The following is a 64,141-nucleotide window of genomic DNA, read 5'->3' as shown; positions in this document are numbered from 1 at the left end:
CCCCCGGCTCCCCTCCCCCCCCATCCTTGACTTCTCAGAATCAGGCGGAGGAGATCCTGTCTGGTGAGAGGGGGCTGGTTACCAGAGCCTGACCGCCCCCGCTCTCTGCCTCATCTCCTGCTCCCAGGGCCCAAATTGTCGTCACTTTCCCAGTGAAGTGTCTGGTCATTTTCAGAAGCAATTTCAGGAGAATATGCAGCTGCTGCTCCCCATCCTGCGTTTCCTTCCCCAGGGCTGAAGGCACTGTCAGCTCTCTGGACTGGGGAGGGGAGAGGAAGGAGGGGCCTGGTCTCTCTCCTGTCTCTCCTCTGACAGTCATTTGGACTGCTGCTGGTTTGAGGAAGGGGTCGGTTGCCCCACCTGTGCCACTTGTGTGATGGGAGAAGCTAAAGTTCTGCTGCCTTCCCCCCCAACCTGGCCAGGCCCACATTCTCAAAGTCTGGGTTGTTTTTCTGGGGGGCACAAGCCACCCTGGAGTCCCCTAACCCCCATGAGAAACCATTTTAGCATGTCAGCTTATACTAGCTCGAAGTCACTATCCTTCCAATCTTTTCTAGTATCTCCACCCAGTGTTACCTACAGCCCTGGCCCTTCCCTCCCCACCCCGCGCACCCCTCCAGGAGGCTGGAGGAGCCCCCATGCTGCAGCCTGCTTGTGCATGTGGTGGGAATATGCGGGTCATCTGGCATGCACAGCATGCACTGGGTCAGCATCCACTTCTACCCCCAAGAACGGCCCACAAACCCCATCTCATCCTAGCTCAATGCAACACACATTTTCCTTGCCCCCAATCCACCCAAGCAACAAAGGGGAGGAGTCCCCCAGGGAGGGTCTGCTAGGGACCCTGCTCTTCTAGGCCAGTGATAGCCCTAAATACCTACTGTGCCCTGTAGTGCAACACCCACTTTATATGCCATTTGCATATGGTCTGCGGGCAAGAACCTAACCCTTCAAAGCCTCCCTCCTTTATCACCTCTCTCACTTAGTTTAGCATTAGCTCTTTCAAGTCTTTGCTACTCCCAGAGATCAAGGGGTGATCAGTTCTCCCTGCCATTCCCTTGCTCCCCCCGTCTTTGGCTCCTGCCATCCTCTGTGAGATGCTGCATCATCAAAGGACATTATTCATGGCGGACCTTTGCTGAAGCCCTGCTTCCCTGATGCCAGGGCTTGGGGGCAGGGATGGGTGGGCTGGTGGTGGGGGGAGGGTCTGCCTCAGAGATGGGACCCAGGAGGCTTTAGTGCTCAGCCCTCAGTCTAACACTCCTCCTCTTGCACCCCTGGTTCCCTCCAGCCTGCCTAGCTTGGACTTTCTTCTCCAGATTGGTAGAGGAGGTAGAAGATGGCTACGTCCAGTTGGGATCAGCACTTGAGCTTCTCAAGGGCATGAATCTGCCATGCCATTTCCACGTAGACAGGCTCCAGCTTCTACCCCTCATTCCATCAAAGGCCCCCAAACCTGGGTCCTGGCACATGATTGGCCCATACAGCCCTGTAATTAGCTGCATAATGGGAAGCTTTAAATGAGGCCCCATTGGCCTCTCACATAATAAAGGAGCCTTGAGACGCAGCTGCTGCCCTCTCTCCTGGGTGAACGTGGGGGCCATGTGCAGGCAGTGACTTCTCTCAGTATGGCCCAAGTCCCAGGGTGGGTGGGGTGTTGGGATATGGAGGGGAGAGACAAGCATTTCAGGATCCTAGCAACACTTGAGAGGCTCTATGGAGGATTCACACTGCAGGCTGCAATGCAAGAAGGAAGACTCAGGCTTCCTTTTTTGTTTTATAAATACATTTTTATTGAGCACCTATTATATGCCAAATGCTATATTGCTAAGGATCCAATAGTAAACAAAACAGAGTCCTTGCCAATGTGATGCTGACGTTCTGGTGAAACGTGGGGTAGACAGACTATAAGTGAAACATTTAGTATGTTGGATGTAATAAGTGATGAGAAGAAACAGAAGGGGGATATGGAGTATGGAATGATGGTCATTTTTAGGGTGATTGGGGAAGGCATTGGTGAACGGGGAGTCTTTGTAGTAAGTACCCAACAGCTGTGGTTCTCTTCTCAACCCATGATGTAGAAGAGTAGAAGTTCCCAAATCTCCAGGTCTCTTGGAGAGGGGGACAACCACTCCCTCTGGGAGAGTTAACTAATTCCTTACTGGTCAAAGTTCATAGCACTACAATAAAATAAAGGGAAAGTTTGGAGTGAAAAACCAAAACTGAATTTGTGGCTCTTCTCCAGAAACTATGTGTTGTGGAGCACAAGACTGAATTTTTTTAAAAAGATTTAAAAAAATTTTTAAGTAATCTCTACACCCACTGTGAGAGTCGAACTTACAACTCTGAGATCAATTGTTGCTCTACCGAATGAGCCATCCCGGTGCCCCAAGACTGAACTTTTTGAGCCACAATTTCCTCATCTGAAAAATAGGAAATGCTAAGAGTGACACATGGCTTTGAAGTTGCTTTCGCTTTCCCCCGACACCCCTTCTCTTCCCTTCAGCAGCATCTTCTCCCTCTGGTTCTCCTTCCATCCCCACTCTTATTCTTTTTTTTTTTTTTTCCCAAACATAGTTTATTGTCAAGTTGGTTTTCATATAACACCCAGTGCTCATCCCCACAAGTGCCCTCCTCCATGCCCATCCCCCCTCCCCCCCACATCCATCAGTCCTCAGTTTTTGTCAGCATTCAAGAGTCTCTCATGGTTTGCCTCTCCCCCTTTCCCCCACTATTTCCCCCCTTCTTCTCCCCCACGGTCCTCAGTTAAGTTCCTCCTAATCCTCCTATACGTGCAAACATATGATATTTGTCCTTCTCTGCCTGACATCCCCACTCTTATTCTGACTCTCCCCTGGGGCTCTACCTTGGGTATGAAGTGAGCAGCATAAGCATCCTCAACAGAGTGGGCCATGAAGAAGAGGCTTGAATTGTCTGGGGAGAAGATGCCTGGGCCGCAGGGAGACAGATTAGAGTTGGGGAAACATGTAATTGTGAGGAAAAAAAGAAGCAATTAAGAGATCAATGCTGGGCTGGGCCAGGCCAGGCTGGGCAAGGATTGGAGGGCAGCTCGGCCACAGTGTTCTGTTCCTCCCTTCAGAGATTATAGCAGAAGGGATAGAAGTTAGAACTCTGGAAGAATGCAGCTAAATCAGGCTGATTCAAGGGTCAAGAAGGAGTGGTGTGGGGAGAGGCATTTGCACCGAAGTGGTGGAGGGAGGCAGATAGGGGAATTTCTGCATTCAGTAGCAGAGGAGAGGTCTTGACCCTCACTTGGTCTGAGGTCCAAGGTTATGCATCAGCTGCAGCTGGGAGGAGGACAGAGGGAGAAGTGAGAATGGGAAGGGATGCCAGACTCACCAACCAATGCTCAGGGGCCTGAGGCTAGTTGTCCTGGTGGTGTGGGAGGACCAGAGAAGCACCTGCCTGAATTGTTTCTGGCCTGGCAGTTGAGTCCGAAGGTTTAAAGGGCAAGGAGCTGGTGGGTGAACAACGAGTAGAAAGAGACTCAAGGACCATACCTATTGAGTTAGATCCAGCATGGAAATTGTGGGACTAAGCATATACAATATCATTCTTTAGTGTGGCCAGCTCAGGGGCTGTTGGAAAGTGGGCTGCTGGATAACTCCAGCTCACTGCAGGGTTTGTGGTGTGTGTGTGTGTGTGTGTATGTGGCTGCAGCCTATATCCTCTTTTTTCTCTACCAGCCTTCCCCCTCCCCTCCAGCCACCCTGGGATTGGTGATTCACAGCCCCTCCTCCAGCTCCCCCAGACCCTCCCAGAACCTTTATCTGGGAGCTGGGCCGTGTTCCTGCCACATCCTCAGATCCCCTCCCCTCCACTCCCCTCTCTCTACAAGGAAGCAGCGTCACCACCAGCACCACCAGCACCACCAGCGTGTGGGGAGTGGGTACTGCTGCTGCTGGCCAGCTCCCTGATCCTGCTAGACCATCTGCCCTAGGCTCAAAGCTGCTCCACAGGTAGGCACGAGTGGGAGAATGTGGGATGGACTGGAGCTGGCACCAAAGGACAGAGGCCAGAGTTAGGAGGGAATAAAGGACCGGAGGGAATAAAGGTGGCAGCTTTTGATCTGGGAACAGGGTACTGGGAAGGTGAGCATAAAGCACCGATAGGGTTTCAAAACCAGTAATGTTTGGAGCCTCTGGGTTCAGACTGATTCTTCTAATACTAGAAAGTTTTTACCTAAGTCTTGGGTTACCTAGTGCTGGAAAATAGAATCCAGGATCCCTCCTCAAGCTGACTAAGAAGACAGACTGGTGCATGTCCTACGGATCCATCACCTTCCTTGGAAGACTAGCGTCTGGCACTATTGCAACATTGCTCATTGCCAGGTGCTCAGCCTGGGGAGATGTGTGGTGGGGGAGCAGGGAAATTGAGCCCAAGGGATGGCTCCCCTGCTCAGAGATACTCTCCCCAGACCAAGGCTTGGATGGGGGAGTTGGGGGCTGGAGAAGCAGGGTCAAGCCAGGCTGCCAGCTGCATAATGTCTCCTACATTTGCACCCATGGTATATGCTCCCTGCACTCCTGTCCTGTCCCCCTGCCCTCCTAGGCACCATGCGGAGCGCTCTGCTGTTCGCAGCCATTCTGGCCGTCAGCCTGGCTTACAGTTTTGGGGCTGTCTGTGAGGACTCACGGGAGCAGGTAGTGCCCGGTGGGGGCCACAACAAGGTAAGACACCCCCTCTAGCTGCGCCCACCCTGGCAGAGTCCTGGGCAGCGTCATGAGAGCTGGCGTTCTGCCTGTTCCACAGCTGTTGAGAGGAAGGTGGGGTGGGAGTTACCTGGGTCATCCATCAGAGGGTGGGTTTCCCTGCCCCTCTGGCGATCTCATGTTCTCACTGTCTCTAGGTATGTGTCTATAAGTGTCTCTGTCCCTCTGCGTGTCTTTGATAGCCCTGTACCTAAAAAGTGCCCTACCAATATGTTGTTTGTTGGTTGATTGACTGGTGACTTCGGGACTGGATACTGTGAGGGGTAAGCTGGGGTGGTCCAGCTCAGTTTCTGTCCTTCTGCAGGGGGCAGATCCTTTCCATTCCCTGGATGGTATGAAATATACTCAGAGTTTCTCTCCCAAATGGTCATTTATATGCTATTTTACCTACCAGTTATGTATATTCTTTTATCTTCAAAATTCAAATAAATTCCTATACATTTTGCTCATCCACTCCCAGTAACCTCAGGTATTTGTGAGCCCTACCCCCTTTTTTTCCTTTCCCTCACCCTGCTCTAGCCTCTGCTTAGTCAGGATAGAGGGTAAAATCCCCCACGAAACAGTCCAGGCTTCAATTTCCAAAGTTTCTCTAAGAAAAAGAACAGGAGTTGTCAGGGAAGGGGTCCAGGGGGAGAGCAGGGAGGAAGTCTTTTCAAGGTTTTGAAATGGCAGCAATTACATTGGTACACATGCTTTTAAGATGATTATAGGTGGAACTCATTACAAATTCAGTGTGTGAGTCTAACTGCCTCTCCAGCTCAGATCTGTTTAGCATCTCATTACAGGAGGTGGGCAGAATATTTGAACAATTTGGGAAAAGTGGCTGCCTAGGATGCCATGCACAGGGCAAAGAGAGAAACCAGCCTTCATCTATACGTGTTCCAGGGCATGATAGGCGGGCAGCCTTGCAGGTGGCAGCCGTTGCACCAGATCCAAAAGACCAGAACCAGTTCAAAAATACAAAAAATACACAAGGAGTGCCAAAGGTGGGCTGGAAGCTAGGTTCGGAGCCCAGAGTTCCAGCTGGAGACGGTCAGAATATCTGGCTATGTTTCTCTAAGACAAGCTTGCTTCAAGACCTTGGACCGGATGGTCAATGAAAGAGAGAGTTTGCCATCCCCTCCTTTTTCCCCAAAGGTCTGTGAGGATGAGGGAAACTGGGGTGAGGCGAAGGTAGGATATATGTGTGCCTGGCCAACTGGTTGGTATATGCACAGTACAACTTGTGTTAATGTGCTGTGTGTGTGCTCGGGAGTCCAAGGAAACCTGGGCTCTGGAGAGAGAGACACCACTAAGATTCAAGGTGAGAATCTCCAGACATGATCATTGCCATTGTCTCTCTGCAGCTGCAACTAGCTGGCTGTGTGATGTGTCCCCACCAACCACTCTGCTGTGCCCAGGTTGCTTAAAAAAAAAAAATCAGCAAGACAATGAAGAGCCCCTTCCTGGCAGCAGGTCCAGAATGTAGAGCTCTGTTCAGTTGCAGAGGACAAGAGGTGTCATTCTGAACACCCTGTTTCAGATCATCTAAATCTGAATTCAGTGTAGAAAGGAGAGAGACAACCAGAGGCAGAAATCTATGGAGAAGAAAAGAGGGTGAGAGGTGGTGGGAACCAGAGGCAGAGAATCATCCACAGACGTGCTGCAGAGTAAGGGAATTTCAGGATCGCAGCCCCAGCTGCCTACCAACACCCATCGCAAGGACTGCGCCCTCTCTGTGACTCAGTCATGGAGTACAGAGGACAGTTGCTCTGTCCGATGGGCATTTCTTAGGAGTGGTGGCAATCATGGCTCACTCCTGTAGTGGGGCACCGCATCCCTGGGCAAACTGGTTCCTGATGGGCCAAGGAGAAAGGACCAGTGGCCCTTCTCACTGAGAGTCGGCAGGAGCTGGGAGAGAGCCCTAAGGGACAGTCTCCTTTGAGCTTGGGAGACAGAGTGGCCAACTGTCCCAGTTTTCCCAGGACCACCAGCTTAAACCCTGAAAGCCCCACATCCCAGGGAAGCTCTTAGTCCGGGACAAACCAGGACAATCGTCTGCCTACAGGAATGCCCACTGTGCTCCCTTTACAATGCTTCTCAAATCTTGCTGTGTATACGATTGCCCCGGGGGCCTGGTTAAAATGCAGATTGTCTTAGTAGGTTGGGTAGGACTGAGATTGAGATTGTGTATTTCTAACAAGCCTACAGCAGTGATGCTGCTGTTCCGTGGCACACAGTTTGAGAGCCCACTTCTCTTCCAGTATAAACCAGAGGAAATCCTGAAAGAAATAAAATGTTAGGTTTAGGTGTGATGGGCTCAAGAAGAGGCCATTCTTTGTGGGGAGGGGTGAGTGGATTAGGTGTGAGCCCCCTGCCTCAGCCCTCTTTGTTTCTGTCCCTTAGAAGGACTTGGACCTCTACCAGCTGCCCCCGTCATTGCTCCGGAAACTCTATGACAGCCGCTCAGTCTCTCTGGATGGATTGCTCAAAATGCTGAGCAAGGCTAGCGTGGGTAGGAAACAGCCCTGGGGAGAGGGTGGTGGGGGGCAAGATTCTGACCATTAAATAGGCTTGGGAGGAGCCTTTAGGTGGGATGGAGACTGGAGGTGGCGTGGTGTATACTTGAGGGTTGTGATCTGAATCCCCTCTGTCACTTTCCAGATTCCATTCCCCAGTTACACATTGTCCTTGCTTTCACAGATCCTAAGGAATTGCCACTTCCCCAGAAACGTGAGTATCCTCTTCTCCCTCCCTGTCTCTGCTGACCGCTTGCTAGAGTTCCATGGGCATGGGGCCCAGTGACTATTCTGGCGGCCCCATCTCAGCTGGCCCAAACAATATGCCAGCTGCAACAGCTCAGCTAGCCTTTCCTGGATGTGAGAGGTCTCTGGGAACCAGTAGGAAGCAGGTGTGAGGAGTGTGGTGGACTCTCCCTCCATCAGCGGGTCATTGGGAACCAAGAGGATCTCTTGGTGGCTGTGAAGATTCTAAGCCAGGCACCTGTGGGGGCAGAGAATTCTTGAAATATGGAGGAGGGAGAAGTGGGTAGAGAGGATGAGCTTTGGGGATAGCCTGCTAACTTGGGGGACAAGCTGTGGCGTGATAAAGAACCAAAGAACAGAAACCCAATTTCAGAAGTCTTGACACATCTCCCTCTGCCCCCACTGCCCGTTATCACCATTGGCGATGTTGGTCCTTTTTCTACAGGTGACATGCACGACTTCTTTGTGGGACTTATGGGCAAGAGGAACAGCCAGCCAGGTAGGAGTATGTGGCGATACAATGGGAGGGTTTTGGGTACTAGCAAAGATATGGCAGAGGTCAAGTGTCTCATCTCTCTCACCAGAGGGTAAGACAGGACTTTTCTTAGTTATAGTGAGTATTCCTTGGCCCTTCTATCCAATCGGGTTGGATCCATAGTCCAACTCTCCCTAGGAGCACAATGGGGAGACCTTTATAAGATAGTGCTGCTGCGCTGGGAAGGAGTTGGGGGGCCCTGCTTCCTCCCTATCTCCCAAACACAATGTGCTTCTTGTTCCCGACTCTGTCTTCCAATGCTGCCTTTCATGGCTAGCCCTTCGCTGTTGGGTCAGGGTGAAGGTCACATTCAGAAACATCTCTCCTAACCACACTGTTTACTTTTCCCCAGACACTTCTATTGATGTAAACCAAGAGACTGTCTCCAGCTTTGGCACCCTGAAGTATCCCCCCAATGTGGAGTGAGGTAAGAATTGTTGGTTAGGAGAGGAGAGGGGACTGTAGTGGGTGGAGAGTGGGAGACGGGATTGCCAGAGAGGCATTTCCTCTGATGCTACAGACATTAATACTCATATATCTGCCCTAAAATATACTGCCAGTGCCCAGCACACCGTTGGTCAAACACAGCATCACTTAGAGGTGCATATTATCTGCAAGAAAATGCACACTCACATGCACACATGTGCACAAGCACACACCCCGCTTTCCCTCTCCTTCTCCTGTATCATGGACCCTGGCTGACTCATCAGCAGGCATTAGTGGTGGGGAATGGGGAGAGAGGAGCTCCCTCTGTGGCTTCTCTGAAGGACAACTTCTGCTGTTTGGAATCCATTCTCTCATTATCTATGTATAAGACGAAGAGACCATCATCTGATAATTACAGGTACATCCAATTCGTATGTAAAGTGTTCTGCATCCGAGGTGGGCTAAAACTTTTCACCTCATTCAGAATCTCCAGTGACTGGGTCGAGCGTGTGGTTCTTCACAAGGGTGATTTAGGAAGAAATGCAAGAAACTCTGAAATTTAATAGGGTGTAACTAGCTTGGTTGCTTTGTGTAGCAAAATGGACAAGAGCATAGCCTGATTTTGAATCCTGTATCTGCAGCTCGCTGGCTGTGTCCCTTTGGCCAAGTTATATAACCCTTCTCTGCCTCTGTTTCCTCATCTGAAAAATGGGGGTGGTATTATTTTGCAGGGTTGTGGTTTTGAGGATTGAACATAGGTAAATTCTTCAGAACAGTACGTGGCACATAGTGCCTAGTGCTGTGTGTTGGCTGTGTTATGATTACTGTCGTCTGAGAGGTATGAGTAATGTCCCAGTGTCCCCCCTGGCTGGCTCTGGTCTGTCTGCCTAGAGCTGACTGGGCTGGACCCTGGGCTTGAGTGGGCTGACAGAACTCTTGCTTGGTATTCAAAAATGAGAGTCCCCCAGGGAAGTGTCTAGTCAAAACACAGAAGCTATAGTCTCAGCCCCATCTTCCCCCACACAGCAATGCGGCCCCACTGATGGGCTTTGCATTCTGAAGAAAGAAGGTGTGGGGGGAGAAAAAGAGAGGCATTGGGAAGCGTCTGTGATCACAGAGAGACTCCGCCCCTCTCCCTGTGTCCCTGCTACCCACAGTCATTTGTCTCAGGGGAGACCAGAGGAGCAAGAGCTCTCGATGAAACTGCCTGTGCATAGCTTCGTGGGCCCGGAGACTAGGTCTAGCCCCCCATTCAGTGTTGGGTGAGAGGGCACGAAGAGCCGTAATAACCGTAACTCGCTGATTACATGGTACTTACCGTATCATTTTGCTCTCATTAGACGGTTATTTCAGTCCTGCCGACCGCCAGATAATTATACGGGCAGCTATATCTGGATGACATAGTCTCCCTCAGCGTTATGCATCGGCCATAAAGATAATTACAGTGCAATTTTGCCATAGTATTTTATACAAATGGTGGAAACAAGTGCATTGTGGAAATCTACTTTTAATGCTTGCTGGTGAATCTAGGCTCTTTCAGAGGGACCAGTCGCATAATTACAGCCTTCATAATGTCACCACTGATGGAGCATTCTCAACCTGTTAGGTGCCAGAAAGAATAGCACATAAAGTCCCTGGGGGCTGGCATTTAAAGGAGATTAGATGAGATGGATCAACACAGATCATTGTGTCAGCTGATTTCATTCGTGTGAAACTGCTAACAAAGGAAGTGATCCCTGGGCCTCTTCTTCCTCTGGGAGGTTTTCTGGAAAGAGGAGGAGGGACTAGCTGAGACTGGGGAAGCATTAGCACCCAGGCACATTGAATGGGGCTATGTGTGTGCCTGCCTGGCTCATGGGGATGTGAGGATGATATGCTGAGCATGGACCCTGCTTAAGATTCTCCCTCTCCCTTTGCCCCTCTCCTTCTCTTAAAAAATAAATAAATAAAATAAATAGCATGGTAAACTTGCAGCTGGGAAGGAGCAAGCTCCTGTGGCTAAAGGAGTTCAGTCCTCTCGTTCAGAGGCTACAGGGGTAGCTGAGGGCTGAGACTTCTGTTCTCTCTTTTCCTCCCTTACATACTCCCCTGCTTCCCTAGCTGGTGGTCGGGGGGAGTTTTACAGGACAGAAGATGTGATTTTATTTTTTCACTCCTCAGCACTCCACTTCTGGACTTATAGGCTGCATCATGAAGACACCTGTCCCCTCTCCCAACCCCCAGCTGCATGTGCTCTAGCTCCCTTTCTCTTCCCCAGCCGTGTAACACTGCTGTGCTTTGACTCCTTCCCCATCCCTCTACCTCACTGTGATGGAGAAACTGCAAAGCGAGCATCCTTAGTCCCAGTGGGCATTGGCTGTAGATCCCCTTGGATAATGTAAGTGTCCCTACACTTAAAAACATGACATCTCTTTCCACTCCTCAACAATAAAGGATTTTCACATATGACCTAGAGTGATGGATTTATTTGGTTGCTACGTGAGTTTTTCTCTTCCCGGACTCTTCAAGCTACATAATACACACATACACATACATGTATGCACACATACGTGTATCATTTATAAATGGAAGCATCTTTATTTTGTACACATATCAATTTTCCCAACAGTGCCTTAAGCAGGGCTTCATACAATTAGTATTGGAAGATTTATTTAGTAATTAAAAAATAAACAAAGGGCACCTGGGTGGCTCAGTCGATTGAGCGTCTGACTTTGGCCCAGGTCATGATCTCACGGTTCATGAGTTCCAGCCCTGCATTGGGCTCACTGCTGTCAGCACAGGGCCTGCTTTGGATCCTCGGTGCCCTGACCCCCTCTCTGCCTCTCCCCTGCTCACTCTCTCTCTCTCAAAAATAAATAAACATTTCAAAAATAATAAATGGATGAATATGGAAGGTGGTTTCTAGCACTCAAAGACTTTCACAGACTAACTTCAGATAAAGGAAAAATATATTCTGGATGACTGTGTCTGTGTTTGTAGGATAAGCCTAGGAGACATCAGTCCTTGAATCTGACTCTACTTAGAGAAGGGCAGGGAGGTCAAGGCTGTGCAAGGACCCAGCCACAGAGGAGGATGAATCTATTGAACTGTACTGTATTTCTATCTCCAAATGTCGAGCATGGGTCCTGTAATGGTGAGCTATACACATTGTTTACACTGTAGCAGGGTGGTGGACAGGCCAACAACACTTGGTTTTGCCAGGATGGGGTGTGGATGGGGAAGTTACTACAGAGGCCGAGAAAGAAGGGAGCGATATCTTCAGTGTCAGCTGGCCTTTTCAGTTATTATAAATGGAAAACACTTGTTTCAGACTCCTCTATACTGCAACTCATACCAGCCCCTGTAGCACTGGTCTAGCAGTCCACAGAATACGTAAGGGATCCCAAGGGGGTGTTCTGTACCCTAAAGGAATAGTCTGGGAGACCCTCAGGCTCCATATTTTAGACCGGTGCAGGGCCTGGCTGTGTCTCTGAACTGCCCTGATACAACATCAACACTCCATTCTCCCAAGGCTGTGTGGAGACAGGGCCATGGAGCCAGAGGTTACTTCTTACAGTTTCTTCACCCCAGTGGAAGTTCTCTCTTCCCAGAACCTGAATGGGGCAACTTTGGACCTTTGGCTGAACAGTGTGGGTGGGGGAGGAGAGAAAGCTCAACTCAGTATCCCTTAGGTTAGGTTTATTGCTAGAGGTCAAAGAATGTTCTCACCCCAGAGCCTCAAGCCTTTCTTCAGTGAGTCATCATGTTGGCTTCTCAAAATAACCTAACTAGAGGGTTTTTAAGCAGAGTAACTTTTGCAGAGTCTGGGGAATTTATTTGGGTCATGAAAGCTTGAAGAGTTGTTTCTGCTCAGACTTGGGAGATGGGCGTGTGTGCTGAGATGACACAAATGCTTTGCCAAGTAGGAGCATAAATGCAGAAAGGTTGCTCTCTGGTGGGGCTGAGAAAAATTGCAGTCCTTGGGATTCCAGTAAAAATGAAGCCAACTTTTAAGTCAGATTGCTGTTTTTGTACTTGGAGAACTAGTGTGAAGGAATACTGGCCCTCCTCTTCCTGTTGCTAAGAGATTGGTGCCTAAGGAGAACTGGCCAATAAGACCTTGACTGGGTTTCTGGCCTTTCTCCACTTAGCTGTGTGTGTGTGTGTGTGTGTGTGTGTGTGTGTGTGTGTGTGTTACTGGGATTGCATGGTGATTTACTTTACAAAGACTTTAGTCTTAAAGGTTCTGGACTAATTCCAACGTGGCTAGAGGAGTGGTTTCACCACACTAACAAGCAATGTTCTGACACTGTCTACCCAGAGGTAATATCAGATTCCACAAGTTAAGAGCTCAGTCCTATGAGACTACCCCTCGGTTGAGATGCCATCTCATGTCCAGTTCGTTACCTGTGTTCTGATCTATAGGCTACAGACTGCAGTTCTCATGATTCCCTCCTGAAGTTTGATTAATTTACTAGAGTGGCTCACAGAACTTGGGAGACTTGTTTATTTACTAAATCACCAGTTTATTATAAAAGGACATAACTCCAGGGGCACCTGGGTGGCTCAGTTGGTTGAGTGTCCGACTTCGGTTCAGGTCATGGTCTCACGGTTTGTGGGTTTGAGCCCGGCAATGGGCTCTGTGTGGACAGCCAGCTCAGAGCCTGGAGCCTGTTTCAGATTCTGTGTCTCCCTCTCTCTGACCCTCCCCTGCTCACACTGTCTCTCTCTCTCTCAGAAATAAATAAAAAACAAAACAAAAAACAAACAAACAAAAGAAGGACATAACTCCAGAACAACCAGATAAAAGAAATGCATAGGGCAAGGCATGGGCAAAGGGGCACAGAGCTTCTGCGTTCTCTCTGAGTGCACCACTCCCCTCTCCGGGATGCTACATGTGTTCATCAACCCAGAAAACTCTATGAACCCCATCTTTTTGAGTTTTTATGGAGGCTTTACTACACAGGTATAATTGAGTAAATCATTGGTCATTGGCAATTAATGCAACCTCCACCCCCATCTTAGGTGATGCCACAAAGCCACTCATTAACATAACAAAAGACACCCTTGTAATATTCATCACTTAGGAAATTCCAATGGTTTAGGAGCTCTGCCAGAAATGGGGATGAAGACCAAATACACACACACACACACACACACACACACATATTATAAATCACAAAATCACAAGTATAAACAGTATAAGCTTTAATCCACACCTTTAGAGTGTTTTCTTAGCACGTGAAGTACATTTACTGGGGTCAACACTTCCCCAGAGATAGTTAAGGCATTTGGTTAGGAAGCTTGAAGAGACTGAAGACTCTTGCAGCGTAATGTCTCAGAGTCATGCTGGAAGTTTGGAGTCTATCAGTTGCGTGAGGCTCCACTTTAGGGGCACACTCAGTCACCTCGTCCAACTGTGGGGGGTGGGCCTGCCACTGGAAGGTGGATCAACTTCCAAGTGACCCTTTCATGAGAGAGCTAAGTGGGATTGCCTGCCCCCCAAACTACAAGAGAATCATATGACCGTTTTTGTATCTCCTTGCTAATAAATATTACATGATTGGCATCATTTGGTATAACACTTGCTTTCAGTATAATCTAACACCAATTAGTAGGGTCGTGGAAGAGGGGACACACACAGTCTCCCAAATGCATCGAGCTAGCTGACGGTTGGCCAAACTGTCTTAGATCAGTTGACAACATCCAGCGTGTCCTCCTCTTCCCATTCACCCGTGGAGGAATGACTGAACTCTACCGTATGCCTGCCCTGGGGGGTTGTGCCTGGCCGCCTTGTATCATCTGGCAGTGGACAGAATGTGATGGGAGAGAGGCTGAAACAGAAGGGTCCAAGAGCGTGAGGGGTTCCTATGTATTGAGGGGGGAGAACAGGATGACCATGACTGCTAATGTCTTTGATGGTAATGGTGGTGGTGGGGAGGGGGCAGGGAGGGCAAGGAGTTTTGGTTTGATGACGATTCTTGGGCAGGGGCATCTTAGGAGAGGATTTGGAGGGTAACTGCCGTGCTAAGGGAGAAGGGGGGAGAAGCAGCACAACTGAGCTCTAGAAACAGCTGGCGATATAAGAGAGGAAAAATAATTTTCCCTCAACCCTTCCAAGCTCTTGGCTGAGACCACCCTATAGTCAAAGACTGATTAACAGGAGAAAAACAAACAGAAGTTGAGTAACCTCAACAGTATACCTCCTGTATACGTGGAAGATGTGCAGGAAAACAGAGTCACTCCCTCAAATGGCCTAAGCCACCACCTTAAATACCGTCTCCAGCTAAAGACAAAAGAATATATTGGGGGTAAAGAGTCAGTTATGGAGGGTTTCCAGGCCAACCACGGTGAATAAGGATATGGTTGCTAGGCCAATTTAATTCCCTGCCTTCTCCATTAATAAGAGTTTCTGGAGATTTAGTCATTTTCTCTTTCTGGTACAGAGAGGGAGACACCCTTACAAATGGAGATTTCCCTTATAAATGAAATTTCTATTCTGTTTCAGAGCTTCTCCTCTGCCTGCTGTTTCTTAAAAATAATCAGCTTAAAGTAATCCTTATACCAAAAAGGCATATTTGGGGTGACAAATCCTGCTCCCCTTCTGGCTGCAGCAGCCTTGGGCTCCCAAGGTGGAGTGGGATCCTGCGAATGAATTCCTTCCTTTGGCCCCTAGGTGGGACGAGGGGAATTCTCGAATTTTCAGAGGGGGATGTACCAGGGGCCCAGCCCTCAAGTTCATTCACTCAATCGGGCTTTATTAAGCACCAATCATAAGGACCAGGAATTATGTGGTAAGCACTGCGTTAAGTTATTAAGAACGACATTTCCCTGCCTTCAGGAAGCTCTCAGCCTAGTGAGTTTACAGCCTAGCGGGGACATAAATTAATCTAATAATCTTACTTTTTCCCCCTCTTTTTTGCAAAACTACGAAAGTGGAAGTTTTGAGAAGCTTCTGAGGCTGGAAGACGTAGATCACGGTAAAGGATGAGAGTTGCGTCCGGATAGGGTTTTTCACTTGTCCAGGTCCCAGCGTGAGAACATTTCAGAAAAACCAGGATTGAGGGGGTTGAAAACTTTCCCGCAGCTGCTAGCACCGCGCGGGGGTGGGAAGTGAGGCCCGGCCAGGGGTCCCCAGGCGCGCGGGGCCCGGCGGGCTGCTGTGGGCCGGAGGANCCCCTGGCCCAGGCCCCACCCCCGTCCCGGCCTTTCGCTCGCTCTTGCTGGGCTCCCTCCTGCCCGCTCCCCTCGGCCGGACCCATCATTCCCGGCCGCGCGCCGACCCCGGCCGGTCCCGCCGCCCATCCCTTCTATCCCGTCCGGCCCGGCGCCCCGGCCCCAGTCCGCAGGCGCCCCGGGGGATCCCCCGCCCTTTGAGGAGGGACCGAGGTGCTCGGTGGCCCCCAGATTGGAGCACCCTAGCCCGATCCAACGCCCTCCTTCCTGGATTCGACCCTCCAGAGGGGAGACTGCAGCGCCAAGGGATTGTTGGGGTGCCTTCTCGGAAGTTCCCAGTCTGCGTCCCTCGCACCCCCCGACTCAGGCTTCCCAGTGCCCCGACCTGATGTGTGGCCATCAGGGCCCGGGAGATGTTTGACTGGTTTCCCAAAAATGCGCAGAAGCTTTCTGGACCCCAGAAAAAGTTGGGAGTTAGTAGAAGGTGGTGAAGTGGAGAAAGGGGCTGTGTCGCGCGGGGCGAGTGGTGAGACTGAAGGAGAATGTAGCTTGCTTTTCTTCCTTAGGCGTGCAGGACTCGAAAAGGGGGGAAAGTGGGATCTGGCAAGCCTTCAGGAGTCTTCTCTATATAATTAGGTGCCTTCTTAGGGCATCAGGTAACTCTTGTAGTTCTGGTCAGCATATGCGTCAAGTCCCAAAGAGGGTGGTAAAAAAAAAAAAAATTAATAGTAAATACCACAGTGTATTCTACTTTGCTTTATTTCTTTGGGTCCTGAGCGCTTAGCTTCATCCACAGCATACAGAGAAGGTGACAGTACTATCTGGTTGGGTCTGGGTTATGGCAAGACAAGAGAGTAGGCAAGTAGCGTGAGGTAGGGAGAGATGGGAACTCCTGAATGAGCAAGAAGTTTATTTAGGGACTGAAAGGACACAGCATTGATAGGAAACTAAAAGATAGAGCAACCTTATTTTGCCCTCACTGGCTTATGAATCCTTAATTATTGTGTCCAAAGGATGTCTATGGCATTTGGCAATTGTAAGAGAAGTGAATGTACTCAATGAGATAGGAAAGCTTGTATTCAGGGAGAAATTGGGAAATTAGTTATGAGTAAAGTCTGAGCCCATGGCTTTGATAATGAAATAAAAACTGTGTCTGAAAGGGTGCCTCTCTCTTGGCTCTAAGGCACTAGCTCCTGTCCAACCAGGCCTATAACATCTCTTACTGACTCTTAAAGACCAAGCTATCCATTATTTTCCCCAATACTTTTGGATTTCGTTAGGGCGATTCTGTGAATGTGCAGGGAGAGAGGTCATTCTCCCGTCATTTGTGCTGTCCTTGCGCCCAGCAGCATAGACCAGCTCTCCACGTCCATTGTCCTCTGCTTTCCACCCAGGGCTTGGACACTCTTAGACGAGCGGTGTTTTCTTCCACAGAGCTCCTTGCCTGCAGGGATGTTTGTGGCCATCCACCTCTTGCTTTTACTGTCCGCAGGTGAACCGTGCTGATACAGAGGCAACTTCACAGGAGCTGCTAAGATGGGCATGAGGATCAAACTGCAAAGCACCAACCACCCCAACAACCTGCTGAAGGAACTCAACAAGTGCCGGCTCTCAGAGACCATGTGCGATGTCACCATTGTGGTGGGGAGCCGCTCCTTCCCGGCCCACAAAGCTGTGCTGGCCTGTGCTGCTGGCTACTTCCAGAACCTCTTCCTGAATACTGGGCTCGATGCCGCCAGGACCTACGTGGTGGACTTCATCACCCCTGCCAACTTTGAGAAGATCCTGAGCTTTGTCTACACGTCAGAGCTCTTCACAGACCTGATCAATGTTGGGGTTATCTACGAGGTAGCTGAGCGCCTGGGTATGGAAGATCTCCTTCGGGCCTGTCACTCCACCTTTCCTGATCTGGAGAGCACTGCCGTGGCCAAGCCCCTGACCGGCGCCAGTGAGGGCCACTCTGGTGCCCAGAGCTGTAGCTCGGCAGAACCTACCTATCCCCTTGGAGACTTACGGGCTGGTGGGGAACACTTCGGCCCTGATAGAAATTATGTGTTACCTTGTGATGCTGGAGGAAGCTGTAAAGACGAAGAGAGAAATGTTACCGGTGACACTAACCACAGCCTGCCTCTGCCACAGCAGCCACTGCCACCAAAGACAGAAGACCATGATGCTCCTGCCCCTTTCACATCTGTTCCCAGTATGGTGACTCAGCCAGGCCTCGGCACTGCCAGCATGGCCGTCCAAACCAGCACGAGCTCCTGCCAGCCATACAAAGTTCAGAGCAACGGAGACTTCAGTAAAAACAGTTTCTTCACCACTGACAATGCGATTGACATTACCACTGGGACCAACTCCTGCCTGAGCAATAGCGACCATTCCAAAGATCCAGGCTTTGGGCAGATGGACGAGCTCCAGCTGGAGGACCTGGGGGACGATGACTTGCAGTTTGAAGACCCCACCGAGGAGATAGGCACAGCCGAGGAGGTGATCGAGTTGAGTGACGACAGTGAGGATGAGCTGACTTTTGGGGAGCATGACAGCCGAGAGAATAAGGCCATGCCCTGCCAGGTGTGTAAGAAAGTTCTAGAGCCCAACATTCAGCTGATCCGACAGCATGCTCGGGACCACGTGGACCTGCTGACAGGCAACTGCAAGGTCTGTGAGACCCACTTCCAGGACCGAAACTCCCGGGTGACCCATGTCCTGTCCCACATTGGTATTTTCCTCTTCTCCTGCGACATGTGTGAAACTAAATTCTTTACCCAATGGCAGCTGACCCTCCACCGACGGGATGGAATATTTGAGAACAACATTATTGTCCACCCCAATGACCCCCTGTCTGGGAAGCTGGGTTTGTTTTCAGGGGCAGCCTCCGCAGAGTTGAAGTGTGCCGCCTGTGGGAAGGCACTGGCCAAAGATTTCCACGTGGTCCGGGGACACATCCTGGACCACCTGAACCTGAAGGGCCAGGCCTGCAGCGTCTGTGACCAGCGTCACCTCAACCTCTGCAGCCTCATGTGGCACACGCTGTCCCATCTCGGCATTTCAGTCTTCTCCTGCTCTGTCTGTGCGAACAGCTTTGTCGACTGGCAGCTTCTGGAGAAGCACATGGCTGTGCACCAGAGCCTGGAGGACACCCTCTTCCGCTGCCACTTGTGCAGCCAGAGCTTCAAGTCGGAGGCTGCCTATCGCTACCACGTCAGCCAGCACAAATGCAGCAGTGGCCTTGACGCCCGGCCTGGCTTTGGGCTCCAGCACCCAACTCTCCAGAAGCGGAAGCTGCCAGCAGAGGAGTTCCTGAGTGAGGACCTGGCTCTGCAGGGCCAGCCTGGGAACAGCAAGTACAGCTGCAAGGTCTGCGGCAAAAGGTTCGCACACACGAGCGAGTTCAACTACCATCGGCGGATCCACACGGGCGAGAAGCCGTACCAGTGTAAGGTGTGCCACAAGTTCTTCCGAGGCCGCTCAACTATCAAGTGCCACCTGAAGACGCACTCGGGGGCCCTCATGTACCGCTGCACGGTCTGTGGCCACTACAGCTCCACGCTGAACCTCATGAGCAAGCACGTCGGTGTGCACAAAGGCAGCCTCCCACCCGACTTCACCATCGAACAGACCTTCATGTACATTATCCATTCCAAAGAGGCAGAAAAGAACCCGGACAGCTGACTGGGCCCCAGTGGAGCTGAGGGGAGCTCCCAGGCGGCAGCCAGGACGTTGATTTTTTAGTGGCTGTTGGTCCCTCTCCAGCCGAAGTTTCAATTTTGCCTTGCTAGGAATTCTGTTCTGTCTTGCGTTTCAAGAAGAAAAAAAGAAGAAAGAGCACACGAGCTGTTACTGTATTTGAGAAGCTACGGCCCTATCATGTTTACCTCCTTACCTGTTCCTGCCCAGGAAGGGCTGTGGTTTTTGATTCTTTTGAGGCTGGTTTGGGGATCTGGTCAGGCAGTTGGTGTCCACTAGATCCCCTCTCCGAGCCTCTCAAGTTTTCGTTTACGGATAGGTTTTATGCTGCTAAGAATCCAACCAAGGGCCTCACTGAATAGAGGAGGCGGAGAGAGGGCTTTTCACTGTGGGTATTAGGACCAGATTTCCAACTGGGACACCCATCTTTGAGAGAGATTTTGGAAATTCGGTCGTTCAGAAAAGACTAGTCAGCAGGGCAGTTCCCCTCAGGCTCCCGGCCCAGCCCTCAGCAGGGAAAAGGCGGATGGGATGGAGGCACCTGCTGGTTGTGACGCTCTAATCTGCTGATGGGACAGGAAAATCTTTTGGCAGCTAGATCCAAACTGGGGACAAAGCTTTCTATTTAGGTCAGAACGCTTTGGGATGAGTCCTTGCCAGTCAGAAGAGGTGTCCCGCTGTGCTGCCAGAGGCAGCAGCCAGGATGGACAGGATGGGAAGTTTCTCCTTTCTCCTCAATTCCAAAGAAATATGATTTTATGGAGTTATAGCCCAGGTTGTTAGGCCTTTCCTGCGGGGTAAAGAGGACAAGGAGCCACTTTGATGTAGTCACCTCCATCGAGCTTGAGTTTCCTGGTGGAGAGGTGGGGATGTCTCTGACAGCAGCAGCCTTGCCTTAATTTACATCCAGTCTCCCACCTAGAAGTGTGTTTGACCTATGGTGTTGATGAGAAGACCCCATGAGGTGGCAGAGTGATGGACTGTGACCCCTTCAGGATCGAAGGGACCCGGGTAACGCGGTGTGTAGCGGGTTGCGCGTTCTGTCTGTCTGTCCCAGTCGGGTAACCTGTTGTTTACTTTGTACTCTAACTGGCCGGGAGCTTTGGCAGCTCACCTTTGACCTGCTGGAATTTATCCTGATCTGTCATGGCATCGCCACGAGGGGGCGCTATTAGACGGCAGCTGGTTTAGGCCCTCCCTCGGTGGCTGTGATGGAGTCTGCGCAGTCCTTGGGGCTGCTTGGCTCTGTTCTCAGTGGCTTTTGAGGGGTTCCTGCCCAAAGAAGGCTTGAGGGAGAGGGCCCTCGGATCTCGCATATTCACAAGGTAGCACCTCAGTAACTCACTACCTCACCCTGCTCAGGCGAGCTCTGGGAGTCCCTGGCCTAGGCCCTGCCACTGTCCTTGGTGGGACTCAGCAGCACCCCGGGCTGTTTCACAAGCAAGTGGTTTTAATTAACTCACAAAGCCTTTTTGGACAATGATATTTATTTATTTTTGCTTTTATATACATATTATCCAGCATCTCTTTTGGATTAGTGACTTCAGGAAAATGAGTTTCTCTCCAGCCAGTAGCCATATTCCAGGGGACAGTCCTGGCCAGAGATTTGGGAAACGGGCTAGAACTAGGGGAGAAGGTATCAAGCCTTTAAACAAACAAATTCTTTTCTTTCTCTCCAGATGGTCTCTTGCATTACCCTTTAGATAATGGATGTAAGTTCCTGAAATTTGGGGCTTATTAAATTCCTAGGACTTTTATCCCTCTTCCTTCCTGTGATTGAATAGACTGGGCATTGTGTTGAGGGTAACAAGTTATATGAAGGACCTTTTTGCACATTTTCTCATCCTTCCTAAACTTGGAAAGCTATGTTAAGACAAGGTGTACAGGCAAGCCAAAGCTCCGTTGCTTTTGGTCTTGCTGTCTCTGTCCCTAACCCTAAATTGATAAAGCCTCCCGGTTAGGGTGCATGTCTCTGGCGAGGTGACTGTTAACATGAAGGGATTTGTACAAGTGGCCACTTTTAACCATTTAAACCCAACTTATTAAATGTTCCCTCAGGACATTCTTGTCAGGAGAGCAGTGTTGAGACTTTTTTTTTTTAACTTTGTTTTGAGAGAGCGAGAGTACAATACAAGCGGGGGAGGGGCAGAGACAGAGAAACAGAATCCCAAGTAGTCTCCACACTGTCAGTACAGAGCCCAATGCAGGTCTCGAACCCACGAACCGGGAGATCATGACCTGAGCTGAGATCAAGAGCAAGATGCTAACCGACTGAGCCACCGAGGTGCCCCACTGCTGAGACTTTTCATCCCTGACTGACTTCTCCCTTTCTTTCCCATGCTGATCATTAGATATTTAAGGAGAATGTGTGAAGGGCTACAGTCAAGTGTCTGCTAAGCTTTTCAAGGCTGGTTAATTCCCAGATGCTTGATGAGGACTGATTTTTGAATGGTCAGATTTGAGAGAAATGATACTTACTGGAACCCAACCAGATAGCTGAGAATGGATCAATGTGCTGGAGAAACCGTTTTCCTTAACGGAGGGCATTGTAGATGCTGGGTAGTCTGTATACTTAACCTGAAACTGTGAAGTTTTCTCTTTTTGCCAGTAAACCAAAAAGCAAATCCTTGAAACTTTGTCCCTGAAACACTAAACAAAAAACTGCATCCCCTGATCTCCTGAGGTCAACCCTGAGGTTGATCAGGGTGACCTGGTTGGTTGCAGTTAGACATGTAGCAGGGTCAGTAGCTCATGAGGCTCACTGACCAAACCCTCTTCCTCTGCTTGTCCCCTTATTCACACCTGACCCTTCCCTTTGTTTGGAGTCATGTTTGCTGCCTCCAGGTCATTCTTTTCTGAACTGTTTTACTTGAAACTATTGTGGCAGAGGACACTCTGGGATACCTGGTCAGAGGTATTCATTTTCTTTTGAGTTTTTACATTTTTTTCAACCTTTTGTTTGTTTGATTTTGTTGCACCCCTGCACCCCCACCTTGGAGCTCAGTTTAGCAGTCTGCTGTATTGTTCTGAGGTTCTATTTAACCCCTGAATGTCTTGTCTTCTCCCTTTTCCCTCTTTCTTGTTCTGTACTCAGGACCAGCTACATAATTTGCAGAGCCCCTTGTTTAAAAATGAAGAATTTCAAGATGGCGAATATAGAGCATTAAACCAACATGAGGCTATTCCCAACCTGTTTCTTAAGGGGAAAAGGTAATACTTGTATGGCACATGGAAATAAATAGCAGAGACTGCTTGTGGCCAGAGGAGGGAAGCTGGTCAGAGGTACTCATTACCGCTTCTCCTCTGACCCATTGATGGCTCATTGATGCCACAGCGCCTGCTGGGATGTGCTGCTGTACTTTAGTACTCGGTCCTAAATTTTAAGACCCCAGAGAGCCTCTATAGTTCATGACTAGGTGGAAAAAAAGGAGGTGGGAGTTGGGCCCTTAGGGGAGGTGGCCCCTAAGAACCAGGAAATGGTTAAAATTTGTTTTTGACTTTCTTCCTTCCCGATCTGTCAGCACCCCTTTGTCTCCAGGACAAACCTTTGGGCTTAAATACCTTCTCCCCAGTCAGGTTTTGCTACTGATGGATTTTCTTCGTCTTCTGGCCTCATGCTGTGCCCTAGTCCTGAGACTGCTCATCTTTGGAAGCGAATTTAAATCCTTTTATAGATGGACACTGATTTTGTTGGCACAGGAGTGGGCTGTGTGGAGAAGTCTGGCCATCTGGAGGTCCCCACACCTCTTTTTGCCTCAGGCCTGCACTGAGTGAGTCAGGAAGTGCAGGCACACAGCATCAGTTTCATCGTGATCACGTGTCGTAAGCTGAACACCCGAATTGAAATGAAACTGTTTTGATTTCGAGGTTTCTTTAACACCCCTCCCCTGTCCAGCCCGCCCTCCCCTGCCGCCTCTGCTAGTGAAAGTCTCTTACGAAACCAAGAAGAGTTGTTGACGTCTAACTTCCTTCCATTAAATTAATGAGTACTGACCTCCTAATATTTAAGTGTTTACTATCTATTGCTGTAAAGTTTTGTATATTTTGTAAACTTCTTTTCCCAAATAGTAGATGTCTAAAATCGTTGTACATCTGATTCTTTTATATTCCATTGTTCAGCACAAAGTGTGGTTTTTATTTAGAATAAAAAAAAAGAAATTTGAAACGGGAATTCTTTTCCTCTTGACTGGGGTTACTGTCCGTTGTTGAGGAGGTCAGGGCCCAGCACCCGGGAGCGCCAGCATTCTCAGCAGCTGCCAACATTCTTCCAGGTGACAAGTTTCCTTTCCTGCAGCTGGAATTCCCCAGGGCTAACTTGTTGACCTGTTTTTAGTGGGAAATTAAGTCAATAACCCAACCTTTCCAAGGGAAACCTCCCTGAGGGGATCTTCCATTGGCCCAGAGAGTAGTGGGACTCTGCTCATGTCTAGTTGGACCAGAGATCTGGCCTCAAATTGTCCTGCCAGTGCCATCTGATTCACTGACACAGTATGTCGGAGCAGACAGAGGCCAATCCAGGAAGGAGGCAGAGGTTTGGCATAATCTCATGAGGTCGATAACAAATGTGCCTCTGCATAAAAGGAGATAGACCTCAGCCCATTTGGGCCATTTGGTCTCAGCACGGGCCAGGCATGGCCCTCATCAGTGCACAGTAAGTGCTGAGCGGAGCAGCCTTGCTACAGAGTCAGCATCGCAGGGTCTCTGTCCTCCTGAGGCCCTAAGAATGTATTCATGCTTCCCAGGGTGAGAACGGTTGCCAGAGAAATCTGTGAGAAGAGTGAGACCGTGGGGGGATGGCCTCTGAGGTCACCTGGGTTGTGACAGGTGTAAAATTGGGTTTCCTTTAGGAAACTTCTAGAGCCCAAGTCAGAGGAGGCAGTGATATAGGCATCAGATTTTGGCTTGGTTTTCATATGAGCACAAGGGAAGAGAGTCTGTTTAATGCATTTTCTATATTATTAGGTTAAGCCTTTACTGCAACTCCATGGTACAACCTGGACTCTTCTGGCTGAAAAGACTCTAGCTCTGCCACTGAGCAGCTGCTTATCTGTCACTTAAGACCCTTTCAGATTTGGGCCCAGCGAGCAGGAGGATCACAGGAGGATCTCCCTCTGTGCTCCTGACAAACAGGTATGTACACTGTTGGAGCAGCGTTTCATGCATCTGGTGAATATGGTTTCAGATATCTAAGAACAGAGGAGAAGAGTGCTCTGGGTCAGTGCTCTGGCTCATTCCAAGGTAAACATTCCAGAAACACTGAGAACTTAAGCAGGACAGAGGCTCCCAGTGATCACGTACACAGGCCCTTCATTCTCCACAGGCAGGATTAGGAGGCCAGAGACGTGCAACCAGTGCTCTGTCCTGATCTTAGGTTTTGCCTTCATGGACACAGGCCTATTCCCAACTGATAAATGAGTCTTTAAAAAAAATTTTTTTAAGTGTTTTATTTTATTTTAGAGAGAGAGAGACAGAGCGTGAGCAGGGGAGGGGCAGAGAGAGAGGGAGACATAGAATCCAAAGCAGGCTCCAGGGTCTGAGCTGTCAGCATGGAGCCCAGCGCCGGGCTCGAACTCATGAACCACAAGATCATGACCTGAGCTGAAGTTGGACGCTCAACTGACTGAGCCCCCCAGGTGCCCCGATAAATGAATCTTTTAGAGAGCCCTACCTATTTTTAAGATTTTTTAAATTGATTTTTATTTTGAGAAACAGAGCATGAGTAGGGGAGGAGCAGAGAGAGAGAGAGGAATCCCAAGCAGGCTCTGCACTGTTCGAACTCACGAACCTTGAGATCGTGACCTGAGCTGAGATCAAGAATTGGACACTTAACTGACTGAGCCACCCAGGAACCCCCAGAGGACCTACTTGTTGATAAGAAGACTTTTCCTATCTATCGGACAAGCATGAATAGAAGTTGCAGGACAAGAAAATTATGAAAAGACCTGGCCAGGGAGAATGAAGTTCAAGGGTGACAACTGACTTAGAAGAATACCAGAGTGGGGCACCTGGGTGGCTCAGTTGGTTAAGCATCCGACTTCAGCTCAGGTCATGATTTCGCAGTTCATGAGTTCACACCCCACGTTAGGCTCTGTGCTGACCACTCAGAGCCCGGAGCCTGCTTTGGATCTTGGGTCTCGCCCTCTCTCGGCCCTTCCCTGCTTGTACTCTCTTTTTCTCTCAAAGATGAATAAATAAGCATTTTTTTAAAAAAAGAATACTGGAGTTCTGCCCTGTGACAGAATCAGAAAATTTCTACCTCCCCATCCCATGCAGGGGACAAGGGCTGAGGGACAGAGCATCTGTCAGTGCCTGCTGCTGGCTGTCCCAAGGTCTGCTCCTGGAATGGATATCCCTTGATATTTGCCCATGATATGGAAAGAAAGGGAGGGATGGGGATGGGTTTCTGATAGCCTCCCTTTCTGGAAGTCTGGATATACCCTAGATCTGAAGCAGGGAGCAAGTGAGCTGTGAGGAGCACTAACTCTGAGATGGCTCCTCTGCTTTGGGGGAAGGGAAGCAGGGTGGATGAAGGAGAGAGTGTCAGCAAGGAAATGGAGCCACTTCCTGGATGGTGGGGAGGGTGGGGAGCCAGACCTCTGCTTCACCCTCTCCATTTGTCATCTCACTGAGGATGCTAGGAACGTCCTGCTGAGGCCTCCTGGTTCCTTGGCCTCTGACCTCTTGTCCTCTCGGCCTGCATAGTGTGCCGGGAGAACAGCAAGCACACAAACAGAGGAAAGTTGTGTGAGGTCCCTGTGGAGCACACTCCTTCCGGCCAGGGGGATTGCTGAAATGAGTGCATCTCTCTGCTGATCATCCCTTTAGCCTATTCCAGCTGGAAGGACCGAGTTTTGAAAGAGCCAGAGTCATGGCTGTCTCTGTTATTTATTTCACCTTTTTTTTTTTTTTCTTCCTGAGTGTCTTCTTTAGTCCCGAGGACCGAGACAAATACTACAACACCAAGAACCTGTTCTCTACACCTCCCTGGCTCCTCTCCTCCTCCCCACCTCAATATTGTAAGACGTACTCAAAATTGACCATAAGTGTTCTGACCCTTTCCCAAAGTCTCTTACCTATATCTCTAGCTTTCTAGTTTGCTGATGGAGAAGAGTAGGAGCTACCTCAGTTGCCTAGGAGACCCTGAGGGGCAGGAATGGATGAGGTAGTTGGCACTTAGAGGTTCAGGCTTGGGTGGTGCTGGGGCCTGCTTGGGCGGGCTGGGCACCCTCCTTGGTGATGATGATGGAGTGCTGAGTGGAGGAGGAGGAGGAGGAGGAAGCACGTCTGTCCCCCCTGGCCCGGACCTTGGGGAGGTAATGGACCACAGCGCTCAGCAGCTGGTCCCGGAACCTTGGGCTGAGAAAGTTGTAAAGGATAGGGTTGGCGACACAGTGGAGCATGGAGAAGCAGTCGATGATGTCATAGAAGAAGTACAGCAGGTGCACCAGGTAGCAGTGGAGGGAGACATGGGTCCCGTGCAGCGTGAGCAGCAGCAGGGTCACATGGTAGGGCAGCCAGCAGATGGCAAAGACGGTCACATAGGCACACACCAGCAGGCAGTGGCGCCGGCCCTCCGGCCATCCCGCCCGCCGAAGGCGGCAGGCCGTCAGCACGTTGAAGATCACTAGGAGTGGGAAGGGCAGCATGAAGCCCAGGACGGTGGTGGACAGGGCCACCACCAGGGCCCATGTGTTGTATGTTTCAAAGGGTGCCATGAAGAGGCACATGGGCTCCGAGCTCTCCACCAGCTGGATGTGCACCACCTCAGGCAGTGGGATGATGGCCGAGAGGACCCAGACACCTGCACACACGGCCCGCCGCATCTGGTGCTGGTGGCGCTGCCAGGAGGGAGAGGTGGTGGTGAGGGTGATGTAGCGGTCAATGCTGAGGCACACCAGGAAGAAGATGCTACTGTACATGTTGGCAAAGTAGAAGTAGTGAGTGAAGCGGCAGGAGAAGCTGCCCCAGAGCCAGGTGTAGTCCAGCATGACCTCCAGCATCCACACAGGCAGAGATAGGATGATGCCCAGGTCCGCTATGGCCATGTTGAAGATGTAGAGGTTCAGCAGCCCTGCCTGGCCCAGGCAGCGCCAGTTGACGCAGATCACCAGGAGGTTCTCCACCAGCCCCACCACAAAGATGGCCAGGTAGAGGACAAAGAGGGTCACTTGCTTGGTGTCTTCTCTCAGCTCCATGTGGCACTCGGGCAAAGTGTGGTTGAAGAAGTAGAGCAGTTCATTCCAGTTGTGGATCTCTCCAAAGTCACTGGCAGGTGCTGTGGTGAACCCCTCTGTGGGGGTAGGCCCCATGTTGCCCTTGCCTGACATCAGGACCAGCAAATGCCTGGTAGGGAGAAGAGAGGGTTGGAGGAGAACAAAGACCTCAAAAGCAGCCTTACGTCTCAAGTTAGTGGGCCACCAGGACCAGGAGGCTTTGGGGAAAGATTCTGGGTCTGAAGAGGCAAGGAAGGCAGTTTAAACATTCAAACTGCAGATAAATAGCACACAACTCCCTTGCCAGCTTTGACCTGTGAGCAGAGACATTTTGTTAGGACTCGGCGGTGGCAGAGACCAGAACTGTTGGTGCCCGACCAGATTCCTCCCCGGCCTGGCCAGTCCCATCCTATCTCCAGCCCTAGCCACCCCTTGGCCCTTTCATGTGAAGTCTTACTCTGTCTCACCATCTGGGCTATGGATGTGGGGCGCTCGCGCGCGCGCGCACACACACACACACACACCCCTCTGATTTATCCCTAGGAACATCTGTGGATTGTGCAGGAAAGCCCTGATTCCCTTCTTCCCTGAGACAGGCTGACACCCACCTGAGTTTCTGTCGTGAGCGCCTCTGGTCCTGGAGGTCCAGTGGGTCTGGGCTGCTGGGGAGCTGCACGGAGACTGAAGGGACTGTGGCCGTGGGGCTGGCTTTGCTGTGGGCTTCAGGGCCGTCCTTCTCATCCAGGAAGCAGTATCACTGGCTGAGGCTCTGTGGGAGAGGGTCAGTGTTTTTCCTGCCTTCCCCCAATCCAGATAGAGGGGAAGTCACAGCAGAAGACCCAGTGTGCCAGGGGCGGGGAGGAGTCAGGCTGCAAGCATTAAAATCCAGACTCTTGAGTCACTAGCTAGTGAATTTACCTCTTTAAGCCTCAGTCCCCTCCTCTGCAAAATGGGATGATAATATCTACTAACGGATGTTGTGGGAATTAATTGAGCTAACAAGGTGAAGTGCTTAGCAGAGGGCTGGCCCTCTTACTTTACACATGTATGTGTTTTCTACCCTAAATTGGCTTGGAATCCCACTCTCCCCTGTCTGCTGGTTCCTACAAAAGCAAGACAGGATGGGGGTGGGCAGGCTAAAATAAATCTGAAAATCAGCCAGGCTTTTAGTTACTCTGCCCTTCACAGCTGGCTCGCACCCCTCCCTTGCCATTCTCGCCAGCCTGCATCTTGGCCCTGGGTGGAGGACCTAGAGACAGAGAGAAGATTAAATGTGCGGTAGGAAAGGGGGCTGCGTTGAGCTTCAGGGAGCTTCCTAGACGGGGAGGGGGAGAACAGCATCCTTCCCCTACTGCCTCATACTTCCCGTGAAGTGTGGCCAAGGGTGGCTGAGAGAGAGACACCAAGCTTCTCTCTCCTTCCAAGCTAGAGGGCAAGGCTCAGAGCCCATGGATGCATGTTTTTGGTGAAGATCTCGTGTCAGCAGAGCCTCCTGCTTCTCAGACTACTTTCACCTCAGTTAATCGTTTGATCCCTGAGCTACCCTGTGGTATCCCCTGTGGGGGGAAAGGATGGGCCATTAAGCCCCGAGAGATAGCCCGTCCCATAAGCCTCACATCGCAAGGTATGTTGGCTGGAGGGGATTGTGTGTGCACATTTCATCAAGGTGAAGTTCCCATAACAATATTAACTAGCTTTAAGTGTACAATTTGGTGGCATTTAGTACATTCATGTTATTATGTAACCACCATGTCTATCTAGGTCCTAACATTTTCAAAACCCCCAAAGACAACCTCATACCTGTTAAGTATTCCCTACTTCCCTCTTCCACCAGCCCCTGGCAATAACCATTCTGCTCTCTGTCTCTGTGGATTTACCTATCATGGCTATTTAATATAAATGGAATCATACAATGTGTGAGCCTTGTGTCTTTTTTTTTCACTTAACATAATGTTTTTGAGGCTCACCCTCATTGTAGCATGTATCTGTATTTCATTACCTTTTATGGCTGAGTAATGTTCCACTGCATGGATGTGCTACATTTTGTTTATCCATTCAAAGAGGTGATTTTTTTTTAAGTTTGCTAATTAATTTTTTGTTGTAGTGAAATAAATATAACATCAAATTTACCATTTTAGCTATTTTTTGAAAAAGGTTTATTTTGTAGAGACTCAAACAGAGCATGCAGAGATGCAGAGAGAGAGAGAAAGAGAGAGGGAGACAGAATCTGAAGCAGGCTCCAGGCTCTGAGCTGTCAGCACAGAGCCCATCGTGGGGCTTGAACTCATGAACTGTGAGATCACGACCTGAGCCGAAGTCTGATGCTTAACCAACTGAGCCACCCAGGTGTCCCACCAGTTTAGCTATTTTTAATTATACAGTTCAGTAGCATTAAGTAAGGGGTGCCTGGCTGGCTCAGTAGGTAGAACATGTGACTCTTGATCTGGGGGTCGTGAGTTCAAGCCACACATTGGGTGTAGAGATTAATTAAAGTAATTAATACTTTTGTTAATTAATTAAGTAAGGATATTCCCATTGTTGTGCAACTATCTCCATGAGAGGGGTATTTTTAATTTTGCAGTTTTCTTAAATCCTTCTATAGAAAAGCATTTTCTATTTATAACACTTCTGACGCCAAATATGTAGGGGTTTTTCTCCAGTACCAATTAATTTTCCAACTCCCTGGGCACCCTATAACAGTGGAAATCCTAAAATTTATCAATTCTGACACCAATCTGAAGTTAGCGTCAGACTCCTCAGGTTTAAGGTCTCAGTCCCACAAGATTGTTCCCACTTTAGATGCCAGTCACAAACATGACTCTGTCCAACATGGTAACAAAGCCCCATAATGCCCACACCTCAGTGTCAATAATTTGCTAGAATAGGTCACGGAACTCAGGGAAACATTTACTTTGTTCGCTGGTTTATTATAAAGGATACAAATGAACAGTCAGATAAGGAGGTCGGGAAGGGTCCTGAGCTTTGTTCCCATGGAGTTGGGTCCACTGGCCTCCTGGCATGTGGATATGTTCACTGTCCCAGAAGCTCTCTGAGCTTGATAGTTTAGGAATTTTTAAGCCTGCTTCAACATATAGGCATGATTTATTATTACTTATAACTCTGGTCTCTGACTTCTTCCCAGAGGACAAGAGGTGAGGTTAGGAGTTCCAGGCTTCTAAGCAAGGCTTGGTGTTTCTGGGAGTCAGTCCCCATCCTGAAACTATCTAGGAAATTCCAAAGAATTTAAGAGCTCAGGAATTGGGGGGGCAGAGACCATATGCATATTTCTTATTATGTCACATGTCTACTCACACATCAGACCGCCCCTAGATCAAGAACTCCGTCATGATGAGCTATGACAATGTAAAATGTGGTTTACTTTGATTTTTCGGACAGTTCTGTTTTCTCTCTCTTTTGAATCTCAGTTTCTATCCTATGGATATCATTTTTCAATGGGGAGCCTTCTGAGAATTCTCACTTCCTTCTCCATAACTTTGACCCATGCAGACGAAGGGTCTACTAGACCAAGCACCCTCCAGCAAGACCCAGTTCTGGTCTCCGCTCTCTCTACATATTCTGACTCATTGCCATTTCCACTCCTCTCAAGACTGCATTGAATAGCTCATGTCTCCTGGGTCTCCGAATCTTTGACCCCAGGATCTTTTCCCTCCCATATGGAGACATCACCCTCCACCTGCTCCCTGGCCCCCCTTCCCCACATCACTGAATGTGTATTTGCAGCAGGAGGAAATGATGGGGTGCCTTCTGGCAGAGACACAGAGGGAAAGCTGCTCCCTCAGGAAGAAATAAGTGACAGCTCTGCAGTTTTCATGTGGCTGTTTTTCTTAGGAGGGAGGAGGTATGCAGCTGGAGAGAGAGAGATTGGAAGGAAGGGAAAGACAGAGAGGGCAGGACCCAGGCTTCTTGCCAACCTGAGGAGGAGGGGAGCAGCACACAGCTTTGCTCCAAGTAACAGGAACAGCAGCTGCAAAACAATTCCTGGAAATTTGCTCTTTCTCCTCCCTACACCTCCCCAACTTTTTTTTCCAAAAAATGTAGACAAGATATTGTGATCAACAATCAGAAAGGAAGGAAGGTATCAGGGAGGAGTTATTGAAGGCACAGATAAAAGCAGGCAGCTTCCCAGGGTCAGGTGGGGGCCAAGGGCTTGTGCCTGGACCCTGGAAGGAGGGGTGAGCAGGCTGTCCCAGGAATCCCCCTGCCTGTCTGGCCTGTGTGGCTCAGGACCTTACTTTGTGTGTTGAGGGCAGATGGACTATGGGCTGGGTTAGGCTGAGGAGTTTGGCAACGACTGTCCTTCCACTCCCAGCTTCGCTTCCAGCGGGTCATTGAGTACAGAAGCCAAGTCCAGCCACAGAAGTCATTTTGCCCTCCTGCCACAGCTTTCCCATGCCAGGGAGGCAGCCTTATCTGCCCAACAGCACCAGATTAGGAACTCCCCAGGTGCCCCAAAGAGGGATGTGGTCCAGCGACTCTGTCCTTGGCTCTGCTCAGCTCTTTCCTGCTTATTGGCTCTTCACTGAGGCACAGTGGAGATAACACTACTTCAGGGACCAGACCTGACTTTGACACCATGTTCTATCACTTAGGAGCTGTGTGACTGCACAAGTCACTTGATCTTCCTGAGTCTCAGTTTCTTTATATGTAAAGTGACGTTACTGATGCTTCCTTCTGGGGTTATTGTATGGGACCTATGAGATATGTAAAGTGCTTGGCATAAGCATGTTCCTTTTCCACCGTTTGGGGATGAGGAAGGAGCAATCCCTTCTTGTGGAATTACCTTGAGATACCTCTTCCTAGTCCCATCACTATGAGCCATTTTTCTCTCAGTTGGATCGACGGCGGCTTCCTCTTTCATTTAGTTGTCTGGTGTTCTGTTTCTTACATGGAAGGTCAAGAATATTCCCAATGCCACTATGAATTATTGCAAAGAAATGTAGTAACAGTTAGCATTTATTGAATACTCACCATTCGTCAGGTAGGATTACAAGGTTCTTGCCATGTACTGTTATCCTCATTAAATTGTTTTACACTGTCATAGGCAAGACTTCTATCGTGTTGTGAGGCACAGAGAAAGTCACACCACTAGGACTTCAGTAAATCCTTATTATAGGATTTCTTGACCTAGATTCCTGGCACTTAATGGCTTCAGGCGGTCTGTGAACTCCCTGAAAACCATACTCAAAATCCTATATATTGTGTTAAGTCATTTTTATGGGGCTTAGAGTCTTCCTTACATTCTCAAAAGGGTCCACAATGTCCAAAAGGTTAAAAAATGACTGCTCTTGAAGCACTTCTCATGGATGGGGGTAGGAAAAAAAAAGTAGGGTGCAGCATATACTTCTGTGGAGGGGACTCAGCCTTCGGAATTCTGGGAAATTTCTTGAGTGAAAGCAAAGTCTCCTTCATGGAGGCTGAGAGAAGCATGGGATGACCTGGGGAGAGGTTGAAAAAGGGGAGGTGAATGGTCTTTGCTTTCACAAGATGAAGGACAATTGTTTCCTCCCTATGATTTCCCAAGAGAATGCATGTGCAGGTGTGCAAGGTTAGTGCAAGCAAGAGGAGGCTCTGAGGGACTGACAGACACTGGAAGGCCCCCAGAGAAACTGGCACGACCCAGCAGCCTCCCAGCATGCCTTCACTCTTCCCCACCCTGCAATTTCCTATCCATCTCCTGGCCTTTGTCACTCCCTCAGGATCCGCCCCCTCCCTCCACTTCCTGATCCCTGGCACCTCCCCCAAGATCCCTGTAGATGTGCTGACTCTCCTACTTTGGGGTGAAGGTGGCTATGATCGAGGCTGGTTTCTTCAACACGGAAGTAACTAACTCTGAGAAGATTTCTGGGGCCATCCAGGAAGCATGGGATCAGGCCAGCCCAGAGGCCAAGGAGATCTATGGGGAGAAGTTCCTGGAATCTAGTGAGTGAGCTGTGGACTGAGGGGAGGGAAACAAACCTTTGTGTGGCAGCCTGGGCCCATCACTAGTGCCTCCTACAGACTGGGCTGGGCCTCCAGGCTCTGACTCAGCCCACATAGTGGGGATATTGAACTCCATCCCCGTGGTCCCATGGGGTCACCTGGTCACCTCAGGAAGAGCCAGGCTTGTTAGACCTAGGGGCCACAGTTTCCTCTGGTGCCCTCATTATTTGTGGAGGAAACTGAAGCCAGAGAGGGAAGACATGCATGGACTCCTGACAAGCTGGCATTAGAACAGCTGGTTTTCAGGTGCTTAGATTTCTGGTGTTTGTAGAGACCTCAGTTTCTGCTCTATTCTCAGGAATAGAGGCAGAGGGGGCTTAGTGTGGAGACTGTCCTGTGGGAAGAGTCGGACACACTCCGATGACATCCATGCATCAAATCCTCACCGTGAAGGCACGGTTGTGTCTGTGTTTTTGCGTTCCCACTCCAGATAGTGGAAGCTGCATACCTGTAGGCCTGGAAACAAGTTGCACAATTAGTACTTACTCCCTGTCCTTCCCAGCTCCCTTTTCCATCACCTATGTCTCCCCTCTTCAGAAGAGCCACACTGGGTGGAGAAGAAGGAATGGTGGCGGGCGGGGGACACGCGCATGGGAAGGCGGTCCTGCTGAGCTTCGGCAGGGCACCACCAGGGGGCGCGCGCCTCGGCTCCAGCGCGCTCTTGGCTTCCAGGTGCTGTCGGGGGAGTCTGGAGGAGTTGCCCTTCCTCAGGCGCGTGCGTGGGGATCTCAGCGTCGCGACGTCCTGTGCAGGATCTCAGCGCAGAGATTCGCAGCAGCGAGTCTGCATCCCCCTGGCGCCTCTGCAGGGTTTCTCTTTCTGGGCCCCACAGCTCCCAAGTAAGTGAGTGGCACCCCAGCCTCTTTCTCTCTTACTATCCTCTGCACTTTCTGTGATTTCAGAGAAATGAACTCTGGTGCTCCTGGCACCCCTGGCAGGTGGTCACGTTGTTCTGAGGATTTACAAGAGTGAAGCGGCAGGCGCTTAGGGCTTGGAGATGTGCCTGCTGCATGGCCCCTTGAAAGTTGGTGGTGAAGGGATTTGTGGTTCCTTGCAGGTAAAGAACATGGCCTTATCCCTTAGTGGAGTTTGGATGTATGTGTCTCTTTGGGTCCCTGAGAGTTTCCAGGGCTCCTTCCTCCTCTTGCCTTCTTCTCCCCCACCCTTAAGGAAGCCCTTGTAGGAGGGTCCTGGCAGTGACTCCCAGGAAGCAGAAACAGGTGAGGCTCGGCAGGACCAGGCCTTGCCAGGCTGCCAGCACGTCCCGCCTTAAGAGATGAACGCTTTCAGGACTACAGTCACTTCTCTGCACATAACAGTTTCAACTAAAGGCTTCATCTGTACCCCTCTCTGTCCTTTTCACCTGCTGGGGGAGAGCCTGGGACAATTGAGCCTATGGTTCCCGTGGGGAAACCTCTCTTCCCCCTTTCCAGTGACTCTCCCTTTCCTTACCAGTCAGAGCTGTGTAAATGTGGGTCATGCCCAGAGCAGTCACACTGGCTTCTGCTTCTGTCCCATCGCCAGCTCTGTCCACTCTCCTTTTATGGTATGGCACCATCCGCCTCACCCTGAAGCCCCTCCATGGACATCCGTTCCGTCCAGTCTCCAGTCCCATCTTTAGTCTGCTGAGGGGGTGGCTCCCGCCTCCTCCCCACCATCATCGGGATACAACTGAACGGACACCCTTTGCAGTTATGGGGGCCACAGCCCTCCCTGCTTGAGTGAGGTTTTAGGTCCCATGCGAGCCAGTGTTTTCTGCCTTGGGAGTCTGTGTCTGAGATTCTGGATGTGGGAGGGGCAGAGGGCAAGGCGAGCAAGCACCCAGGGCCCGCTGATAGAGTAGCAGCTGTGAGCCCCGCTTTGCTGAAGTGCTTCCTTTCCACCCTCCCAGCAGCTGGGAGCAGTCTCTCCCTCTCTCGCACATGCCCACCTTCATTCCCTTCCCCCCCGTCTTCGCCTCTGAGGTCAGACACCCTTTGAGGCTCCTGAACACGTTTCTGCCCCAGAGAACTACTGTATCTGGAGGGGATCTGTTCCTTAAACATTTTGCCTTCTCCAATCTCAGTGAGAGTGGCAGTGACTTAGTCTTCTCAGAAATGAATTCTGAATCCTTATTTGGCTCAGATAAGGAAACCCTGGCTCAGAGGGTAAGCTGGCAGCCCAGGGTCACACAGCTAGCTGGTAGCAGAGCTGGGTGTTGAAACCACATGTGTCTTGAGTCAAAACGTATCTATCTTCTTTATAAGAATCTCCAGTAGGTCAGGGACACAGAGTTCCAGGCTTGAACAAAGTAAGAAGATAGTTCTGAACTATGAGACTTAAGACACAAGGGACTCCAGTGTGTGTGTGTGTGTGTGTGTGTGTGTGTGTGTGTGTGTAGGAGTGGAAGGACCAGGAGAAGGTGACTGAGAAAAATATCCTGATGTCAAAGGGTTCTTTGTGAAATCTGCATCTAGTAGAAACAGCATGAGTGTACCAAAGAGATACAAGTTGGGGCCAGAAATCAATAGTACTCACTAAAGGTAGTGACCAGGAACAACTTCAGGACTCCATGTTAGACAGCCTGGAGGCTAACACTCTTGTTTCATTTCAGCCTATGTGTTCCCTGCAGAGCCATGTGGCTGTACCTGGCGGCCCTCGTGGGCCTGTACTACCTCTTGCGCTGGTACCGGGAGAGGCAGGTGGTGAGCAACCTCCGAGACAAGTACGTCTTCATTACGGGCTGTGACTCGGGCTTCGGGAACCTGCTGGCCAGGCAGCTGGACCTGCGAGGCTTGAGGGTGCTGGCCGCGTGCCTGACAGAGAAAGGGGCCGAGCAGCTGAGAGACCAGATGTCAGACAGGCTGGAGACGGTGATCCTGGACGTCACCAAGACAGAGAGCATCTCTGCAGCCACTCAGTGGGTGAAGGAGCGTGTGGGGGACAGAGGTACTGCCCAGAGTCCTGTTTGTGTCTCTTTGTTGCTTCTCTCTGTGCAAGGGAAACTTCTCTTCTGCTAACTGGGAAGGTTCTCAGGATATTTTGATCTTTGAAGCCTCGAGCTTTGGAGTTTCCTGAGAAGAAGGCCTGGAGTGCCTGAATCTGAGCCCAGGGTTAAATGAGCCCAGCCTGAGTTTAGGGCCAGTAGTCTGGAGGAGTTGTTGGGCCCTGGGGGCTTGCTCTGGGGCCGCGTGGGGCTGGGCCAGGCTAGATCCAGGCTCCTGATCTCAGCAGGTACACATTTTCTTCCCACCAGGCCCTCTGCAGGGCTTTAAGATCAGCCCCACTTAACTTATGAGGACGCTGAGGCTTATGAGGGAGCTGAAGGGACTTTTGGTCAAATATGGGTGAGGGGTCCTGTTCTTTCCCCTCTATTATGCTGCCTGCCCTTTTCGGGAAAGAAGACACCATTGATGTTTTTGTTTTTGTGATTAAAAATGTAAAACATGCTCATTGTATACAACATAGAAGAGGATAAAGATAAAAGGACATTGTCCAAATGTCAGTTTCCAGAATCTGTTACATAGTTATGTATCCTATGATCAGCATTTTCATTGTCAAATCTTTTTTTTTTCTTTTTTAAAGATTTTTTTAATGATTTTTTTTTTTGAGAAAGAGCGAGCATGCAAAAGTGGGGGAGGGACAGAGAGAGAGAGAGAGAGAATCCCAAGCAGGCTCCAGCTGTGAGCACAGGGCCCGATGCAGGGCTCAATCTCACAAGTCACGAGATCACGACATCAGCTGAAATCAAGAGTCAGAGGCTTACCCACTTACCCGACTCAGCCACCCAGGTGCCCCGGGCGTACTCTTGACAAAGATGCACTTATGGCCTCCTGTAAGCCAGGCCTTGAGGAGCAGCAAGATGAGAAGGAACATCCCTGCGGTCCAATAGCTCAGCGCGCATGCAAACCCTGACGCCCTGCAGCCACTGCATTCCTACTTCCTCTCTTGCACTCGTTTCCTTTATGGGTGTAGACGTTGTTGATGTGGTAAAAAAGTGGATTGGAAGGTGACTTGGAACCACAGTTGTGTCTTACTTAGGCACACAATGTTGCTCTCTCCCCACCCCATAACCAGGACTCTGGGGCCTGGTGAATAATGCTGGCATCTCCATTCCCTTCGCACCCAATGAGTGGCTGACCAAGCAGGACTTCATGAAGATACTGGACGTGAACCTATTGGGGTTGATAGAGGTGACCCTGAGCCTGCTGCCTCTAGTGAGGAAGGCGAGGGGCCGCGTGGTCAACATCTCCAGCATCATGGGCCGGGTGTCCCTTCTGAGTGGAGGCTACTGCATCTCCAAGTATGGCGTTGAGGCTTTCTCGGACTCCCTCAGGTATTGGACTGGGACAGAGGCCATCCTTCAGTCTTCCTGCCTGTGTTTCTGGGGGAGATTTTCCAGGGGGATCATTTGCTCACAGTCTTAGAGGCTCTTCCTTCCAGATGCCTCTCTCTTGCTTTGTGCCAGGAATTCATTGGGAAACACCTTCCCATGTCCTGGGCATTGGGATGGGCCCCAGGCCTACAGAGTTGGTTTCACCTATGGTTGCCCTGGAGGAGGGCCCATGGTTGGGAAATGTCTGAGGCAGAATTGGCCCTGAGATCACTTGGCTACAGAGCTCATGTCCATGATTCCTATAATATTCAGCTTCAGGGGGCCCTCGACATGGAGGTCCAAGATTTGACTCAGTTCAACAGATACTCACTTCTGTGAGTGCACAACAAATGTGTCTGAGGACAACTGAGCTAAAATGTCTGACAGCTGAGAAAAGGACAAGACAGACACAAATGGCGTGACCATCGATCAGGATGGTCGTGACTAACTTAGCTAGCTATGGTGGTGGTGGCGGCCAGTGGAACAACGGGAGAGTCCTGGAGAAGGGCCTGAGCTGAGGATTGAAGAAGTAAACTTGGAAACCTGGCAAAGTAGGGTCAGAAGGCCTCCAATATGAGGGAACAACTCGAGCCCAAGCCCAGGGTGAGTAATGGCTGACTGACTATGCTGTGGGGTCCTCTAGGCTAGTGAACAAGGCCTGGTCAGGCAGGGGATGCTGGGCAGGTGGGCCTGGGTGGTCTCATGGAGGCAGGGGGGCTCCGGACAGGCTGCAAACCTTCATGCTGTTGGCAGCAGGACCCCGTGGAAGGGATTTACTCAGGGGAGCAACTTGATCAAATCAGCCTCTGGAGAACCCACTGGCTACAGGGCAGAGGTTGGCTCTGGGTGTTGGGGAGCTGAGATGTAGGCAGAGGTGTTCCTTAGAGGACAGAAGGCAGAATAGGGAGCGGGGTGCAGAAGGTAGAATGGGCAAAGTCTGGAGATGGATTGGATGTGAAGGGAAATAGGAGGAGATGGCAAGTAAGTGGTGCTTTCGCAGCAGAAGAGGTAGGATGTGAGCTAGCCAGCACGCGTATGGACAATCCTGGGAAACATGTGCACACCTGATGCAGAGACTATACGTCATCATTATTTTCTCCACCTGGATGCTGTCCTTAGAATCTGTCTGAGCTTTTGAGTTTATCCCAAGTTAGGTGTATATAGGGTTTGCTTGTTTGTTTGTTGTGTTTGCCCCCAAGGTTTCTGAAGTCCTTGCCCCTCTTCCTGTCTGCCTTGCAGAAGGGAGCTCTGCTACTTTGGGGTGAAGGTGGCTATGATTGAGCCTGGTTTCTTCAACACGGAAGTAACCAACTCTGAGAAGATTTCTAGGGCCATCCAGGAAGCATGGGATCAGGCCAGCCCGGAGGCCAAGGAGGTCTATGGGGAGAAGTTCCTGGAATCTAGTGAGTGAGCTGTGGACTGAGGGGAGGGAAACAAACCTTTGTGTGGCAGCCTGGGCCCATCACTAGTGCCTCCTACAGACTGGGCTGGGCCTCCAGGCTCTGACTCAGCCCACATAGTGGGGATATTGAACTCCATCCCCGTGGTCCCATGGGGTCACCTGGTCACCTCAGGAAGAGCCAGGCTTGTTAGACCTAGGGGCCACAGTTTCCTCTGGTGCCCTCATTATTTGTGGAGGAAACTGAAGCCAGAGAGGGAAGACATGCATGGACTCCTGACAAGCTGGCATTAGAACAGCTGGTTTTCAGGTGCTTAGATTTCTGGTGTTTGTAGAGACCTCAGTTTCTGCTCTATTCTCAGGAATAGAGGCAGAGGGGGCTTAGTGTGGAGACTGTTCCTGTAGCAGGAGTTGGGACACACTCCAATGAAATCCATGGATTCAACCTAGAGATGACTGGGGAGAGGTGGGATGCTTGTAGAAGTTTTTCTCCCAAGTTGATCCCAAAGCAAGAAGATTAGAACATGAGAATATGTCATTCCCTTTGGACAGTCAAGAAATCGGTGGGAAAATTGAAGTCAAGATGTTGCAACAACCTGTACTTGGTGACGAACTGCGTGGAACATGCCCTAACAGCCTGCCACCCCCGCACTCGATACTCATGTGGCTGGGACGCCAAGCTCCTCTACCTCCCCATGAGTTACATGCCCACCTTGATAGTGGATGCCATAATCTACTGGATATCTGAAAGACCTACCAAAGCTCTGTAACCCAAGACTTGAGTGCATGGTAGGAGGGAGTTGGGTACTTTGTGAGGGCTGGGATGCCTCAGAGGGAGGGAAATAGAGTGGAGAGAGAGGGCTCTTGTGTCACCAGGGACACCTGTCTCAACTCCCTCCCCACCTCCTCCCCAGACTTCCCTGGACGTTACTCAGCACTCTGGGGATATTAGGAGGAAAGTCACAAGTTTTGTGACTGAGGAACAGGGACCCAGTAGCACACACCTATGCCCTGTTCCTTGAATGGCTTTTCAAGGCTCTGAGTCTTTTGGCCCTTCTGTCTCTTGAGGAATCCACTCTTGGCAGGATGTCAGCAGCAGGGAGGGGCTCAGCCTCCACCTGCTCTGCCTCTGTCCCCGTACTCAGGGTGTGCCTTGGTTCTGTCCAGTGTCCCCCTCCCACAGGATGGACATGGCCCAGGGGGAGTTAATGATCCTTTCCACTGAAGATACCTGTGACAGGGATGAAGATGTGGATGGCAACCGCCGGCCTGACTCATCAACCTGCGGTGCCAATTCACAGACCCTGGCTGAAAGGACATGTCTGTAATTTGGATCATGACAGAGGACTCAGAAACAAACCAGTTGTTGAGTTGTCTTGAAACCTTGATATCCATTGATTATTTCTGCCTTAAAATAAAAATTGATAAGTTTATCTGGGTCCAGTGATTGGAACTGTGGCCTTGGGGAGTGGTGGGATATGAATCCACAAGAGAAGGAGTCAGGTGCCTTCATGGAGATCATGGGGGTGGATTTTAAGAGGGGAATTAGATCACCTTTCTTTCCATAGAAGTGGGGGGCTAATGTTTCTTTTCCAAAATTTATCTTTTTTTTTTTTTTAAGTTTATTTATTTTGAGAGACCGAGAGAGCAAAGGAAAGGCAAAGAGAGAGGGAGAGAGAGAATCCCAGCAGGCTCTGTGCTGTCAGCACAGAGCCCAGTGTGGGACTCAAATCCACAAACTATGAGATCATGACCTGAGCCGAAGCCAAGAGTAGGACGCCCAGCTGACTGAGCCACCCAGGTGCCCCTCTTTTCCAGGATTTATCAAATTACATGGTATCACAGGAAGACCCAAGGATGGATAGACAAGGAGAAGTTGCTGAGACACTGGCAGGCTCCAGTCCCTTTCCTGGGGACATCAGCCTGTCCCCTCCTTTAGAATTACACCCCCATCTGCAGCCATCCCCAGGTTCCCCAGCCCAGATCCCCTTTCTCACATCCTACAGTGGAGGACTGTAAGAGTCACTTCTGGACCCCAGTCTTTTGTTTTCTGCTAACCTTTGTTGAGCCCCTACTGTATACTGGACAGGAGTTCCCTTAATTACCCAGCACTTCCTGAAATTGCAACTCTCTACATTTCCACCATTCTGATGATGTTCTGAGTGTAGACTGAACAGAAAAAGCATTTGTACAAAGTGATGTAGATTCCTGGGCTAAGGATAAATTGGTGCTTGGAGCTGCCTCTTCAGGGGTCTTAATTTTCTTCCTTCAGTTTCAGACTGAGGCTATGGAGACTTTAGGGGGACCTGATACTGTAGAATGTCAGTGTTCTTGGTGAAAACAGAAAGCAAGGTCAGATGTTGCAGTGTCATTCATGCTCACCCTGTAGTAGGGGCTGGAAATGGCCTGGAGGAGCTGAAGGCCCCTCTCTGCTGAAGATACTAGTGAACAGAGGTGTGTGTGGAGTTCAACCACCAGCCTGACCTGTCAGCCTCAGCTGGCCACTCAGCAGGAAGATCTGTTATCTGAGAGTGGGGCATTTCTAGCCCCAGGGAAAGAGCCCTTCTGTGTGTGCCTGCAGCCCTCCACTAATGACCTGCTTTTTTTGGGTGTTGGGAGTTTGAACCCAGGAGAGCATTGCCTTGACCATCAGTCAGCAGAGAGGCCCATGAGATGGTAGGTCAGGACTGGTCCTGTATTGGAGCAGTTCCAAGTCATCCCTTTCTAAATCCAGTGACAACCCCTAGATGTCACCTGTCTTCTCAAGGATTGAGATACTCCCGGGGCTCCAGCTCTTGAGTGACCTTGTCTGGCTTCCACTAGCCAACATTTCCCTGTTTGCTTACCCACTAGGCAGAGTTAGGAGATGGCTCCCAGTTTAAGTGTACGTGTTGTGCCTTGGGCTTGGTATGCCATAGGTGAGGTTTGCCTCCACTGCTTCTCACCTCTGTCCCACACAGGGTTTGGATCAGCACCTCAGGGGTGTGGCCTTGATCTGACCTCTCTCTCCTACCACCCTTGTTATAGAATGACCAACTTCTCTGGTCTTTCTTGAGATGACACCTACTTTATTTGAATCTGGAGCTTACCAACCTTGGTAGATAGCATAAAACATAGGGATGCATTCTTGTCTCTTCACCTTAGGAAATTTGTGGCCCCATGTCTGTCATACCCTTTATACAGGGAAGGTTTGGGTGGTTGGCCCCCAGTCCCTTGGGATGAGTTGGTGACCAGGCTCATCTTGGGGAATGGTGAATCTAGAGGTTTATTCAAGAGCCACCATAGACCCCAACATCCTTCTGTCCCTGCATCCTAGGCTCTTATGTCTCATCTCCTTATTTTTTTTTTTTCTTTACCAGCTTCCCTCCTAACTTTTGTGAGTTCTTTGCCCCATTTTCTGGAATATCTCCCTCCCCTCCAAGTCCTGACCTTGAGACTTTTCAGAGTCTCTTATTTCAGTCTTCTCTGCTTCTCCCATATGTCATCCCTTCTTGGAACCAAGGACTTGGCCCCAGGCCATTCCTGCAGCTGCCTAGGGAACTCATGATCTGACCTTATCATCTGGCTGGACCTCATCTCAATGATGTTCATGTCAAAACTCTATCTTCTTCTGCCTCTGAATTCTCTTACCCCTTGTGATTCTACCTGTTATCAGCCTTAGTATGTTAAAATCCCCCTGATTCCTGGTCTCCCTACCTCTGTACATCCAAGTAGCCACTGTGTCAGTTGATGTCCTAATCCCTTCCTTCCACTGTTTCACATCCTTTCCAGGCTTCTCAGCTCACCAGATCACCTCATGTGTGCCTAGCTCTTGAAGTGGAAGGAAATGCCCACTGGGGGCCTAGCCCTCGGGGATCTGATGTGTCTTCTGCCCTTAACTTTGTCCATTTGTCTGGTCACCAAGTGAGGGTGAGAGCTGGACCTGCCTGAGTGCAGTGGGGGCTACTCATTGGTGACCTGAGTATCACCTCTCCAGGACGTGAACATGGAGAACAAAATGAGGGTTGCTGGAGGGCTGGTGGGTAGGGGGATGGGCTAGATGGGTGATGGGCACTAAGGAGGGCACTTGTTGGGATGAGCACTGGGTGTTGTATGTAAGTGATAAATCATTGGGTTCTATTGTGGAAACCAATACTACACTGTCTGTTAACTAACTTGAATTAAAAAAAAGCAACCTCCCGGCAGGAGGGCCCTCCTGCCTCTGACCTCAGGACAATGGAGGCACACCTACCCTGGGGAAAACTATTTGTTTTTCTTCATCTCTCATAATGGAGATTCACCTAAGAGCAGAGAATTCTAAAGAGCTAATAACTTGAAACTCACTTCTTTTGGGGCTGGAGGAGCACAAAAGTTTGTTTTACATTAAAGAATTTGTCTTAATTTTTTCCCCTGAGAATAAAAATTAAGTATATTTACATGTCTGAACTCATGGCAAATGATTTTGATTCCTGGACCAGAGGTGGGAGATTTCCAAGGATGCTCTTGTGATAGGGTTCCCTTCCTAAGGAAAGAAAAAAAAAAAAGAAAAAAAAAAGAATATCTCAAGGCAGGGGCGCCTGGGTGGCTTAGTCGGTTAAGCGTCCGACTTTCGCTTGGGTCATGATCTTGCGGTTCGTGGGTTCGAGCCCCGTGTCGGGCTCTGTGCTGACTGCCAGCTCAGAGCCTGGAGCTTGTTTCAGTCTGTGACTCCCTCTTTCTCTGACCCTCCCCTGCTCACGCTGTCTCTCTCTCTCTTAGAAATAAATAAAACATTAAAAAAAAAAAAAGAATATCTCAAGGCAACTGTGTTATTCGTGAATGTGACTGTTATGCCGAGAGACACAGAGACCAACCGAGACCACTGAATCCAAATTGAGGGAGTCTTTATTACCAGCCGGGACCGCACAGAGTTAACACAGAACTCTAAGTGTGCGGCCCCGAGTCCAAGGACTTAGGGCTTTTTATAATGAGCAAGATGGCAAGCGGGGAGTACAGAAGCAGAATTGAGTGATTATTGTAAAAAGGCTACAAAGTGATAAAGAGAGGAGGCCTTATCCTGGTATGTAGGAAAACATATGCTATTTTTTTTTTAAAAGAAATGTTTTTAATGTTTATTTATCACTGAGTGACAGACACAGAGCATGAGCAGGGGAGGGGTAGAGAGAGGGGGAGACACAGAATCCAAAGCAGGCTCCAGGCTCTGAGCTGTCAGCACAGAGCCTGATGCGGGACTTGAACTCACAAACCGTGAGATCATGACCTGATCCGAAGTCAGACGCTCAACCGACTGAGCCACCCAGGTGTGCCAAACATGCCATTTTGAATGCAGGGTTTACGGTTGTGGGGAGTTTTAAGGGAATAGTCATTATCTCAAGAACAAAGTATACAAACTGTGTCATAAACAACCGGGGACATTAACCCTAACCTACTTATTTGTTTCTTTCCTTGCACCTGAAAGTTGTCACATAGCCCCCTCCGAGTGCAGGCCCAGAAGGTATATGCTGGGTCAAGATGGAAGGACTGAGGCTAAATTCATGTGCAACATTCCCCACTGGTTTTAGGTATATGAGTCAAATCATGGACTCATCATTTTGGTTGAGTCTGTTGTAGGAAGACCTTAAGACCTTTTCCTGCTGAGGTTAGGAGTCCCTGCTCTTTATATAGGGACCCGCGCACATGCGCTGTGGCGACGGCATACCGGCTGTCCGTATAGATGTAGACAGTTTTTCCTTTTGCCAGCCTTAGTGCCTGAGTTAGGGCAACAAATTCAGGCTTTTTGTGCTGAGCTCCAATGCCCTAGTGCCTGGGCCTAGACTACTGTTCCCTGATGAGCAACAACTGCTGCCCCTGCTCTTACAAATGGGTCCCAGATTAGAGGCAATCAATACCAACAGAACATCCTATCCATTAGGGATGGAAAGTGCAAACAGGAACCTCTCGCTGTTTTGCCAGGTTTCTGGGGTAACCTTTGCCAATTCGATGGCAAAGAGTAAGGACAGTCTATCTTATCGGAAACTTCTGCTATCTTATCCTCAAACTATCTTATCCTCAAACTTCTGCTGTGCTTAGACCAGCCAGCTTCTGGGGTGTGGCTGGAGCAGGGCTGGAGATCTCAGGGGCCAGTGTCTTTTTGCGGGTCAGTTTCAGTGGGTTGACTGGATCTGGATCACTTCACCAGGTTGAGGGTTCTTCTGAGTTGGCCTACTTAACTCTGGAGTGATGGACCCATGTGGGGTGATACCTGAAACTTTAAGGGCTGAATCCTTTGCTTGCTTGTATTATCTGTGAAACCCACTTCCAAGTCTTTGAAAGGGGAGAGCCTCCCATCCTTTGAATAAACCAGATCTCCTGGGTTTCTATGGGGTGGGTTTCTAGTAAATGTCAGATCAGGGTTAGGGAAGGGTATGGTTTGCATATTTAGAGATCCATCCTGTTTTCCTGTTGTTTAAGTAATCCTATGCCCATGGGGTCTTATTATCATCCCCACAGAGTAACAAGCACAGCAGTTTGTGTGTGCATGAAATACTGTGACAATTTTTCTGAAGTTGTGACAATTTTATCTCAAGTTGTCTAACTGAGGCAAACAACAAAATTTAAAGACAATCAGAACTAGAATTTAACATCTATAACGGTGTGCTGTTGAAACATAGATTTTCTCTCTAAAAACTCCCATTTTCAGAGATAGCCAATCCGAGACCAATGCATTTGTAGAACAAGTCCAGTCTTAACAAGCCTGGCCTAATTCTTTACATAAGCTCAGCAAGAATAGTGATTGTTCTTGAGGATCTTTCAAAGTTTACTTTGCTGGGACCTTTTATAAGGAATCTCTAGGTTGAGCTAGGCCAGAAGCCAAGACAAGTACTTCCCATCAGACAAGCCTGCAATACCTATAGAATTGGGTGAATTCCTCTTCATGAGGTCTCCAAGGTATCCTTAGGTTCCTTAACCTGACAGGAAGTGGCCTTTTTTACTCACCTGGGGAGGCTGCTGGGAACTCTGTAAGCAAGGTATCTGGCCAACATTTCCAAGGGCCTTTATGGCTCCGTGTTTCATAAAGTCAACCTTAGTTTCCTAAAGCTGTCTGGGCATATTTGAGTCTATGCATGTCACTCTCAAATAAGACATTCCAGTCAAAGCCTTGGTAAAATAACCAGTATTTCCAGTGGTGACCTGTTACAAGAAGAACAAATTCTTCTTATCTCACTTATGCAAATAATTGTAATTGCCATGAAAGAAAGAATACTCACTGGGAGTTTTTGAATTTCAGAGGGTTTAGGTAGAGAGAAAAGATAAGTGCTTTAGTTTACAAATGACCACTTTATGACATTTCTGTATATCATAGATAAGTTAAGAGAAAGTTTCCTTAATCTGGGTAAGCAAACATTAGAGAACCAGGAATATTTCCAACAAGAGTCACAAACTATAATCTTCCTCAGGTCATTTAGTCCCACGTTCCTAATTCTTGTTCAGTTTGAATACAGTGTTTTAGCTCTGGAAATTCTTACCCATTTTCGTATTAATCTTAAAGATGTCAAATACCTGTATTTGTCCCAAAAGTCCTTTTTATAAATCTCTTTGAAGAAGAAACACATTTTGTGAGAGAATAAGAACAATTATAAATGACAAAATCTCAGAAATAAACATTGTCAAAGGTCTGATGAGAGTTCATTATGATGCAATTGACAAAGAAATTCAGTTATTTCTGTGACACATAACACTTCAAGTAATCAGATTATTAAGTGATGACCTTATACCAAAACATTACAACTTTAGGAACTGCATATATATTTGAGCAGTTACAGCATTTACCCGCACAATGCAACCTATGGTTACCCTTGTAACAACAGTGCTTTTTCAAGTAACTTAGAATCCCAAATAAAAGGGCCTGATTGGTCAAAAGACTTCTTTTACCACTCAAATCCTGGGAAATTCGTTAAAACCTTAGTAAGTTATAAAGCACATCCTAAATAGGATTGCAGATCACGACAAATCTTAAAACTTTATTTATTCAACCAAAGTGGCAACAAAAGATCCTAAAGGCTAATGTATAGCATTATAGGGATGTTAGCAAAACCTAGCTCCTTTAACATTGAGAAGTTTTAACTAAGCAAAGACCTGATAAAGATGAAACCTAAAGCTTTGGTTTTGTTGGCAGACAAAAGAGAAAACCTTTGTTTACATTGTCTTATCAAGAGCAGACCAACAATTCAAGAAAACTTTGTCTTGTGAACAGAGAGAAAAGCAGCAGAGTTTCAAACTTATACCAGTGTACTTTTAAAATTCCATTCATCTCAACCTTAGTCCATCCTGAGCACACCTAAAATTCCTTTCCAAAGAACCTTCTACAACTTGTCTTTGCTTTAAACTTTGTCCCAAAGACATTTCTCTCCAAACAACCAGTCTCATTTAGGACAAAATTACTTTCTTTTACCCTCAACAAAATGTATTTCCATTCCTTACATCTTCTTATGTATCTCTCATTTTCCTATGTATAGGGTTGCTTTCCTTTTTTTCCATCAGTCGTAAGTACATTTAGCAGAATTTTAACTCTAGGAAAGCTTAGTCTCTAATTGAGGACTTAGTAACCAACTGAGAGGTGTTTACACCAGAATTTTTTTTACGTTCATGAACCAGTTAAGCACAAAGCATGTTTTCCAATGGGTCCAAGTAGCCTTAGTTTCTCTGCAATAGGAAGTCAAAAACCCAAAGCTATGTTCAGTAATCATGCATTCTACTTGGAAAAGACCTAGATGTCCATGGGGATGCACTTTGCTCCTTGACCTCGAGGGTGGGAGGAGGATCCAATGTGCCCGAGGGACTGAGGGTGGTATAGGAACCAGTTATGCAGACCACACCCAAGCGAGTGCAGAAACAGGAGGGGAAGGGGAAGGCAGAAGAGGCAAGGTGACAGCAGGAGGCAGAGAAGGAAAATTCTTAGCTCAGACGGAGGAACAGAAGCCATGTTTTCTCCAACAAAGTGGAAATGTGGAGTCCACATTAGGCCAAAGAAGACTGGGAATCTCCCCCCAGACAAATGGAGTTTCAGCAGCTGCTTGGAAATCTTCCGTAGTCTCTCCCAAACCCCTTCTTTGCACAGTCCCAACCCCATAATGTTCCTGTGAAGCGGTGTCACAAAGACAAAGGGGTAGGGGTACCCCTTCTAATGAGGAGACCAGTCAAATGCCGGTCTGGCCGTGCCCCGAAGGAACTTAGGTGACCCTTAGGCGTAGCAGTCTCAGCTTTGTGACTTACGATCAGAAACTATTCCGATGCTGCCAGAGACTGTATGCTGTTCACCACGGAATTGCAGGCGGGCCCACTCAGTCTCCATAGGATTTGGGGGACCTTAAGGGTGACCACCCGTGGAGCCAAAGAATCAAACCCAGCAGGCAAGCCAAACTAAGTCACACATTCACACTCACATACACACCAGAGGTTATTACATTCCCTCCCACAGAATTCCTACAGATGAGACCACTGAGGTCTCTGGGGAGTGATTAGGTCTCCCTTCCACCGCTATGGGTGGGCTGATAGGGCTCCATATCAGAATTCCTACAGAGGAAACAAAAAATAATGACAACGACAACAGGACAAAACAAGTACAGAAGTGGCCACAAAACAGGTTTACAGGTTTACTGAAGGGCCATCTGATGTCTTGGTGTTGTCCTGGGGCAGGAAGTAGTGCCCCGTCCAGCCTTCCACTTAGTCCCCCTGACAGAAGCGCATGCGCATTCAGAATTCAAACGATAAACTGACTAACCAGGCGACTCCCGCAGATTAACTGGGGCCGTTTTTCGGGGGCAGCAGGAAAGACAAGAATGTTTCTCCGGGTCCCAGGACGTCTTCAGGAGCCAGGGAGGGTGCAGGCGTCTCTTGTTTCACCCCAAAAAGAGACAGGAATTTGGATGTCTGGGGTCTCCAAAATCTTGCTGGGGCCTCCAGAATGTTATGCTGAGAGCCACAGAGATGAACCAAGATCACTGAAGCCAAATTGAGGGAGTCTTTATTACCAGCCGGGACCGCACAGAGTTAACACAGAACTTTAAATGTGCGGCCCCGAGTCCAAGGACTTAGGGCTTTTTAAAATGAGCAAGCAGGCAAGCGGGCAGTACAGAAGCAGAATTGAGTGGTTATTGTAAAAAGGCTACAAAGTGACAGAGAGCGGGCCCTATCCTGGTATGTAGGAAAACATTTGTTATTTTGGACGCAAGGTTTCAGGTTGTAGGGGAGTTTCAAGGGAATAGCCATTATCTCAAGGACAAAGTATGCAAACTGTTAGCAGGGGACATTAACCCTTGTCTTCTTATTTGTTTTTTCCTTGCACCTGAAAATTGTCACACAGCCCTCCGAGTGCAGGCCCAGAAGGTATACACTGGGGCAAGATGGAAGGACTGAGCATGTGCAACATGACAACATCCCTCATGACCTTGTGCTGGCAGGAATAAACTTGCTTCCTGGAAAGAAAAGTCTCGGTGTCATGACTCTCTGTGCAAGAATCTTGCTACACTTTCTGGGCTGAGCCCTCCTTTCTCACCTGGCCTGCTCAGACCACCCGGGTGAGCCACCTCTCAGCATCATCATCACCAGCGGGGTCTTTCCCATCCTTGGCAGCTTCATCCATCAGGGCTGGGGGAGAGCTAGAGGCAGCCACCAGGACTGTCTGAGGTCACGAAGCTTCAAGTTGGACTTGAATTTCTTGCATCTAGGCTAATTGGTATGGTGATGCATCCACCTATAGAAATTATAAAGTGGCTCATCCAGGAGCCCTGTGTCTATTGCCAGTGGTGGAAGGGAGGAGAGCTCTTCCCAGTGGCTTTCAGCAGACTGCGGCTGGGGCTCAGAGGACCAGCCTCTCCCGCTGTCTCCTGAGCCCAATACTTCTTGGCCATCAGCTTCCCTTGCCCTATGGCAGCTATCACAGATCTCTCCTTTATGTATCGATGGTTCAAGAACTGCAATCTGGTCCGCAACCTCTCAGACAAGTATGTCTTCATCACAGGCTGTGACTCGGGCTTCGGAAACCTGCTGGCCAGGCAGCTGGTTGATCGGGGCATGCGGGTGCTGGCTGCTTGCTTCACTGAGCAAGGGGCCCAGAAGCTTCAGCAGGATACCTCTTACCGGCTGCAGACCACCCTATTGGATGTCACCAAGACCGAGAGTATAAAGGCAGCGGCCCAGTGGGTGAGGGACCAAGTGGGTGAGCAAGGTGGGGCAAATTGCATTCTTTGGCCTTCTCAATTTATTCTTCTGTCTTTCTCCTCCAGGCATCTGACAGTGATCAGGGACAGTGTTGTTCAGATGTGGTGGGAGAGGTGAGGTAGAGAAAGGGGCTGGGATTCTGGCTCAGTGGGATTGGAAACTGTTGCATAGTTTGGTCTCTTCACATGAAAGGGGTGATTTCCCAAGGAAGTTTTCTCTGCCAGAGACTCAGAGGGTTGGGGAGAGGTTGCCAGAGGATGTGGGAGAGGGAAGATGTGTTCTGTATGTCCACACCTCTTAAAGATGGAGTTGTCTCTCTGGGACTTAGGTAGTCCTAACCATCAGCTCCAATAGAAATGTGAGCACATTTCTTACTGGGATTGGGCTGGGGAGAGGGGACAGGGAACAGGAGGCTGGACTCCCTGAGTGGGGACGTTTGCTCTCCTTGACTGTGTCAAGCTAAAAGGCAGGGGAGAGAGAGATCTGTCCTCTTCCTCATATCATGGTGGATATTGGGTTGACCTCAAGGTAAGCGATGGCATCAGAGTGACCACTCCTATTGGGAAAGGAGGCTGTGGGCTGGCTGGGCTGGACCAGGACTACATGCAGACCTGCCCAGGAAGCTTGCTGCGTGCAAGGCATGGGTGCAGGAGAAACAGGGTGGCTCTGTTGTGGAACAGCAGCCTGGGGAAAGTCCTGGCTCCTAAGGGAACTAGTCTGAGGACTAGAGAGCCCCGGGACCGCCAAACAGTAACTCCCTGCTTTATTTTTCGTCTTAGCATTTACCATTATCTAATATACCATATATTTTACTTCTCTTTCTTATTTATTGTCTGTTTCCCTGCTAGAATAAAGGTTCCTGGGATGAGGCTGGGGGCAGGGCTTTTTGCCTCTTTTGTTAACTATATATATCCTTAGTACAGAATAGTGTGTGGCATCTAGTAAGGTGCTCAATAAATTTTTGATGGATGAACTAATCAATGAATAATTCAGTGAGAGTCAGTCTTTTTTCTCAGTAAAAGACACTTTTCTCTTTTCTGCCTTGCCCTCATTCAGCTGTGAGTCACTGTGTTAATGAATCACTGGGCATATTAGTTTCCTGTTGCTGTTGTAACAAATTAACACAAAAATGTAGTGGTTTAAAACAACTATATAAATTTATTACCTTATAGTTCTGGAGGTCAGAAGTCCAGAATGGGTCTCACTGAGCTAAAATCAAGGTGTCACCAGAGCTGTGTTCCTTCAGAGGCTCTAGGAGAGGATCCATTTCATTGCCTCTCCCAGCTTCTAGAGGTTGCCAGCATTTCTTATCTCATGACCCTCTTCCTCTATCTTCAAGACCAGCAACATGGGACCAAGTCCTTTTCACACACCTATCCCTCTGGTTGTCTTTTGCCTCTTTCTTCCACTTAAAAAATCCCCATGACTATATTGGGTTTACTAGGCTAATCCAGGATAATCACCAGTTTTAAGATCAGTTGATGAGCAATTTTAATTTTATCTGCTATCTTCATTCCTTCTTCCCATGTAATCCCCCATATTAATAGGTTCTAGGGATTTGTATGGGGACATCTTTGGGGAACCATTTTCTGCCTACCCCATTGGACAACATTCTTGGTCTAAGAAGCACTGGGAAAGTGGGGGGTGGGGAGCAGGGATTCTGACATGCTTTCTTGTGGCCCCTGAAAGTCCCTGTACGTGACAGGTTGGTGCAGCCCTAAAGCTATTCACACTGCTCTAATGGTTCTCTAGTTGTGGGGGGGAAAATGAAGGTTGTCCTGGTTTGCCAGTAGGCAGAGCTATCTACCAGAATGATCACAGGTAGTGGAGAGTGTGTGTGCCTTTTCTTTGGACAGCACTTGGGTTTATAGTCTTTGGGTCTCAAGAGCCTCATTTCTTCCTCTGTAAGACAAGAGAGCTCCTCCAGCTGGGGAGGTTTGAGTCCTGCTGGCCAGCTGGTCTCCTGGGGTCTTGTTAATTGAAGGAAGGCAAGAAGATACCGTGGGGGTATGGCTTATGCGGGGACCCCAGGCATGAGAGGAGGGTGGACCAAGAGTGGTGTTTACATCCTGACCAGCCATTGGAAGCGAGTGCAGTTGTGCTGGGAGGAGTATCTTGGGGCTGCAGGAGTCAAGGTGGGCTGGGGGGTGAGGGGAGGGGAAGGCAAGACACCTGAGCAGTGGAGTTTGTGGAATCTTTGAATGAAAGAGCTGGAAGGTGTCCTTAGGAATCATTTAGAGACCTTTCCAATGTGTTTTTAGAATCAAACATCCTCCTCCAAGTGGAATTTCACTTGGAAGCTCTACATGTGAAACAAATGAAAGTTGATCCTCCCCTGCATCTCCTGAGCAGTTCGTGGGTTCAGCCTGGAAGGGTCTCAGGATTGCAAACCCCAGGCTGGAAGCAACTGTCCTGGCTCAGTTGATGAAGGACCTGAGGTCCAGAGAGAGGAAGTGACTTGTCTAAGGCTGGAGGTAGAAAAAGGACTGGAACTTAAGGATCTTCAAGTGTGGGTTCCTGCAGAGTTGAATGACAATACTTAGCCTTATTTCTTTCCATTTGTACTAACTCAACTCAAATTAAATATTTGGAAGAGAGCCCATATTACATTTTTTTCACAATTTTTAAATTGAAATGTGTTACATATTTATGAATATTATTTATTTCCTCTCTGGTTTGCGAGCTCCTTGAGGGACAAGATGTTTTTTGTTCATTTTATGTCTCTAGCACCTTCCTCTGTAACTGAGAGAGAATAGATATATGAGTAGATAAATGGATGAATGTGTGAATGGATGAACTCATTTTGATAATGTGTGAAATGGAGTTGGTTTCTTACACTTAGGTGAACAGAGAGGGGGAAGCGTGATAGGGGCAGGACTTCAACCATTAATTCATTGGTATGAAAATTACATCTCTCTTCCCAGGGCTAATAGCTTAGGTGCTATTAGCTAAAGCCTGGATTGTAGCTGGTATAGGGCCCCAGCTAGCACAGTGACAGACTGTGTGAATCAGAAAAAGTGCCCCTTTGGGGAAAACTAATTAGTAAAAGGCATATCTTCCTTTGTGCTATCATAACTCCCCCAACCCACCAGCCTGGCCATCTTGTGCCTTGTGCACCTGCTCAACCATTCTCAGAAGTCCTGGGCTGGTGGGTAGTGGACACTGATGATTTTCCAGAGACGCTAATGATTTCTGTGTGGTTCTCTCTCCCTCTATCACGCCCCTAGGCCTCTGGGCCTTGGTGAACAATGCAGGTATAGGCCTGCCCAGTGGGCCCAATGAATGGCTGACGAAGGAGGACTTTGTGAAGGTGATCAATGTGAACCTGGTGGGACTGATCGAAGTAACCCTCCACATGCTGCCCATGGTCAAAAAAGCCCGGGGCAGGATCGTCAACATGTCCAGCTCTGGTGGTCGTGTGGCTGTCATTGGTGGTGGTTACTGTGTCTCCAAGTTTGGCGTCGAGGCCTTTTCTGACAGCATCAGGTGACTGGGCCCTTGTGCCAAACAACTCTGGGTGGGAGTCCTGGGGATTTCACCTCAGGCAGAGAGAGCTACAGAGGATAGCATGTGGGCAAGGGAGTTCTGGAGGGAAGGAGCTAACATAGTAGCAGGAGGAGGGCTAGTCCCTCAAGAGGCCTTCCCCAAAGACCAGGAGAAGGGATGAGGAGAAGAGGAGGGTGGTGATAGGAGGCTGTCTTCCTGCATCCCCGTGAGCTGTCTCAAAGTAAGTAAAACTATGTTTGGGCCTATGGGAGTAGAAAGGAGAGTCTTTCAAGCAGACAGAAAGGCCCGGAGGCAGATATGCCCATGGGAGACTCTCAGAAGAGGATTTAGGCCTTACCCACACCCCCTCGCTCCCTTTGCCATGTTGGGTATTGGGTATGAGGCTGAGTGGAAGAACCTGGTAGGAGGCAGGGCTTTGGTCTACATTCCCTGTTGACCTCCTGCTGGGTTTGCCTACTGCAAACTGCTTGGACGAAGGCTGAGGGCCTTATTTGTATGAAGACAATGCCTGGCCTGGCAGAGGGGTGGGGGAGAGTATCTCCATGTTTCTTGGGGGATCAGCCCTTGTAGAGCAGTCAGAGTGACTGTGCCCGATGACCCTTTGTTATCGCAGTGTCCCAGACTGAGTCCACCTCTTCTTTCCCAGGCGTGAGCTCCACTACTTTGGGGTGAAAGTCAGCATCATTGAACCAGGGAACTATCGAACATCCATCCTGGGCAAGGAGGACATGGCATCTCGCATGCAAAAGTTGTGGGAGCGGCTGCCTCAGGAGACCCGGGACAGCTATGGGGAGGACTACTTCCGCATATGTGAGTTTTCTGGGAGGGAGACAAGACTCTGAGAGGAACAATGAGATCTTGGGGATCACTGACTTGTTTTCATTTCACAGATAATGGGATGGAGGCTCAGAGGGGTTAAGGACTCAAAGTCACACAACTAGTGGCAGGCTGGGACTTGAGAATAGAAGCCAAGGGTGCATCTGCTCAGAGCCTACTGCTCCTTTGCAGGGAGAAAGGTGTTGGGGAGATGCTTCCCAGGGATGCTCCCCACTCCTAGCACCTGCCTCCCAACCTAATATTAGGTTAATATTAATATTAATATTAATAATAGTAACCTAGTATTATTATGTAGGTGAACAGGTGAAAACGCACTGATATGAGTACAGAGAAGTTATGAAGAGCACAGCTGCTTCACTGCAGTAGTTTTCTCTCTAAGAAACAAAAAGGGGGTTCATTGGAGTTGGGGGTGAAGGGTACTTAAACTACACTAGCCTGTCCTCATCAACTGCTCACCAGGGTCTTGCATAGAGGAGATGAATTCCCTGTCTTCCTAGACCATCCCCAAATTTGGACCAGCTATTCCTCCTCTTGTTTTCAAGTCTTAATCCCTCACTGGGACGCCTGACTCTCAGGCACCATTTCTGTCTGGAGTTCTTGGGGCTCTCACTGAAGTATGAATCCCGGTGACCTGCCCCCGTCCCAGAATCCTGGGGCAAAGGCATACATCAGGGCCGGTAAGTGTATCATGTGGCTTTTCTCCTATTTGTGCTGTGAGCTTTGGCAGACTTGGACAACTCAGATGCCTTGCACCCATCTTCATACCCGTGTGCACAATGCTAACAGAACAGCCCTTTACATTTGTTAGACTTACAATGTACCCATCTGTGCCTTAAATCATTTGAGCACCACAATGGGCTAATGACCAAGGCAAGTAATCTCCACACCCAATGTGGAGCTTGAATTTACAACCCCAAGATCAAAAGTCTCATGCTCCAGCAACTGAGCCAGCCAGGCACCCCAGTGTTACTATTTTTTAATAACATTTTTTTTTTCTTGCATGACTTTGTAGAAATTTTGGGAACTCTAAAACCTGCGTAGGAGAACAAAAAGCAAATAAACAAACAAAAGAGCCTCCAGTAACTAGGAATCCCACAAGCCAGAGAGTATTTTTACTTATTTTCTTCCAGTTTTTCTCATGCACTTATATATACTTGTTTTCTGTCCTCCCTCACTGTCTACCCTGCTATTATTCATCTTTGTTATTCTCTAGAGCAGGTATTATTATTCCCATTTTATTGATGGTGGAAGTTTAAGCTCAAAGTCACACAACCAATAAGTGGCAGAACTGAGCGCAGTTCTTCTGATTGCTAGTAGGAATTCAACACACAGTTGTTGAATTCAGGAAGAGAAATAGGATTATTTACAGGGTGTTCATGTAAGGAACAACCTGGAGGGTGTGGTAGATCTGCCTAAAATTTGGCTCAGGGATCTGATGGAAAGGGAGTTTGGATAGAATTCAGAAGAAACCATCTTTTGTGAAGAGTAACAGAGCCCTTGATTTTTCCCCTCTCTTGTACCCTCAGATACTGAGAAGTTAAAAAACATGATGCAATTGGCAGAGCCAAGGATCAGAGATGTCACCAACAGCATGGAGCATGCCGTTGTTTCACGGAGCCCCCGTATCCGCTACAACCCTGGCCTGGATGCCAAACTCCTCTACATCCCATTGGCTAAGTTGCCCACGCCTGTGACAGATTTCTTCCTGAGCCGGTACCTTCCCAGGCCAGCAGACAGTGTCTGAGCTGGGGAAGTCCAGGGGTGGTTAATGGAATGTGGAGGCAGGGGGATGGGAAAAAGAACTGAAGGGTCACAAGAGGTGGTTATCAGGCAATCAGGGATTCACTTTGCTTGGCTGACACCCACTGCCGGAGAATTTCTGAATAACTTCTAGCAGAAGACAAGTGCCTCTTCCCACTCACTAGGGCCTCACAGAAAGCTGCAGGTGCAAAGACCTGAAGCATGGCTCCAAGAACATCTGCTACCCATTAAGGATATGGCTTTTTTCTAGACCTGGAAATGTCAAGGGGAGGAAAATGAGCTCCTGCTGAATCATGAGACTCTCTCAGTTATCACCACCACTGCGAAATATTGCAGGATAATCTAGCCCACGGAAGCATCTCAACCACTTTCCTATTGAATCTCTTGATATGCATTAACCCCATTCCCACAACCCATTATTTGAAGTATGTAGTAGGACAGACAGGGAGTGCAAGATTATATCAGGTAAAAGTTTATATTTTCTCTCTCTATAAATTTCTCTGTTCATCGGTGATTGTGACTCACATAAAATAACATTCATTTATTTAATCATCATTGGTTAATTTTTCAAATATTTACTGGATGCCTATAAGATACCAGGCACTATGTAGGTGCTGGAAGGATGTAGGGATGATTAAATCATGGTCTTGGTTTTTTTTATTGTTTATTTTGGCTTTGTGTTTTAGCACAATATCTAGTAGCAGAGATAGGACAACCAGTGATAGAAGAAACAGAAATCAGAAAGTTATTTTTATTTTTTTAGACAGAGTGGGTGAGCATGAACAGGGGAAGGGCAGAGGGAGAGAAAGAAAATCCCAAGCAGGCTCCATGCTCAGCACAGAGCCCAATGCAGGGCTCGATGCCACTACCCTGGGATCATGATCTGAGCCAAAATCAAGAGTTGGATGCTCAACTCACTGAACCACCCAGGAGCCCCCAGAAAATCAAATTTTTAGAACTATGAAGAAACTGAGAGATCATCCAATTCAGTAGCTCCCAAACTGTGCATTGTAATCACCTGGTTAATTAAAAATACAGAATCCTGGACTCAATGTTAGAAAGTCTGATTCAGTAGCTTGGGCTGGGGCCCAGAAATCTGTGTTTGTAACAGGTGATGATTCCAATGTCTTTGGGCACTTGGGAACCACAGACAGCCCCATAGCAGTATTGAACACTCAGAAGAGTAAGTGATCTGCCCAAGGCCTCCCAGCACGGTGGCCAAGACAAAATTCAGGTATTTGGATTCCCAAAGTAGAGTTATAGTTTTCGAGAATACATTTTGACATTAGTTACATTGTCAAATAAGCCACGAAACTAAAGTTTTTAAAAAACCAACAACCTTGAACTTCTAAGCATTGTGCAGTTCTATTGAAAAGATTTCTTTGATATTGAGGTATGGTCATGTAATAAAGGTCAAATGTGAATTTTTAAAATTAAAATGTCTTTAATTTGTGTTTCTTCAACGTCTGACTGAACTTGAAAATAACAAAATGAAAACTTAATTATCTCTGCAAAGACCCCTTTTCCAGGTGCCCCTTCCTGAAGTTTTAAATTGGCTTTACTTTTCTTATTCACTTATTCAGTCTCTTCATCAAATTATCTCCACATGTTTTTGTTTTGATTTTTTCTTTTTTTTAATGTTTATTTATTTGCTTTTGAGAGAGAGAAAGCACAAGCAGGAGAGGGACAGAGAGAGAGAGGGAAGACAGAGAATCCCAAGCAGGTTCCATGCTGTGGGTGCAGAGCCTGATGCAGGGCTTGAACCCACGAACAGGGAGATCATGACCTGAGCCAAAATCAAGAGTTGGATGCTTAACCAGCCGAGCCACCAGATGCCCCATGTTTTTTTTTTTTTAATTTTTTAATGTTTTATTTATTTCTAGGAGAGAGAGAGAGAGAGAGAGACAGCGTGAGCAGGGGAGGGTCAGAGAGAGAGGGAGTCACAGACTGAAACAGGCTCCAGGCTCCGAGCTGGCAGTCAGCACAGAGCCCGACGCGGGGCTCGAACCCACAAACCGCGAGATCATGACTTAAGCGAAAGTCTGATGCTTAACCGACTAAGCCACCCAGGTGCCCCAGGTGCCCCATGTTTTGATTTGATTTTAAGCAGGGAAGTAATGTGATCCAATTTAAATTTTGAAAAGGGGCTCTGTGGAGACTTAAATGAGGGGGCAATGGTGGAAGAAATGGTACCATTGCATAATCCAAGCAAGAAATAATGGTACCGTAGGTTAAAGTGGATGATGAGAAGATGATGAGAATGGATAAAAGCAGTATATAATTTGGAGGCAGAATTAGTGAAGGATTTTAATCAGTTACTCTGTCAGAAAGAATTCATTGTGCTCCTACTATATTCCAGGTGTAGTTCTAGATGCTGGAGTTAGAGTGGTGGACAAGACCAAGTCCTTGCCTCCAAGAAGTTTATATTCTGATAGGGTGGAAGAATTAGGCAATAGACAAATAAAAATATAATTTTAAAAATGAATGAGATCATTTTATATGGTAATAAATGCCATTAAGAAAAGAAAATGTAGTGGGGCACCTGGTGACTCAGTTAGTTAAGCATCCAACTCTGGATTTCAGCTCAGGTCATGATCTCGAAGTTCATGAGTTCAAGTCCTGCATTGGGCTCCACGTTGGCAGTGTGGAGCCTGCTTGGGATTTTCTCTCTCTCTCTCTGCCCATCCCCAGCTCATTCTCTCTCTCTCAAAGTAAATAAATAAAATAAATTTTTAAAAAAAGGAGAGAGTCACCTGGGTGGCTCAGTCTATTGAGCGTCCAACTTCAGCTCAGGGGATGATCTCAGGGCTTGTGAGTTTGAGCCTCACATTGGGCTCTCTGCTGTCATTGTGGAGCCTGCTTCAGATCCTCTGTCTCCCTCTCTGCTTCTTCCCTATTATCACACACACACACACTCTCTCTCAAAAACAAATAAACATTAAAAAAAAAAAAAGAAGAGAAAATATAGTAATGTAATAGATGACCAGGGAGGCTGCTTACCATTTTTTAAAAACCAATGCTTTTGAAACAAAATTTATATTAAACAAAATGCATCCCTTTACCTATAAAGTTTGATGGGTTTTGACTTAGGAATATACCTGTACAACCACCACCAGTCACGTTATAGGACGTTTCTCTCATCCCAAAAATCTCCCTGGTGCCTCTTTGTGGTTAACCCACCCTCCTTCCTGACCTGGTTCCAGACAACAACTGGTGTGCTTTGTGTCCTTACAGATTTGTTTTGAGGCTACTTATTTTTAAAGAAAATCACTTTTGCTGCCATTGGGGAATTAGTTGGAATGAACCTGTCTGGAGGGATCCAATAGGAGGAAGACTAGAGATGATGAGAGACATGTACCACTAAAATAATAGAAATAGGAATAATAAGCCTTTCTTGGACATGACTCAGTCCCAAGCACTGAGTGTTTTAAGTGCCTAGTGTTTTAATTTTCATTCAATCTCTATAACAAGCCCTGTGAGGTTACCTCTATTGTATAGAGGAGGAAGCTTCAGAAAAGTTAAGTACTTTGCACAAGATTACATAGCTAGTGAGTGGCGGTCTGGATCCAGGCACCCACGGTTCCCCACATACTGCAATGGCGCATGCTTACACAGAGCTTACTATATGCTAGGCACTGTTCTAAACACTTTAACCTGCACAAGAACATTCATGGGTTCCAGTTTTAATGAGAGGAAACTAGAGGCCCGAAGAGAATAATTACATATTCTATAAGCAACTGGCAGAGCAGGTCATTTGAGTTCTAAAATCCTATTCTTTGAATGTGTCATTGCCCATTTCATCCAAGGGAACATCTCTGTACACAATTTGCAGCAGGTTTTTCTAGCCTGCAGCTCTCATGTGGCTTGCTTCTTTTTCCATGAACCTTCTGAAACCTCTCCTAACCAGCCTTGCTTGGGTTTTTCCCTGTGAAGGCAGAGGAACCTCTGTCCTCCATAGCCTCCTCTTCTATAGGAAGTGCCTGAGGCTCAGCAAGCTCTCTGATCTTCATTGAACCTCAACCCAAAAACCAGGGGATGTGGGAGGAGAGAGCACAATCCAGAATATTATGGGGCTGGCTGGTCCCTGAACTATTGCCTGGCCAGACCATTTGAGACATTCTTGAACAACAAAAGTATAAATATTGCATCTGGATGAGAACAAATGGACACAGAGAATTTTAATGCTAAACTTGGAACAACAAACAGAACGTTGCTTTGGGACTTTCTGGCAGAGGAACAGGGGTGATAAGGACTTTTTAAATTGTGTGTGTGCCTTTTAATAGTCAGGGGCAAGTTTCAACCAGGACACGAAAATGAACTGCCAGTAAGCAATTTCAAGGGCAGAATTGAGACTCCACTTAGAAGTGTTGTGTAATCCACTGTCATGTGTAATTTCAAGAGGGTTTCGAAATAAGGAGGGGGATGCCAACTCTTCTAAGTTTGCCAGGAAGGGAGAGGTCTGGATTTCTCCTTCTAGTGAAGAATGAGGAGTACCCTCCCCACATTTGGCTCCACCACCTTCTGCGCCCACACCAAGAGACAGGTGATGGGTTAACCACCTACAAAACAACCATGACTTAATTGTGATGTGTGGCTCGGGCTTTGGGAATCTGCTGGCCAGGCAACAGGACCTGTGAGGCTTGAGGGTGGTGGCTGCGTGTCAGAAGAAGAAGATCCAGCAGCTGAGAGGCCACACATCAGAGAGGCTGGAGTCAGTCGTCCTGGATGTCACTAAGACAAGAGAGCGACACTGAAGCTACCCAGTGGGCGAAGGAGTATGTGGGACAGAGGAATGATATAGATGTATTTCTCTTACTCTAGTTGTCCTCTTATTCAAAGTACGGGTCCCATGAGAAGATGACACCAGCCTACTAAATAAGAGAGAGACATTAATAAATTATAAAATTTGCTCTTAATTATCTACTTTGACAGAAAAGAACGATGATCTGGATCTAAGACAGCTAATTCTACTTAGTCATACTCTATGGTATGTAGCCATGGGCCTATAAATATGCTTCTTATAAGTACAAACTATTCAATAATAAGTTACCTTTGTACAGCACTTCATAATTTTCCAAAACTCTTTTACATACCCCATGTCCTGTTTAAAGAAATTTGCTCTTGCCCCAGATCACTTGAACATTTTTGAATGGGTTTTGCTTGTCCACATTCAAGGTCTTTGCTCATAGCTCCTGCACACTCCAGTGCAGTGGAGTGTGGGAGTTGGAATCCAGATGCCTGTAAAAAAAATCTGACTCTACTCTGTATGACCTTAGGTAACTAACCCCTCAGTGATTCAATGTCTTTTCCAGTATGGTAGGTATAATAATAATAATGCTTCCTCCAAGGAGCTGTGGTAAAGCATCCATGAAGTAATGTATATGAAAAACTTTGAAAAGGAGAGATGGAGTCAGATAATGGAGCTGGGGAGTGACAGCCAAGCTAGAGAACTAGCTAGACTAGCTAGAGAACTGTCTTCTGTGCAATGGGGAGCCATAGCAATTTATGGGAAAAGATGGTTCTTTTTCTGATCTTTCCTAAATTTCCTTTGTCCGTTCTGAATCCAATTTCTTGGACTCTGGACCTCTGTCTCCCTGCATTATCCAGCAGAGGCTTACTGAAAACTAGAAAAAGAAGGAAACAATTCACAGGTAGCTGCAGGAGTAAGCACTTGGGAAAACAAAGAGGGGGATAAGTTTCCAAAAGACAGAAGAGAAGGACCTAAGGTGCCTCTTTATGGGGGCTTTTCATGAGCTCTGTTCTCAGACCTGGGACCAGGAGCCAGAAAGAGCAGAATGGCTTCAGTAGTTGCTGGGATTTCTCACATTGTCTTCTGTTCTCCTTCTCATGAAGAAAGAGAAGTTTGCCAGTCTCAACCATCCATCCTAGGTATATACTGGTCTCCTTGTTGCTCAGCAAGAGAATGCTCCAGATATCAAGGCTGGATAGAGATCTCTCTGTGATTCTCTCTCTTTTTCTCTCTTCCCCTTCCCTCCCTCCATCCCTCCCTCCCTCCCTCCCATTCTTCTTTACTTTTTTTTATTTTTTAAATTTTTTAATGTTTTTTTAAAAAATGTTTTTATTTATTTCTAGGAGAGAGAGAGAGACAGCGTGAGCAGGGGAGGGTCAGAGAGAGAGGGAGTCACAGACTGAAACAGGCTCCAGGCTCTGAGCTGGCTGTCAGCACAGAGCCCGATGCGGGGCTCGAACCTACGAACCGCGAGATCATGCCCTAAGGCAAAGTCGGACGCTTAACCGACTAAGCCACCCAGGTGCCCCCATTCTTCTTTACTTCTCAATGATTAACGAATGTATTTGGAAATAACTGCCCACTCTATAGCCTCTGGATTGTATACAACGGATCGTATTCTTATTTGTAGGGTATAATTTCAGCTGCATGTCACAGACATCAAAATTAACAGTGGATTACACAGGACAGATATTTCTTTCTTCCTCATGGAAAAACCTGGCATGGTATGATATTTCCTTTCTATTGACTTGTCAGGAACTCAGACTTTTTTAGTCTTTCTGCTCTGCTGTCCTACAGTCCTAGATGGCTCTAGCCAGTTGGCAAGGGGAAAAGAAGGACAAGCCTCTATCCTTTACAGGCATAACACGGATGTTTTGTACACCTTGTTTGTACTCATGTACGTTGGCCAGAACTTAGTCATATTGTCAAAACTTCCTGCAAGGTAGGCTGAAACTGTGGCTCTCATTCTCAGTAGCCATGCATTCAGCTAAATACTCAGTTATTATGGACAAAGGGGAAAATGTGTCTTGTGGGACAGCTGTCAGTCTCTGCCACACAGGATAAGTCCATTCTTTTGGGGGATCTTCAGCAACATATTCTTTCTATATAGTCTTCGGTATTTAATGGGTTTAATAATTACACTTCTGAATCTATGGGTCAAATGACTAGAATTTTTCTACGAAGATCTAGGAATTCTCCTTTTCAAAGGTACCCAGGCCTCTCTTAACAGCAGAGAATTGAGAAGAATTTGGAGACATTTCTTAGAATCAATCAGCTTTGGTTTTGGAGTTGCTTTCTTTGCAGGGTAGAGATCCTTACCTTTGCTTTAAAATAGTTTTGTTGAGGCTCCTGGGTTGCTCAGTCAGTTAAGTCTAACCTCAGCTTAGGTCATGATCTTACAGTTTGTAAGTTTGAACCCCGCATTTGGCTCTGCACTGACAGCTCAGAGCCTGGAGCCTGCTTCGGATTCTGTGTCTCCCCCTCTTTCTATGTTCCTCCCTTGTGTGCTCTCTCTCTCTCTTTCAAAAGTAAGTAAATAAACATTAAGAAAAAAAATAAATTGTTTTGCTGAGGGACACCCAGGTGGCTCAGTCAATTAAACATTTGGCTCTTGATTCCAGTTCAGGTCACAATCTCACGGTTTGTGAGTTCGGCTGGTGGGTTTGAGCCCCACATTGGGCTCTGCGCTGACTGCATGGAGCCTGCTTAGGATTCTCTTCTCTCTCTCTGCCCCTCCCCTGCTTGTGCTCGCGCACGCTCTCTCTCTCTCTCTCAAAATAAATACATAAACTTTATTTTTAAAAATATTTTTAACTTTTATTTATTTTTGAGACACAGAGAGAGACAGAGCACGAATGGGGG

General features: G+C 48.2%; 5 protein-coding genes across 6 annotated transcripts; 4 read left to right on the top strand and 1 right to left on the bottom strand.

Annotated features, from left to right (window-relative positions):
* Nucleotides 1–3,834: 3,834 nt before the first annotated feature.
* Nucleotides 3,835–10,865, top strand: TAC3 (tachykinin precursor 3). The gene is made up of 7 exons (XM_077757438.1): nucleotides 3,835–3,980; nucleotides 4,573–4,691; nucleotides 7,119–7,227; nucleotides 7,416–7,445; nucleotides 7,923–7,976; nucleotides 8,365–8,439; nucleotides 10,599–10,865. Exons 2-6 carry the CDS (start codon nucleotides 4,578–4,580, stop codon nucleotides 8,436–8,438), a joined length of 381 nt encoding a protein of 126 aa, XP_077613564.1. The 5' UTR covers nucleotides 3,835–3,980; nucleotides 4,573–4,577; the 3' UTR covers nucleotide 8,439; nucleotides 10,599–10,865.
* Nucleotides 10,866–17,090: 6,225 nt separating this feature from the next.
* On the top strand, nucleotides 17,091–23,424 carry ZBTB39 (zinc finger and BTB domain containing 39). The gene has a single exon (XM_077757535.1). The coding sequence runs from the start codon at nucleotides 17,130–17,132 to the stop codon at nucleotides 19,263–19,265; it is 2,136 nt and encodes a 711-aa protein (XP_077613661.1). The 5' UTR covers nucleotides 17,091–17,129; the 3' UTR covers nucleotides 19,266–23,424.
* A 3,037-nt stretch (nucleotides 23,425–26,461) lies between these two features.
* Nucleotides 26,462–27,607, bottom strand: ACKR5 (atypical chemokine receptor 5). Its single transcript, XM_077757437.1, has one exon. It carries the CDS (start codon nucleotides 27,605–27,607, stop codon nucleotides 26,462–26,464), a length of 1,146 nt encoding a protein of 381 aa, XP_077613563.1.
* A 5,724-nt stretch (nucleotides 27,608–33,331) lies between these two features.
* Nucleotides 33,332–40,679, top strand: RDH16 (retinol dehydrogenase 16). 2 transcript variants are annotated; one of them, XM_077757532.1, is made up of 6 exons: nucleotides 33,332–33,433; nucleotides 36,087–36,421; nucleotides 37,550–37,808; nucleotides 39,087–39,250; nucleotides 39,799–40,035; nucleotides 40,414–40,679. In XM_077757532.1, the coding sequence occupies exons 1-5, from the start codon at nucleotides 33,375–33,377 to the stop codon at nucleotides 40,014–40,016; spliced, it is 1,035 nt and encodes a 344-aa protein (XP_077613658.1). In that variant the 5' UTR covers nucleotides 33,332–33,374; the 3' UTR covers nucleotides 40,017–40,035; nucleotides 40,414–40,679. The 2 variants fall into 2 exon arrangements, with proteins under 2 accessions (XP_077613658.1, XP_077613659.1); XM_077757533.1 differs by lacking the exon at nucleotides 33,332–33,433 and adding an exon at nucleotides 34,224–34,332.
* A 9,436-nt stretch (nucleotides 40,680–50,115) lies between these two features.
* On the top strand, nucleotides 50,116–56,512 carry SDR9C7 (short chain dehydrogenase/reductase family 9C member 7). Its single transcript, XM_077757436.1, has 4 exons — nucleotides 50,116–50,431; nucleotides 53,652–53,910; nucleotides 54,578–54,741; nucleotides 56,295–56,512. The coding sequence occupies exons 1-4, from the start codon at nucleotides 50,131–50,133 to the stop codon at nucleotides 56,510–56,512; spliced, it is 942 nt and encodes a 313-aa protein (XP_077613562.1). The 5' UTR covers nucleotides 50,116–50,130.
* The last annotated feature ends 7,629 nt before the right edge of the window (nucleotides 56,513–64,141 follow it).

This window comes from Crocuta crocuta, unplaced genomic scaffold (genome assembly GCF_008692635.1).
Source record: "Crocuta crocuta isolate KB4526 unplaced genomic scaffold, BGI_CrCroc_1.0 scaffold549, whole genome shotgun sequence".
NCBI lineage: Eukaryota > Metazoa > Chordata > Mammalia > Carnivora > Hyaenidae > Crocuta > Crocuta crocuta.
Note: the sequence above shows the minus strand (reverse complement) of the source record. Positions and strands in the feature narration are given on the sequence as shown.

Coding starts and splice junctions, on each gene's coding strand:
- RDH16 (XM_077757532.1), top strand. CDS start 33,375: ATGGGATCAGGCCAGCCCAGAGGCCAAGGAGATCTATGGGGAGAAGTT. Junction 33,434..36,086: donor GGAGAAGTTCCTGGAATCTA/GTGAGTGAGCTG, acceptor GTTTCATTTCAG/CCTATGTGTTCCCTGCAGAG. Junction 36,422..37,549: donor GGAGCGTGTGGGGGACAGAG/GTACTGCCCAGA, acceptor CCCCATAACCAG/GACTCTGGGGCCTGGTGAAT.
- ACKR5 (XM_077757437.1), bottom strand. CDS start 27,607: ATGTCAGGCAAGGGCAACATGGGGCCTACCCCCACAGAGGGGTTCACC.
- ZBTB39 (XM_077757535.1), top strand. CDS start 17,130: ATGGGCATGAGGATCAAACTGCAAAGCACCAACCACCCCAACAACCTG.
- TAC3 (XM_077757438.1), top strand. CDS start 4,578: ATGCGGAGCGCTCTGCTGTTCGCAGCCATTCTGGCCGTCAGCCTGGCT. Junction 7,228..7,415: donor GCTGAGCAAGGCTAGCGTGG/GTAGGAAACAGC, acceptor TTGCTTTCACAG/ATCCTAAGGAATTGCCACTT. Junction 7,977..8,364: donor CAAGAGGAACAGCCAGCCAG/GTAGGAGTATGT, acceptor ACTTTTCCCCAG/ACACTTCTATTGATGTAAAC.
- SDR9C7 (XM_077757436.1), top strand. CDS start 50,131: ATGGCAGCTATCACAGATCTCTCCTTTATGTATCGATGGTTCAAGAAC. Junction 50,432..53,651: donor GGACCAAGTGGGTGAGCAAG/GTGGGGCAAATT, acceptor TCACGCCCCTAG/GCCTCTGGGCCTTGGTGAAC. Junction 54,742..56,294: donor GGAGGACTACTTCCGCATAT/GTGAGTTTTCTG, acceptor TTGTACCCTCAG/ATACTGAGAAGTTAAAAAAC.